We start from the raw sequence: 63,050 nt of genomic DNA, 5'->3' as shown, positions 1-63,050 counted from the left end.
TTATTTTAGAAAGCTACTTTTGTTTAAATGGAATAATATTTTTTTTTCACAAATTTATTGAACATAATATGTAGAGTAAAACAGTTGAAAATGTCACTTTTGGATCTGGCACTTTTTGAACAGTGTATAACAATTTTAAATTATAATAGATTGTAGTCTTCTTCGTCATCTGACGAACTGTCATCACCTCTTGACATTATAATTAAAGGATCGACTGTCTGATCGATGAGGTTGTCAAGATCCCACATTTTGTCCTCTTGCTTAATTACATGCTGGACTGCTTTTCGCCAATTCTCTGGTGTCGCTTCCGTAATGGCTTGATCAAACAGTAGCTTAACATCTTTCATTTTAAAAGTCGTGTTTTGTCTTGCTACAAATCCTTTTACCTGCGCCCATAACAGTTCTATAGGATTTAGTTCGCAATGATATGGCGGTTAGCGCAGTACAGTTATATTATATTTTTCGGCTATATCTTCCACGGCGTATTTCATGAAACGAGTTTTGTGTAAGTTTGCTATTGCCAGCAGTTTGTTTTTTATCAAATTTGCTTCAAACGCAATATCTTTTGCAGTCAGCCAATCGATAATTTCTTGCTTTCTCCAACTTGAAGTTGGCGTCTTCTCTATTCGCCGTGAATGATAGCTTGCGTTATCCATAACCACCACCGAATTAGCCGGAAGAAATTTTATCATTTCACCAAAATAGTTCTCGAAAACGTCTGAGTTCATGTCTTCATGGTAATCTCCTGTGCGAGTCGACTCAAAGGTTAGAAGACCTTCTTTTAAAAATCCCTCTTTGCTTCCAATATGTGTGATTATAAGTCTTTTTCCTTTTCCCGAAGGTACTTTAATACCCGTAGACAGGCCTTCTATGAAAGCTTGGCGAGCACTGGTTATATTTTTGTCTTGCCACATTTTTTGGACTATATAACCTTCGTTAATCCACGTCTCATCAAGATAAAAAACTTTCTTTTGCTCCCTGCGGTACTGCTTGATACTTCTCAAGTATTGTTGTCTCCAACAAACAATTTCGTCGCTCTCCAGTAAAAGTGCTTTGCGGTTATGCTTTTCCCAGGCAAAATCCATATTTTTTAAAGTTTTCCATAAAAGTTTTCTACTTATCAACGGAATACTGTCATCTCGGCCAAGCTCCATTAAAATTTTGTCTAGGGTGGGTATTTCCTTTTTAAAATAAAAAGAGTGAACTTTTCTTCGAATTATACATTTAGCATTTTCATCAAGGACTTTTGTAGGTCGTCCTGGCTTTTGCTTGGGAGATTCCACTTGACCTGCTACTTTTCTTTCCCGCAACAATTTGAAAATGGTGGACTTTCCAATTCCACTCATTCGAGAACATTTTTCAACAATTTCTTGCACAGGAAAACTAGGGTAATCGTGTTTTATGCAATCATGTACATTTAAAATAATAACTTTTTCACTCAGCGATAGTGGAGAATTTTTAGTACATCTTTTCGTTGGACTGAATACCTCCATTTTTTAAATATTGGGATAATAATATTGTGATTACACTACAGCGTAGCAGTGACTACTAACGTTTAAAATATGATTTAAAAGTATGTATAGTCTGTATATATTACCTGACCCCATTTTTGCATGTTACAAAGCGTTAAAAGATAGGTACCTATACAAAAGGATTAAAAGTATTTATTTAATATTTAATCTCTTTCAAAATAAAGGCATTTAATCCGTGAAAATTAAATTCATAAATATTATAAGTACCTGCGCCTATGAACTACCACGAAATGTAGCCAAACAGAACGGAATTCCCCAGTTTATTGCTCTATACACTTCTGAAATAGAGTATAGAAAAATACCCATACAAGGTTAGACTAATAATTTTTAAATTGTAGGTATTTGGTAGCACCTTTTTGAGCTTCTTAAATTTGTCTTGATATTGTTACGAGCTTCATTTTTGTTAGGTTTGTGTTGTTTTTATTTGCATTACATTTATTTTGGTTATTGTAATTTGATTTTAGGTTCTAAAGGTGTTGTAGTTAAGTTTTACGTTGTTATTTCTGTTTGTTTTTGTCATTTGTTAGGTTAGGAGGGCCCCAAATTTAGCTTAGTTAGGTTATATTTTTGTCTGAAACTATAATGTTTTGTTGTGTTGCTTACCTTAATTCTTTCTATAATTAGTTTCATGACTACTTTCTATAAACTTCATCTCAAAAGTTTGGCATGTAACATATACATAGCGTGTTTCCTTGTTATACAAATACCTATTTATATTTTAGATGTTTCCTGTCAATATAAATAATATTGGTAACCAAATTTGGGTGCCTTTCACATATTTGCAAAAAAGTTTCCCAGTGCTGGGAAGTCACCCTCATTATTTTGTGGTACCTATTTTATTTGGCCGAGTAAATATCGAATTAGTAAATATTTTTGAAAGTAAATATCGAAAAAAACAAACCATCATAGATCCATAACCTACAAACTATTGACCAATACAAACACAATTAAAAAAATATCCCTAGATATTTAGTAACAAAGAAAAAATACCTAGAATTTGCTCAAACATTTTCAGAATGAATAGTATCCAAAATGCGACATGTTGATAAATCCCGACTTTTACCGAACCGGTAACGATGGGTACACGGAATACATATTTGGCGACATGTTGACTTTAGAAGTGGAATTCAACACTAGAATTCGACATGTTGAAAGCGACAGAACACGGAATCCGCGTACAGGTATCTCTGGTCCGAGACAATGCGATACCTGCTTTGCGTTTGCCGCCTTCCGTTTTAATGTTGCTGTGCTTCTCAAATTAAAATGTAAAATTTAAAAAAAAAATAAGAGAACCTAAACTTTTTGTTGACTAATATTACGTTTTCTGCTGATTGTAAACCAAAATAAATCAAAATGTGTGTACGTGTACGATGTGAAAGAATTTATAATTCCGTATCAAATTTAAGGAAACACTTAAAAAAATTTAATTCGAAAGAAGAAGCCTCGTTAATTCCTTCACAGATTCAACTAGCTACGCTCCAGATAAACACTCGCATAGGCAGAAATGTCGCCCGACTTTTCAAGCCGGTTGACCAACAGCACGTTTTGTTGCGCTCTAAATTTGGCGACCATAAATTTATTACGGCGTACGGCGGAAGGGGTTTTAAGGATTTAAGGGGGTTGCGGTGAGCCGTAGCCGATCGATAGTTCTCTCGATCGGCTACGGGTGAGCCTCTTGTATCACAGATTTAATTTTAATCATTAATTTAATTTAATTTAATCATTATTGATTAATTTAATCCAGTAATACTTTATTTAAATTGATTTTGACTATTATTTTTTAAATTGCAGTGTTACTTTTTGTTTTGTGGCTTTACTTACGGGTATAGATGAAAATATTGAATTTTTTTTAAAACAAAAATGTGCTGTTATGACCCAAAACGAAAAAAAATGCCTAGTGGCATTTGATGAAATGAGTTTGAAGGAAAACTTACAGTTTAACAAAAAGTTAGATTTTATAGCGGGTTTTAAGGATTTAGGTCCTTTAGGGAGAAGCAAAAAAACAGCAAACCATGCTCTTGTGTTTTGCATTAAGGGTATTTATTCCAATTGGAAGTTTCCTCTGGCCTATTTTTTTCTCAAAATTCGGTTGTAAAAGATAATTTGAAAGAATTACTTATATATGTAATAATCAGATTAAATGCCATGGGATTTTTGCCTCTTGCCTTAGTTTGTGACCAGGGCAGTAACAACAGAGGTGCAATATCATTGTTAAACGTAACTAAAGATAAACCCTATTTTTTCTGCAATAATAATAAAGTATTTTGTTTGTACGATGTTCCTCATCTTTTCAAAAGCATTCGGAATAACTGGCTAAATGGAACATTTGAGCTCTTTAAAAAAAACATTCTTTTGATGTTGTAAAAGAAACTTACAATATCGATAAATCATCCCAGTCATTACGAGTTTTGCCAAAAATTACTGACAAACACATAAGTCCGAATGCTTTTGAAAAGATGTCATGCAAATTCGCTTTGCAGATTTTTTCTCAAACTATGGCTGCTGCCCTAAGGACATGTGTAACAAAACGTTTGATTAATGATGAAATGGGTACTAATACTATTGAAGTTATTGATTTTATTGAAAGCATGAACAATTTATTTGATTCTTTGAATAGTAAACGACTCTATTCTAAAACTCCCTTTAACTGCGGTATTAGTACTCAAAACATGCAGGCTTTAAGTATATTGCAAAGGGGCAAATACCTTTTTGAAGCGTTAGAAGAATTGAGTATAGAGAAAAATAAAAAAAACAAAACAAAAAAAAATGCTTAGAAATAGGCTACCTTGTTTCGATGGACTGGTTCAAACCATTAACGCAATATTAGGTTTATATGAAGACCAAAAAAAACCAAAATAATGCATTTTTACTGACAAATCGGTTAAACCAAGATTTCCTTGAACATTTTTTTTCCATGGCTCGACAGCGTGGGGGTTGGAACCTAAACCCAACAGCAAGGTCGTTTCGTTTATTTTTCCATATTAAAACAATTATACTCTATTTCAGAAGTGTATAGAGCAATAAACTGGGGAATTCCGTTCTGTTTGGCTACATTTCGTGGTAGTTCATAGGCGCAGGTACTTATAATATTTATGAATTTAATTTTCACGGATTAAATGCCTTTATTTTGAAAGAGATTAAATACTAAATAAATACTTTTAATCCTTTTGTATAGGTACCTATCTTTTAACGCTTTGTAACATGCAAAAATGGGGTCAGGTCATATATACAGACTATAAATACTTTTAAATCATATTTTAAACATTAGTAGTCACTGCTACGCTGTAGTGTAATCACAATATTATTATCCCAATATTTAAAAAATGGAGGTATTCAGTCCAACGAAAAGATGTACTAAAAATTCTCCACTATCGCTGAGTGAAAAAGTTATTATTTTAAATGTACATGATTGCATAAAACACGATTACCCTAGTTTTACTGTGCAAGAAATTGTTGAAAAATGTTCTCGAATGAGTGGAATTGGAAAGTCCACCATTTTCAAGTTGTTGCGGGAAAGAAAAGTAGCAGGTCAAGTGGAATCTCCCAAGCAAAAGCCAGGACGACCTACAAAAGTCCTTGATGAAAATGCTAAATATATAATTCGAAGAAAAGTTCACTCTTTTTATTTTAAAAAGGAAATACCCACCCTAGACAAAATTTTAATGGAGCTTGGCCGAGATGACAGTATTCCGTTGATAAGTAGAAAACTTTTATGGAAAACTTTAAAAAATATGGATTTTGCCTGGGAAAAGCATAACCGCAAAGCACTTTTACTGGAGAGCGACGAAATTGTTTGTTGGAGACGACAATACTTGAGAAGTATCAAGCAGTACCGCAGGGAGCAAAAGAAAGTTTTTTATCTTGATGAAACGTGGATTAACGAAGGTTATATAGTCCAAAAAATGTGGCATAACAAAAATATAACCAGTGCTCGCCAAGCTTTCATAGAAGGCCTGTCTACGGGTATTAAAGTACCTTTGGAAAAAGGAAAAAGACTTATAATCACACATATTGGAAGCGAAGAGGGATTTTTAAAAGAAGGTCTGCTAACCTTTGAGTCGACTCGCACAGGAGATTACCATGAAGACATGAACTCAGACGTTTTCGAGGACTATTTTGGTGAAATGATTTTTTGAGAAAATTTCTTCCGGCTAATTCGGTGGTGGTTATGGATAACGCAAGCTATCATTCACGGCGAATAGAGAAGACGCCAATTTCAAGTTGGAGAAAGCAAGAAATTATCGATTGGCTGACTGCAAAAGGTATTGCGTTTGAAGCAAATTTGATAAAAAAAGAACTGCTGGCAATAGCAAACTTACACAAAACTCGTTTCATAAAATACACCGTGGAAGATATAGCCGAAAAATATAATATAACTGTACTGCGCTTACCGCCATATCATTGCGAACGAAATCCTATAGAACTGATAAGAGCGCCGGTAAAAGGATTTGTAGCAAGAGTTATAGTGATTTACTAACTCCTTCAAAAAGGTCAAATTGTGAAGTTGACGATATGGATGAACAATTTATTCTTGACGATAGAAGAAAAAAAGAAACAGAGCTTGTAACAGAGGTAGGTCAAATCCAAGAGAAAGTTGTCGAAACAGGTGGCACAGGTGCTGAAAATCTTGAGGATTCACCCGAAATTAAAAATACGTCGGGGACCTCTCGTACTCTATTATTCAATCCCTTGGAGGACTGTGCCGATACTTATTATGCCGGGTATTTAAGCAAAAAAGTATTGGATAAATATAAGTGTGCAACTTGTGCAACTTCCCTCAGGTCAATTGGCCATTTAAATGAGCCTGCCCAACTATTTCTTTTAAATAAAAACTACGGTGGAAATGAAAATACTTACTTAGTTTGTCCAAGTAATGCCGTTTCTGACGTGGTAGCAAAATCCATGAAAATATTTAGTAAGGAATTTAAAAAGATAAAATATCACGAATTTTTAGGAACAAAAATTAAAAATAAAATTTTGTCTAAAAATTTAGTTTGGTTAGGATCAAATAGCGATGAGTGTTATGAGCACAAAATATTTTCACTCTCACTCGTTCACACCAACCTTTACAAGTTTTGTAAGTGGTATCGCAAAAGATCTGTAAAACCTAAACAAAAAATTAATAACTTGAAACATAAATGAAACAATAAACAACATTTTGATTTTTAAACTACAAATCAATAATATTATACATATATTAATGAAACTTAAAAAAAATCTTTTATAAAATACCCTAATTTAATCAAACCATATCAATCATAACTTAATAAAAATAGTCCAATAACTCAATAATATGCCATTTAAAAAAATTTTAAAATCCAAACGGTTCTGATGATAATCGAAAAAAGAACGAAATTTTGAAAGATTTAAGTATGTATATTAAATTTTTTTCTAAACTTATTTTTGCTCCGATTTTATAATAATTCACACTTTTGCATTTGCCACTTTTTCCGTGTTACATGGTGGTATTTTTAGATTTTCAATATGACTTTGGTCGACCATCATTAACTTTGTTTTTTCTTATGCGCGCTATTTTGGATTTTTGCGTTTTTAAAAAGTACTTTTTAATACATTTTCATATTGATGTATCGGACCTGTATATCAAACTGATGACACCAAGTACCCAAATCGCATATTCAATAATATGTAAGTGTGATACATTTATGAAATGGTAATAAAAAGTAGGTATGTACTTTTTAAAAATTCAAAAATCCAATATGGCGTCCCTACGAAAAAACAAAATTGATAATGGTCAGCAAAAGATGAAACGTCGTATTGAAAATCTAAAAATACCACCATGTAGCACGGAAAAAAGGGGCAATGCAAAACTGTAAATTATTTTAAAATCGAATAAAAATAGGCTCAGAAAAAAGTAAAATAGATTTTTCAAAGATTCGGTTTTTTTCAATTATCCACACAATTGTTCGAATTTCAAAAAAAAATTAAATGGCATGTTATTGACCTAAAAATTGCGCAACTTTTTCCCCGATTTTGTCTCTCTCTCTGTCTCTTTTTCCCTCCGTTTAGAAAGTTCTCCGTTGGTGAATGGTGAGCATGCCTGATGCCCTACACTCAATTTACTTTCTAGCGTAGCTAGTTAAATCTGTAATTCCTTTAAAGTATAATAAAAATTTTGATTTTTCCAATATAAGATGTAGTGTGTGTAAAAAAACGTTTACTCATAAAAAAAGTTTAAGGAGGCATGTCAAAATACAACATGAGCAAAAGGAGAATAACATATAACAAAAAAAAACCTAAAAGACCCAAAAAAATGTTCCTTATGTCATCATACTGGTTCTTTAAAAAAAGATTTACAAGATCACTTTGAAAATATTCATCAGATCCCACTTCATTGGCACAATCTTACTTTTTCCTCTTTTAAAGAGTTTAAGGAATGGAAATGTAAGTACCATTTTTAATTTAATATAAACTTATGAATAATGTATGTACTTATAATAAGGCTCTATTAAAGATTTGAAGTGCTTTATTTAGAAGGTTAGGAGTCTATTTTTTAATTTTTTTCTTCTAGAATGTAGTTTGTTTATCATTAACTCAAAAAATATTTTGATTTTATAAACCTTATTGGTTTTGGTTTAGAAATACATATTAACATTACCAATGTGATTCTTTCTAGTGAAAATCGAAACTGAAACAAATACAAAATATATTAAAAAGACGCAAGCAGAATCATTTAAGTCTCATTCATACCTCTATTTGTTATGTTTGTCATCGCTCTGGGAACTACTTTCCTAAAGGAAAAGGAAAGCGAACCCTTAAGACACAAGGATCCAATAAAATAAATGCTTATTGCCCTTCACACATCCAGTTAATTATTAAAAGTGAAGGAGATGTAAAAGTAAAGTACCTTGACAGTCATGTTGGATAAAAGCTTGATATAGGTAGGTACAAATTTGCCACTATCAATTAAAAAAATACTTAAATTTTTTGTAATACCTACTAATTATGTAACCTCAAAGTTTAAATTTAGACATATCTGTCTACATTAATTTTTAAAAAAATTTAAGGTCACCTACAGCTAACTCGATTTGCAAAGAAAAAATATTGCATCTAAGATTGCTGCAAAAATACCGTTTGATAGTATATTGGATGAAATTCGGGATTCAATTACTGACGAAAAAAATAAAAAGAGTGAATCTAACAACAAAAAAAAGACTTATTTAACATTGAAGCAGCATTTAATTTGTCTTATTCATCAGTTCGACATCCGAATGATGCCATTAGTGTCGAATCTTGGGTCTTGGAGATGCAGCGTACAGGAGATTTTATTTTGTTTTATAAGCCACAGGGAATAATTTTGGAAGAACTACCTCAGTTAAAAAATGAAGATTTTGTCCTTATTATAATGACACCAGCCCAGTCTGAGATATTAAAAAAATGTGGATCTGACTGCATATGTTTACATGGAACACATGGAATGAATGCTTACAACTTTGAATTGCACACATTACTTGAAGTTGATGATCTCAGAGAAGGATTTCCTTGTGCTTTCCTCTTATCAAATCGGGTTGACAGAGTTGTCACTATATACCTTATTCTTTAATGAGATATTAAAACGAGTTGGAATAATAACACCAAACATTTTTATGTCTGACCTAACTGACATATACTTCCATGCTTGGCTTCAAGTGACGAGCTTTCCAAAGAAAAGGTATATCTATATTATATGTACTTTTTTATTTATCCATAATATTTGTACTAATTAAATTTTGAAACTTTTTTTTAGATTATTTTGCACTTCTCATCTTGATCGTGCATGGAGGAGGAATCGCTCCAAAATTAAGAATCAGGAAAAAAAGCAAGTGAATGCACAGTGAGGCTCAAAAAAATGGGATTAATGGTAGAAAAAGAGGGAGATTTAGCTCACAAAATTTTAATGGCCAAGAACCTCTAACCCTTCATTTTTCTAAGATAAAGTTATCTATTCCTTTCTAGTGGAAAAAATTCCTTCAACAGCTAATTAATATTCTTTGTTGCAGGTTTTAATATACAGAGAACTAAGAACATTACTTCAGGAAAGAGATTCCGTGGCATTTGAAAGAATGTTACAAAATTATTGCAATAACATGTCTGATCCAGAAACAGTGGATTTTAAAAGGTATTTCAAAGAAAACTATCAAAATAATACCAAATACTAGGCTTACTGCTATAGATTACATACGGGCTTGAATACGAACATGCATTTAGAAAGAATGCATAAAACCATTAAATATATTTATCTTGGAGCAAAAAAAGTGAAAAGATTGGATAAAGAAATTGGAGCTCTCATGAGATTTGTAAGAGATAAACTTATTGACAGACTAACAGTCGCAAACAAAGGAAAAATTTCTAGCAAGTTAAAAACTATTCTATTTAATTTACTAAATTTATTCTTGAGATAAGTGATACAATAGTTACAGTATTAAATTAATACCTATTGGTTTGAAATTGTCATTATTCTCATATGAGAATCATCAATTTAGTAAAGTAAAAAGCATTTTAAACCGATAGTATGTTTTTTGAATTTCGCGCCATTTGCTTGAGTGGATCAGTTAGTGGCGTCAGTGATGAGCTCATACAAAAATGTTGAAAATATAGGTTATCATTAAATTGTGGGACAATGTTTTTCAAATATCCAACATTTTTGGGAACTTCGGTAACATCCAAGAGGTTTTCCAATTTCAGTTCAGGTTCTCCTTCTAAGTTCATCATCACTGGAACTTAAATGCTCAGACTTGGTAATTTTATCATGGACAGCTAATCTAGAACAAAATCAATTTAATTAAAGCAGAAATTGCTACTTGCAACAAACTATCCATAAAACTAATGAAAAACAGTAGTCAACAGGCATCAAATGTCATTAAAAATCTACTGCGCAAGTCTAGAACGCAAAATTCTAATGAGAGTCCAAGGATCGATTAAACTAGTTACAGATCGATCCTGAACAAGTAGCAAAACATCCGCGAAAGGCAGGATTTCGAACTAGAAGTTCAAGACTGGACACCGCGGACGCTCTTTTTAATAATGCGCATGCGAAGTCATTCTGAACTTGTCCAGGACTGTCACCGCAAACAAAGCTTGGAGTGCCTCCAGTATCTGTTACCCTCCTTGTTGCTAATAGTAACATTAGTAATAATACCGAAAATATTGAGCTAATATAACTTAACGCACGCGTTCTTAATGACTCGAAGTGTCACAAGTGATTAAGTGTGGTCGGAAATCATATTGTAGGAAACCGTTGGGTATTAAGCAGGCAATGCAGGTGTAGCCTGTGCTGTGGCTTAACGGGACTCCGCTGGCGGGTTCATACTCAAGAAGACTCTATTTATGTCAAGGGTTGGCCAGGTATTGAACTCCTACTACCTCCGGGATCGGCACATTTTCCATCAATTTAAATTATTCTTAGCGTTTTGAAAACATCCATCCTTTTTCCACCACTTGATATTGAACAATGTGTGCGGAGTAACTCGGCTAGAGAGTATCTTAACTGCGATCAGCCCGACGCGTTCGGGTTTAGTTCATACCAATGCAATAAATAAGGTTGAATGCTTTTATTCAATTCCACTCTCTATTTTTTTAATGCCGTACGGTTTCCTTAAAACTCTAAAAGAATTAGGCTTAAGGTTGACGCGGTATTGTGGTTATTGAATTGCGCATGTCACCAATACCATTTTATGACTCCTTAATTCCCGCGTATACAGTTAGAGGACACCCTAATCGTTTCTTCACTGTTTCTTTTTTCCGTTTGTTGTTGAATTGGTTTCGAAAACTAAGAACTGTATCGCTTCTCGGCCATAGAGTAATTAAAAGTATGAGAGGGTTCAATCATATAGTGACAAGTAGGCACCATCTTTAAGCTAAACTCGTTTGCAGCGTACGGTTGCCGTGTAACCGAACTAAAATAATTGACATTTGTCTACTGTAATACCGATCCTTCATAGAAATGAAAGGCGTGCTATTCAAAATTTTAGAATTGCGCGAAATTTAAAATTATTGGCCCATTAAATCAATTTTTAACAGCGTAAAGGCTGTGAATCTCCATCACAAACTCTAAAAAAGTATGAAATAGTGCAAGTGTATCATAGAGTAATTAAAAGTATGAGAGGGTTCAATCCCATAGTGACAAGTAGGCATCATCTTTACCCTAAACTCGATTGCAGCGTGCGGTTGCGGTCTAACCGAACTAAAATAATTGACATTTGTCACAGTCGGTAAAATAGTCTACTGTAATACCGATCCGTCATAGAAATCTGCCTGTCATTTCTATGACGGATCGGTATTACAGCAGACTATTTTACCGACTGTGACAAATGTCAATTATTTTAGTTCGGCTATTCAAAATTTAAGAATGGCGCGAAATTTAAAATTATTGACCCATTAAATCAATTTTTAACAGCGTAAAGGCTGTGAATCTCGATCACAAACTCTAAAAAATTATAAAATAGTGCAAGTGTATTAATTTAATTTTTGAAGAGGCTAAGAGTGATAATGTTTGTAATTTAAGTTTATTTTATACATTTTTTAATTGAATACGTTAGTGTTTTGACATTAAATTCATCAAATCTACTTTTAAGCTGTTAAGTTAATGCATTTAGGCCCTTCAAAAAAATAAATCGTTAATTGCACTTTTTCACTGATTTTTAGAGAATGTGAAAGAGATTTTACAGCCCAATACGCTATCAAAAAAAGATTTAATGGGTCAATTATGTAAGACAATATTTTAGAGATTAAGTATAATATATTTAGTCCTATTTTGAGAATTAAATGCTCGATACTAACAATGTTAATTTCACTGTTATCAACAAATTAACAAGGGTAGGGGTAGAATTTAAGTCAATTGTAAAGTAAGTTTATAATTTATTGTCTTAAAAGGGATCCTGATACAATTTGTTTTTGTGCTGCTTTAGCACAACACTCCATGGTATGTATTTTGCTTTTTACATTTTACATTTTGAGGATATGATACAGAAATTACAATTTATCAAATTTATAAATTAGTTATTTACAGACATAAGAACTATATTTCTCAAAAATATGCCCTAAAAATTTTACGTTTACTACCTACTTTTTTGTACAGAGGGTACCCAAAAATGTTAGGGGAGTGGTAATATATAAAAACTAATCCTGTAATTAAAATATTCTTTATGGAGAGTATGATATTAAAAATTAGTTGACACTGATGTATACCCTTAATTCTAGATGTCATCGGTCCTTTTTCTTAAATATTCAAAGAGCATCCCTGGATCTTACTCCCACCTTATCGAGGTGAGGTACCTCCTTGAGTAGTGACCTGGTAGAATGGAAGTTGTTTCACTTATTGTGCTTTTGGTACTTCCTAGCAGCAAAGCACTGATGATGATACCTTTCGTCAGACCTAGTAAAAAGTGGTCTAGCATAATTATGTTCATTCTGAACATTATATTGAGATTGCTGGATTATGATAGTAGGTAATAAAGTCAATGTATCTTCCCAAGGTACTTGTGCCTCAACCAGTACTGGGGCATTTTGAATAATACTTGGGCCAGCAATTGGGAGAGCACATTTTCTTAAATGAGTATGTATAGTACTAGTAAATGAAATATCCTCAAAATGGTCTTGACATAAATAACACCTTGTTGAGGTTGGGTTTAAACCAAGTATTTTAAACCATTGGGACCTCCTAATAATGTCACTTTCAGGAAATTTAAAGAAAATTTTATTTTTGTATGAATCTTCAATAGGACAATAGTATGTATTAGAACAAGTGGGTTCCTTGCATTTAAAAATTAATTTTCCTGGTGATGACATTATTAGGGCAGTTTTAAAATGGTAAACAACAATTTTAGGTGACCTACAACAAGGTGAAAACTATTTGATAAAAAAAATTGCACTTACCCCATCCTAGGGATCTGAAACCACACAATAAAACAACAAAAAAGCTTCTGCCTATATGATGAAATTACACTTTAATGACTTTAAGCTACATTTTTAACTATTTTTTGTTGAGAAAAAACAAAAGAACACACCCAATGGACGCCCAAATAAAAAGGAATAAGCAATGGCGACAATCGATGATGCGAAGGTGGGTGATGGCAAGGAAGGAAAGAAAATCGATAATAATAATGACAATTATGACAGAAGTTGGCCCTCGATGCCGTCTAACCGAACTAAATATCTTAGGTTAAGGTTTAAAACTTGATGATCAATTTAGGCTACCTTTCAAACACTCTTTTAATATTCATTTCTCTATGAAGTGTATTAATTTTATTTTTGAAGAGGCTAAGAGTGATAATGTATGTAATTTAAGTTTATTTTTTACATTTTTTAATTGAATTCGTTAGTTTTTTGATATTAAATTCATCAAATTTGCTTTTAAGCTGTTAAGTTAATGCATTAACGCCCTTCAACAAAATAAATTGTTATTAATGCACTTTTTCATTGATTTTTAGAGAATGTGAAAGAGATTTTACAGCCCAATACGCTATCAAAAAAAGATTTAATGGGTCAATTATGTAAGACAATATTTTAGAGATTTAACTATAATATATTAAGTCCTATTTTGAGAATTAAATGCTTGATACTAACAATGTTAATTTCACTGTTATCAACAAATTAACAAGGGTAGGGGTAGAATAAAGTCAATTATAAAGTAAGTTTGTAATTTATTGTCTTAAAAGGGATCCTGATACAATTGTTTTTGTCACACAACAATACTGTCCATCGTATGTATTTTGCTTTTTCTACATTTTGAGGATATGATACAAAAATTACAATTTATCAAATTTATACATTAATTATTTATAGACATATTTCGTAAAAATATGTCCTAAAAATTTTAAGTTTACTACCTACTTTTTTGTACAGAGGGTACCCAAAAATGTTAGGAGAGTGGTAATATATAAAAACTAACCCTTTAATTAAAATTTTCTTTATGGAGAGTATGATATTAAAAATTAGTTGACACTGATGTATACCCTAAATTCTAGATGTCATCGGTCCTTTTTCTTAAATATTCAAGGAGAATCCCTGGTTCTTACTCCCATCTTATCGAGGTGCGGTACCTCCTTGAGTAGTGACCTGGTAGAATGGAAGTTGTTTCACTTATTGTGCTTTTGGTACTTCCTAGCAGCAAAGCACTGATGATACCTTTCGTTAGACCTAGTAAACAGTGGCCTAACATAATTATGTTCATTTTGAACATTATATAGAGATTGCTGGATTATGACAGCAGGTAATAAAGTCAATGTATCTTCCCAAGGTACTTGTGCCTCAACCAATACTGGGGCATTTTGAATAATACTTGGGCCAGCAATTGGGAGAGACCACTTTCTTAAATGAGTATGTATAGTACTAGTAAATGAAATATCATCAAAATGGTCTTGACATAAATAACACCTTGTTGAGGTTGGGCTTAAACCAAATATTTTTAACCATTCGGACCTCCTAATAATGTCACTTAAATTATAAGAAATTTAAAGAAAATTTTATTTTGTTATAAATCCTCAATAGGTCAATAGTATGTATTAGAACAAGTAGGTGTCTGGCATTTGAAAATGAATTTTCCTGGTGATAACATTATTAGGGCAGTTTTAAAATGGTAAACAACAATTTTAGGTGACCTAGAACATTCTTCAACATGGTGAAAACTATTTGATAAATAAAATTGCACTTACCCCATCCTAGGGATCTGAAACCACACAATAAAACAACAAAAAAAGCTTCTATATGATGAAATTACACTTTAATGACTTTAAGCTACATTTTTAACTATTTTTTGTTGAGAAAAAAACTAAAGAACACACTCAATGGGCGCCAAAATAAAAAGGAATAAGCAATGGCGACGATTAAGGAGGCGGACGTGGGTGATGAGAAGGGACGAAAGAAAATCGATAATCTAATGACAATTGACAATTATGACAGAAGTTGGCCCTCGATGCGGTCTAACCGAACTAAATTTTTTAGGTTAAGTTTTAGAACTTGATGATCAGGTTAGGCTACCTTTCGAACACTCTTTTAATATTCATTTCTCTATGCGCCAATCGGAAATTACCAAACGCAGGGTCCCTTCGGAGGGAACCGAAAATGAAATCGGACACGGATGATGGCGCGCGATCGACATCATCGCGCGCCTCAACATCGGCATCCAAACGCTCCGCCACAACTGATAACGTTATCACTAATCTTAAAAAAAGTATCAACAAAACAAGATGCTTAGATTACAGCCTACTACAACGACAAATTAACAATCCCAATCTTTCCCAAGAGCAACAAAATAACCTCCACACCACTGCTGCTAAACACCTAAACCTAACCCACAACATGCCCTCAAAACGCAAAACCTCCCTAACCCTGAACACTCCACTCCTCTGTCCACCTCCACCACCACCTCCCTCTACAGCCACCAGCAATAAACAGACCAGAGCGGACAGCCAAGGGTTCAGCCCCCCTACTAAGTACATTAAATTAAAACACATATCGCCCTCACCACCCACAATTCTTACCAACAGATACAAAACCCTCCAAACCAACGACGTTGCCATGGATCTAGAGGTAGCGGAACCCGACGAGGAATTAACTGCCAAGAAGGAAGATAAGGCAAAAACAAAACAATCGTTCCAAACAACTTCCAAACACCTCCAAACAAAAGAAATAACACTAAACCCCCACCCATCATTGTGAAGGGTAGACTGCAACACCACCGCCACTTCCTCGATGAACTCAAAAAGGTTACCAACAAACCGGTGACCTTAAAATACGCAAAGCAGTCGGTTATCACTTACCCTGAAGATGTGGCAGACCACCAAACTATTAAGAAGCAGTTAGAACACAAAAACACTGAGTTCCATACATACGCGCTAGAGGGAGAGAGGATTCATGCGTTCGTCCTCAGAGGTCTAGACGGTGAGATCACTTCTGAGGAAATCAAGGAGGAACTCTCTCAGAAGCATAGCATCCGTGCACAAAACGTTTTTAAAATGAAAAACACCTACCGTCCATTGTATCTTGTGGTGATGGATCCTTCATAGAATGCCACGAAGCTCAACAGAGAGGTCAGCACTTTCATGCACATCCGTGTACAATGGGAAAACCGGAAGAACCAAAAACCCATTGTACAATGTCAACGATGCCAAATCTGGGGCTATTCAAGGACAAATTGCAACAGGAAGCTCCGTTGCAGCCGCTGTGTATGAAATTACTCAATGCCAAAACGGTGGCTTCGAGCCAAAATGCGCAAACTGCGGAGGTCCACATCGCGCAATAAACACCAACTGCCCGGTGTACAAGTACAAAGTCGGCCAGCTGCCAGAAAACCGTCCTCAAACCAAACCTCAAGAGAGTTTCCTGCCAGCACCATCACCATCACGACCTGCATGGAGGGACGCTACCACCACTAAGGGACAAGGAGACAGGTGAACATACGACAGGGACTTTACTGATGTGCTGACAAGGGAGCGAGCCCAAACACTGAAAAGGAAAAGCAGCGCGGGGCGGGGCGAGGGGGCCTCCGGCCTCACACAGGTAAGGGACCTAAACAACGCTTTCAAAGAACTAAATAGTCTAAAAATCTATTCTTCTGTAACCAATACTACTGATTGCATGTCTTTGCAGAACGATTTGAGGTGTGTAAGTCTGTGGTGTGATGAAAACAGGTTAAATCTAAATGTGTCTAAGTGTAAGGTGGTGTCCTTTTCTAGAAGGAAAAATGTAATCGAATTCGATTACACCCTTTCCACAAAACTTACTCGATGTTCATCAATCAGTGATTTGGGTGTGGTGTTTGATAATAAGCTTACCTTTGTGAACCAGATAGATAATATATCAAACAGTGCTAGTAGAGTCTTTGGATTTATTGTGCGAAACTGTCGAGGTTTCAGTAACATAGAAGCCTTAAAAAACTTATATTTTGCTCTTTTACGTTCTAAATTGGAATATGCTTCTATAGTGTGGAACCCTTACTACCAGGTTCATAAATATAGAATATTTATCGAAAAAATACAGAGAAAATTTTTAAAGTATCTTTCCTTTAAGGCTGACGGATTTTATCCTCCTCAGGGAATCTCTTACGAAACTCTCCTAACTCGCTTTTCCGTGGAACCTCTTGAAATTAGAAGAAATAGATCGTCGGTCTTGTTGGTGCATAAGATATTGCATGGGAAAGTTGATTGTCCTGAGCTACTAGAGAATCTAAATTTTTCTGTGCCGCGTCTCAACTCAAGAAACACAAACTTATTTTATTGCCCAGGGGCCAGGACAAATGTAATGTTAAGTTCACCCTTATACGTAATGTCAAGTTCACCCTTATACGTAATGTCAGACAATTCAAACAAAATAACGCCATTCTGTGATCTATTTGTTTGCTCACGTAATAATTTAATTAAAGTTTTTACAGAGTTGTTTACTACTTCTTAATGAACTTATATTCGCGACTTGGTATTCTAAAGTTTACGTATCGCATTTGTTATGGTACTCTATTTAGTATGCTTAGCTGATTTATATTTCGGGTTGAAATGATATTTTTGTTTTTTTTTCTCTTTCCTCTCTCTCTGAAATTCTTGTTTTTTTTTTCTTTTTTTCTCTTAAAATAATTTTTTAGGTACTTATAAGCTATTTAGACTTAGTTTATCTTTATATTTTGAACATTTATAATGACATATAATAATATGACATATATATAATTTATATATATAGGTATGTAAATTATATTGCCCATTAAATGGATATACTGTTGGGCTGTACTGCTTTAAATAAAATAAAATAAATAGTTTGATAAACTTAAACGAAGCTCTTAAAGCAGTAAACCACTTCACAAACCTTCTCCGCGATGGGGGTGACTCATCCAGAGACAAATTCGAAATCATGACGTACTTTTTTAATGAAATCCTACCAGGCTACCATATCTAATGTTTTCAAGATTGCAAGCTGGAACGCAAGCGGAATTCTCAATAATCTGGGAGAGTTTATAGAGTTTATAAACACACGCAGAATCGACGTTATGATAGTTGTAGAGACCAAACTATGTAACGTCGATGAACTAAAAATAAAAAACTATAAAGTTGAACGCAGTGATCGGCCCACAAGGGGAGGTGGCGGAGCCATCCTGATTAAAAATGGCATTGAATATAAACGCCTAAGAAACTTTAGACACATATAGAGCATGTCTCAATAATCATAAATAATGTCATGATCAGTGGTGGCTATGCCACACCCCAAAGGCCTCTCACTATCAACTCAGACGATCTCCCCATCTACGTGCACTGGGATGCACAGAGGGAACACTCTCAAAACAACATACAACTACACAAACTTCGACTGGAAACTGTACAGACAAAAACTAAACGACATCACCATCATTCCCGAATCGATTGGAAGCATTGACCAGATCAAAAGTGAGGTCAAAAAGTTTGTTAAAAACATTCAGCTAACGCGCAACTCACTAACAAATCCAGTAATTTGCAGATCAAAGGAGGAAAGGCTCCCTGACAGCATAAAAGATCTGATCAAGCAAAAAAATCGCGCAAGGAAAAGATGGCAAAACAATCGACGCGACGAAGACCGACAAAGGATCAATGAACTAACAAACAAAATACGCCACGACATTGAAAAGTACAAAAACGAATGTTGGGCACAAAAACTAGACAGACTAACCACACGCGACAACTCACTGTGGAGGGTAGCAAGGAATCTGCGCAAAAAGGTGGAATCAATCCCGGCCATCAATCAAAATGGCCGGGAGCATTACACCAACGCCGAGAAAACAGAGGCCATCGCGGATCACTTTGCGACCGTTCACAGTGAAGTCCCAGACACCACAGACGCGCACAAACACATAACGTACACGGCCAAGAAGTTCACAGAAAGGAAATATCCCATAAATCCACATACCTACCTAGACCTCAAAACCAACCCCGGCGAAATAAGAAAAATCCTCAAAGATCTCCGAAACAATAAAGCTCCTGGTCCAGATACGATTCCCTACAACCTCCTCATAAATCTTCCACGCAAAGCCATTATTCATCTGATGCACATAATCAATGAAATAATCTTATTGCAGCACTTCTGCAAACAATGGAACAACGCCACAATAATCCCAATCCTTAAGCCTGGTAAGAACTCTTCCCTACCCAACTCGTATCGCCCCATCTCACTAATCAATTCCCTAGCCAAACTTACCGAGCGCATTCTCCATTCGAGGATCAGCAATGTAGTGGAAAACCTTAACATAATACCCGCAGAGCAGTTTGGCTACAGACCTGGTCATAGCACCATGTTACTGTCAGCCAAAATTGTTCAGGACATATTAACGGGTTTCAACAGGCAAATGAACACTGCGATGTTGCTAATCGACATGGAGCAGGCGTTTGATTCGCTATGGCGACTGGGGTTGATTTATAAACTCTTTAACCTCAACTTTCCTCTCCACCTAACCTCATTAATCCACTCCTACTTAACAAACCGCACCTTCCAAGTAAGAATAGAAAACGCCCTATCCACCCCCAGAAATCTGCTTGCAGGCGTCCCCCAGGGCACAGTCTTATCCCCCCTCCTATACATAGCCTACACCTTCGACATTCCCAAGTTCCTCACCAGCAAAATAGCCCAATATGTTGACGACACCAACATTTATGCCCAATCCTATTTTGCCCTGGCTGCAAAATCCACAATCTCCATACACGTCTCTCTACTGCTTCCATACTACCAAAAATGGAAACTAAAAATCAATCCGCAAAAAACAGAATTGATGATCCTCTCCCGAAAATTCTTCCATAACCGCATCCTTGATCCTCTAATTATCAATAACACCCCCATAAACCCCACACAAAAAGTCAAGTACCTTGGTATCTTACTTGATCCCAGACTCACCCTTCACCACAACACCTCATTCCTCATCCAAAAAGCATTCCTAGCCCAACAACAACTCCACCCATTAATAGCCGCAAACTCACCCATAAGCACAGAAAACAAATTAAAATTATATCACACACTGTCGGACCAGCAACGAGGTAGGCTCCAAATCATGCAAAATATCCTTAGATGCTGCACATCATACCCCATTTACACCAGACTAAGGGACTTACACAACGTAACAGGAATAGAATAACTCACAGACTATATTGATAGAATATCTGAAAACTTCTACTCCTACAGAGTGCAAGTTTCGGAGCTTACCAGAAATATCACACACAACGTCCGACATGACCCCCTAAACACCACAATCCATGTCCCTATATACAAAAGACTCTCTATTTACTCCCGTCCTCTTTAGCACAGTCACAACCGACAACTCCCAAACAATCATTTTTCTGTGAACACTTGGCGTGACAGACCCAATAGACTTGCCCTACCAGGGTGTCTAAGTGATCTGTCTGTGAACAAAGCTTACAGCGTCCGTAAGGCCATTAAGGCAAACTGTTTTTGTGCTACGGTACCTAAGAATACTAAAGAGGTTTTTTCAATCAATTTTTCCTCTAGTAATTGAAAGAATATGTCATGGAACTGCTCTGAAAATCCTCTTGTATTCGTTGCCGTCGAGGCCGTCCAAACTATTGAGTTCCCGTATAAAGCTCCCTACCTCTGAGACGGGAGTCCTCTTTCCCCGCTACTCGATGCAATCCTGCCAACCCCAAGGCAAACAACGCCTGCCTTCATTCATCGGGGTTCATCGGCACTCACTGCTTCGTCAGCATATCAGGAATGCTAGTCACAGTATAGTTTATGGTTGTTATATTGTAAATATTAATTGTAGGAAAAACTGAAAATAAATTGTTATTCAGTCATTCAATCATAAACTCCGCAGCACTCCGATGCGACCAAAAACAAAAAGATAGGCGCTTAAACTAACTAATTAGCGTTTCGAAGACAGACAAGAGCCCGCGACGCTAGACCGGATACATGACAGCGCTAAGACGGCGATGAACGCTGCAAAGCTAAAGATATTTTAGACCGATAGAGCACTGTCATTTCCATAGCTACCAAATTTTCGTCATCAATCACCCTGTATAGAATTACAACCTTGTATAACAAAATAAAAAAAAAAACAGTTAATTACTGATGAACGCGAACATTATAGCGATTATATGAAACCGAAGACATGAGGCACTGCCTTATGTTGGAAATGTCCGAATTCTACTGGGCTGTGGTACCCTCCTCGGGGCCGTCCCGTAGGGAAGTTAATAATTGGCGAGTGTCTAAAAAGTTCTTGTATGCACTCTATGGCCGCGATATTTGATACACACTTAGAAAATTCCGATACACGCTCTATACGGGACTAACCCCTCCTTCATCCACGTTCGGTTTGACGACCTCCCCCTCGCCCCTTTAGGGTGTAGACGTCCGCTTAACATAACCCTAAAAATATAAGTCATTTGCAGACAAGATTTAGAAGAATCTGAAGATTTAGAAGATCATTTAATATTGCCAGTCCTACTCATAAGACAATTAGGAAAAGTATTTAATTTTTTTTTTATCATAACCGCATTATGTGCAAGGCACTCGACAGACCGATCCCAGGTCTAAATCAGGGAGTATTTGAACGGCAGGAAGAACTTAATTTTGCAGCAACTCAAGGTATTTTTGAGCGTTTAGCATCAATAAATTGCTCTTTTAATATAGTCGCCCAAATATACATTTTTCAGAACCGAGTACAAAATTAAAAACTTTTGTGTTAATTTTAGATTTTTGAGTTAAAGATTAATATCGAACAACGAACTATTCATCTAAAAATAGAATATTTCGTAATTTTATTTTATTTTCAATTGCTTTTTCCATCCTGGTTTCACAAAATTTCATTCTTCGCCACTGGTCTTCGAGAAATATTTCCTAGAGCTTTCAAATATTTAAAACATTTACACCCATGTTTTTTCTAAATACTGGTAACAGATTTATGGTCCATAACCTTTTCCTCTCCACCACTTCTACTTGATCGCGTTGACTCCACTTCTAGGGCACTACAAACCAAACCGGTTCTTGCTCCTGGACTCTTTCGATAGAAGTTTCTTGCCTTTTAGTGTGGTTTTTATGACAATCTTGAAGACAAAAAGATGTCTCAAAATTCAAAACCTAAAATTCTAAAATGTTATTTTCGCAAGGAATCGGTCTATTTTTACATTTAACTTAAAACAAATTTCTACATTATACGGACGATTTGCCACCATAAAACCATTTAATAATTTGAACTCCCTCGGAAGGACGATAACAGCCATAAGTTGAAAAAAAATATAGCGCTTTAAAATTTAGCAGTGCAGGGTGCTGTCACACAGCAAATTGAGGCATGCCGATATTATTATTGTTACTCTAAAAAATAACAACACCAAATACCTATCAAACGACCGGAGATTTTAATCGAGTCATTGCATATTTTAATATTGCGGAGGGTTGTTACAGTGATCTCTGATAAGGTGCCATTTATTTTGCGCTATATTTTTAATTCATGAAACATCCCTTTAGAAGAATTTTTAAGTCTTTTAGAGTTTGTATTTGAAAATAGTTATTTCACTTACAATAATGTATATTACAAACAAATTTGTGGCCTTGGAATGGGTAACTGTCTATCACCTATATGTTCTGATCTAGATATGTCAGAATTACAGAAATATTGCATGGAGAAAATAAAACCAACTCACAAATCCACTTTATCTGAGAGATTTCTTAACTACCAATCAAATCACTCATTTAAACAAAAATTAAACATAATTAGCAACCTAAAATCCCGCACAATAGCCTTATCTCATTCCAGTTTTCATCAAAAAAATGCTAACAAAACTAAAGATATTTTACTAAAAAACAATTTTCCTCATAAACTATTAAACAAAATCCCTAATCACAACCCTACACCTATTAAACTCAAAGAAAACCAAAACCATAAATTTGCAAAAATCCCTTGTCAAAGGTTTGTCTGAAAGGCTAACAGGAGTGGTTTCTGATGGTGAAGTCAAAATAGCGTTCAAAAACTAAAATACCATTAACAAATACTTCTCAAAACTCAAAGATAAAACACCAAACGAGTTACAAAGTGGTGTGGTTTATAAAATACCCTGCTCTGATTGTCAAGGTCTGTATGTGGGTCAAACGGGCAGGTACTTAAAAACCAGAATTAGCGAACACGAAAGAAGCGTAAAACCAACGAACTATGTAGCACCTGGGAAGACTGCTCTAGCAGAACACTCCTTCAATCAACAACACCAATTTGATTTTAACAGCACTCAGATCATTGGCAGAGAATCAAATTACAAAAAAAGAATTTTACTAGAAATGGTATTAAGTATAAGTATTAACAAAAAACAAGACACCGAGGATCTGAGTGCAAGTTTCTTCTTCTTCTTCTTTCAGCAACCCCTCACAGTCCACTCCTGGACATAGGTCTCCCCTATATTCTTCCATGTTTCTTTGTTCTGTGCCAGTTGGTGCCATCTGTTGCCCACTTTGTTTTTGACATCATCGAGCCAGCGTAACTATGGTCTGTCAACGCTGCGTTTATGTATGCGAGGTCTCCATTGAACGATGTGTCTTGACCATCTCAAGTCGTCCTGTCGGGCGACGTGTCCTACCCAGCTCCATTTCAGGTGGGCTATGCGTGTTATGACGTCTTCAACTTTAGTTCTTTGTCTAATACTCTCATTTGTGATATGGTATCTCAGGCTTATTCCTAGCATCATCCGCTCTATGGCTCTTTGGGTGGTCCTAAGCTTGTTAGCTGATTTAACAGTGAGTGTCGTGGTTTCCATTCCGTAAGTTATCACGGGCAGTAAGCAGGCATTAAAGACCTTTCTTTTCAAATTAATTGGAATAGTTTCATTTCTCAAGACGTGTGACAGTTTACCCGTGGCTGCCCATGTCAAACGAACACGTCTGTTTATTTCGGCAGTTTGATTTTCTTTGCCCAAATGATGCAATGTCCCAAATATACATATTCTTCGACGTTGTCAATAATTCGGTCTTCTATATGTACTTGAATATTGTCAGGTGACATGACTTTTGTTTTATTTAAATTCATGGTTAAACCTATTCTTTTCGATTCTCTTTGAAGTTCTGCCAACATCTCCTGTAATCCTATTATATTCTAGCTAAAGAATACTATATCATCCGCAAAGCGTAAATGGCTCAGATGTTTGCCGTCGATTTTGATGCCTCTCTCGTTCCAGTTCAGAGTTTTAAAAACGTCTTCCAGTGCCAGTGTAAACAGCTTTGGGGAGATGGTGTCCCCTTGCCTTACTCCTCTTTTTATTTGAATTTTGTTTGTTTCTATCTCTTCCGAGATTTTAACGGTGATTGCCGCATTTTCGTATATGTGTTTGAGAAGCTGCTTGTATCGAGAGTCAATTCTTGCATTGTTCATGGCCTTAAAAATAGCCCACAACTCTACGGAGTTAAAAGCTTTGTTATAGTCAGCAAATGCGAGGTGGTTCATTGTACTCGTTGCATTTTTCTATTATAGTGCGAACGGATTTTATGTGTTCTATTGTGCTATGACCTTTTCGGAAGCCAGCTTGTTCCGGGGGCTGATAGGCATCTAGTTTAGCTGTAAGCCTATTTGTTACTATCTTTGTCAGAAGTTTGTACGGGTGGGGGAGTAAGCTAATAGGTCGATAGTTGTCGATCACTGTATTAAACACTATTGTAAAATCACCTGGGCCTCTTGCTTGGGGTATCACGCCTTCTGTCATACATTTATTAGGAAGAATTGTCATTGCTTCTACAGTAGTTCTTCCTCCAAGTTTTATCATTTCAGCTGTAATTCCATCTTCCCCTGGTGCTTTACCGTTTTTCATTTGAGACAATGCTAGTTCTACTTCTTCTCTGGTGATGTCAGGAAGATCTTCGGAGCCTACATTGAGAATCGTTTCATCAACTTCGATTGCTTGTTCTGGGTTGTCTCCTGTGTACAGTGTGCTGTAGAAATTTTCCACGATATCCATTAAATCTTTACTGTCATCTTAGTTGATGTATTTGGAGGCGTCCATCATTGTTACGTGTTTTAAGTACTTTTACGTTTATGTTGTTTTCGATGGTCATTGTTATCATTTCTGTGTTGTATTGCCTTAAATCTTCCCTTGTTTTCTTTTTTATCAATCTGTTAGTTTCGTTGTATTCATGAGTCCCTTTCTCCAAGTTTCTTTTCTTCGCCATGAGTTCTCTAGTTTCCTTTTTTATTTTTAAATTATTTTTCTTGGTAGTGGAACATATCTTTTTGGCTGTCGTTCTAATGTCAGTACTTATTCTGTTTTCTAGGTCGCTTATATTCAAGCTGTTCAGTGCTTCTTTATTAGACAATTTCTTGTTGAGTTCAGCTTGGAATTTTTGGCGGTTTTCCTGGATTGTTTTTGATGTGGGAAATGGTTGTATTTTGATTAGCTTATTTCGTTCACTCTTCACGTTTATTTCTATTTTAGCTCTTACCAACCTGTGATCGCTACCGGTATCAAAGCGATTTAGGGCCGAAACGTCTTTTATAGTAAGCTTTTTATTGGTTAGTACGTAGTCGATCTCGTTTTTCGTATTTGAGTTCGGGCTTCTCCATGTCCAACGTCTCTTTTCTGATTTTTTGAAGGAGTTCATACAGTACATACTTTCTTTTTGGAGATAATTGATCAGTCTTTCTCCTCGTTCGTTGCTACAACCCAGTCCGAATTTACCTACATATTGATTTCCGTTTCCCGCTGGTACTCCTAGTTTAGCATTGAAATCGCCAATAAAGTATTTATAGTATGCTGTTTCTATTGTCAGCGCTTGTGAAATGTCATCGTAGAATCTCTCTTATATACGTAACTTATTGACTATTGAACTATTTGACGCACCCTGTATACGTAAGATTATTTTTAGTTTGTAGATTTTTGTCAACCTTATGTCACATAAGTTTTTTCCTCTCTATTTTAGCCGTACGCCTTGTTGATGCACCCTGTATACAGTGCGGCTCTTAATTGTCCCCCTCCCCTTCTTATCTTTTGAATGCGTTAATATAAAAATTTGAAATTTGGATTTTGGCACACATCATTAGCAACCTAAGTACTCCGGCCGCTCATCGACGAGACGAAGCGATGTTGCTATTATTTTGGACAATGCGTAATCTTAACTCCAACCTGTACTATTTGTACTTTAGAATTGATAATGATTTAATATGTTTCTCCGACTTCTCTCTTTAAAGTACATACTTCAATTTACTGACCAATATACTAATTCTTTGAAAAAAGGCTTTATCACCCTAAAACTTCTATATCCACACTGCCTTTCTATAGAAGTTAAGGTTTAACAATTTTCATAGAGTTTTAGTCTAAATAACTACAAACCTTTTTGGTGGTAGATGTTGTCTACTTGCATCGCCCGGTTCAATACCACCACATAGGACTTAGGCGGCGTGAAGTGGTTCCATGGAACTCACGTTTCGCCGCCATGTCGATGTGTCCGGTTTCCAAAGGGGAAATGGAGTTGTAAAATTAATGCATGATGGCGCCCTCACGACCAAAACTTTCCGGAGGTAAACTAGCCTCCCATTCGGATCTCCGGGCGGAGGCTGGTCGGGGGGGTTCATCAGGCGGATTTAAAAGCCTAAAAATGAATTTCTGCAACATCAGAGGCCTAAACACCAATATTAATGCAGTACACCAACACCTGCAATCAAATAAGCCTCACATTCTGGCATTGGCAGAAACAAAGGTGAAACCTTCAACAACAAATGTTCACCTCATTTATCCTGGATACGATCTACACACCCGATTTCGACTAAACTTTGGATTGGCAGTATTTGTCAAGAGCGATTTGAGTTGCCAGCGGGAGGAAACGCTTGAACCTGCGGACTTCGACGTTATGTGGTTCAAAATAATAGCCAGTGGAGCCACGAAATTTATCTGTTGTATCTACAGACCACCAAGCGACACCCAATATAGGCGGCTCTTTTTGAACCTGGTTGATTGCATTAACCAACTGCAACTTGACTACCCAAGCGCAGAAATCATCGTCATGGGTGATTTTAATGTTCACAATATCAACTGGCTGCGCTTCTGCAACAAGAACGACGATGAAGGACGAGAAGCTGAGCTAGTTGCCACCATATGCGGGCTTACGCAGCTTGTGGAGGAACCTACCAGAATCCCCGACCGAGACGGCGAGTTCGCGAGTCTCCTAAATCTGGTCTTGGCTTCGGACCCTGACTCGTACACTGTATCAGTACAGGCCCCCCTAGGAACATCGGACCACAAATTGATAACAGTCTCTTGCCAGTTGGATGTTAAAACGCAGGATCCTCCGATGCCGCGGAAGGTAAGGCACTATAAATCAGCAGAGTGGAACCATCTTCGGGAATTTTATCGCTCATTCCCTTGGAAAGAAATCTGCTTTAAAACCAATAACATCTCAGAATGTGCAAACCAAATTACAGAGACGATCTTGGCAGGAATGGAAGCTTATATCCCTTTTTCTACTAAATGCAGATCAAACAACAAGCAATGGTTCAACCTGAATTGCAAAAAGGCAGTAAAGACTAAAAACGCAGCATATCGCAAATGGCGTCAACATCCTTCCACCGAAAATTGGAGGAACTTTTTAACCTCCAGAAATAGCTGCAAGCGAATTATTGATGAATGCAAAGAGAGTCACAACAACAGGATCAAAAACAAACTGCTAAACTGCCCAAATGGAACAAGATCTTTCTGGTCGGTATCGAAAGTCGTTAGTCAAGGATTTGCTAAGTCGGCCTTGCCACCCCTAACAGCAGATGATGGTTCTATCGTGGTAACAGCAAGGGAAAAAGCCAACTTACTGGGTAAACTCTTCGCGTCCAATTCTACTCTGCACTCGCAAGGCAAAACACCGCCATATTTGCCAAGAGTGAATTCATAGATGGGAGAAATTTCGTTTCCCCAATATATAAATAAAATTCTTAAAAGCGTAGACACCAACAAAGCTTCTGGACCCGATGGAATTCCAGCCCTAGTACTAAAACTTTGTGCAGACGAATTGACTCCTCCCCTGTGTAGACTGTTCACGGCATCGTATAAGCAGGGCTCATTTCCAACAAGCTGGAAAACTGCTCAAGTGCAAGCTGTACCCAAAAAGGGAAAGAAGACGATGCCGTCCAATTACCGCCCGATTGCACTAGTTCCAGTAATATCGAAGATTATGGAGAAAGCAGTCAACCAACAACTGTTAAGATATCTGGAATCATCTGGACTAATCAGCGATCATCAATACGGCTTCCGAAAGCTTAGATCCACCGGCGATCTTCTGGCTTACGTCACACACTTGTGGACGGAGGCCATGGAGAAGCACGGCGAGTCCCGCTCAGTCGCTCTTGACATTTCCAAGGCATTTGACAGAGTGTGGCATGAGGGACTACTAACCAAGCTCTCCTCATTCGGCATACAAAACTCATTATTGAATTGGATCAAAAGTTTTCTTGAACAACGAACAATCCAAGTAGCCGTCGATGGACACCTCTCCGACATTAACGCTGGAGTCCCTCAAGGATGCATTCTATCCCCCACCCTTTTCTTGATATATATCAATGATTTGCTAGGAACCACTGGCAATCCAATCTACAGCTTTGCGGACGATAGCACACTTATTTCCACATTTAAGTCCGCCAAACCAACGACAGCCGCAACTACTCAGAATCTTAGGCAGCAACAAGTAGCTTCAACCAACAACGATATTAGAGCAATCTTGGACTGGGGCGATAACAATCTGGTCAATTTTAACGCTAAAAAAACGCAGGCTGCAGTATTTACGATGAAGACTAACCTTGGTGGCCCGGAGCTGGTTATGGCAGGGAAAACATTGCCAATGAAATCATCTTTACATCTTCTAGGAGTCGAAGTCACCAACAGTGTGTCCTAGCATGACCACGTTGCAGAGATCGCCAGGGCAGCTTCCAAAAAACTCGGAGTGCTTTTCAAAACGAAAAAACTGTATACACCAGAACAGCTGCTGACTCTTTATAAGGCTCAAATACGCCCTTCCCTCGAGTATTGCTCGCATGTCTGGAGCTCTGCACCCAAGCATAGTTTAAAGCTGCTAGATTCTATACAGAAGAGAGCTATTCGTCTTATCGACAAACCAGAACTGACAAATAGTCTGGATAGTCTGGAGCACAGGAGAAAGGTTGCTGATCTCTGTTTATTCTACCGTTAATATCACGGTACGTGCTCCTCTGAGCTGACAGGCCTGATCCCACCCAGGGCTGTTCCGACAAGAAGGACGCGTCTAGCAGTTGCGGCTCATCAACATCGAGTCCACCTGCCTACCCCAAGGACGTCGCTGTATCGGGACTCATTCATCTGGAGAACATCTTCTTTGTGGAACGGGCTTCCACCTCACATATTTCCCGACGCATACAACCTGCAGCGATTCAAGATAAATGCCCACAAATATCTTCGCGCAAGCACCACTCCAAGAGTGACATAGGACTTTCCTCTTGTGCTTGTGTTTACCATAAAAAAAAAAAACCATTTCATCCAGCCGTTCTTGTTTAATGTGGCATTTATGGCAGTCATTGAGGCAAAGATATTCCTTAAAATTTGTAACAATATTTGGAATTGTTTGCTCACAAGGAATAGGTTGCACATTTTGTTGCAGATCATTTAATTTTGTGGTTTGAATGCTTGACTTTCTAAACTAAAACAAAAAAATTAAGGTTTACATTAACCTTTCATCATTATTGACTTTGTTATTAAGGTTTTTTTATATGTTTATAGTAATGAAGTATATTTTGACTTGAATTAAAATAATAATGCTTTAAGTTTCAAGAACAGTGAAGTCACACAGCAAATGCCATAGTCGGGGGATGGTAGGTTATGTTTATAAGTAATCCTCGGCCGAATAAACAATATAAGGCTGCATTTAAATATTTGTATAATGCAAATCATTCAACTCTTTGTAAAAAACTTGGCCTTTCGGTTAACTCTAAAAATCATGTGCAAAATTTTCTGTAATGCTACTCTAGCATTTCCAATTACCATAAAAAAAAACTTACAAGCGTATACTTGGTATTAACCTTACCAAATTGCTCCCACTATAGTTATAAAAGTTTATAAAGAACCGGTGACACCAACAGGCGGCAAAATCCGCGCATCTCGTTATTCTGTCGATCGGGTCAGATGACTATGTCGAGGTCTAAAGACAGTGGAGGCGGCACACTTGTTGAAATTATTAATATTTATTTGTACTAGAGTTTAAATAGCCCTAGATTTTTAGTAGGTATAGCTAGCGATATTATAAGTGCGTTTGATTTAGTTGAAATACCAACTAAGAATGCATATATTTGAATTTAATTGCTCCGAGATTCGTTTAAAAAAATGTAGATAAATTAAATGTATATTTTTTAGCATTGTGATGTGCCCATAAAAAATCTAATAAAAAATAGTTTTACTTACAGGAGGATGCAGTTCGCTAATTATTTTTAAAACAGGACTTCAAATAGGTAGCTGAAAATTATTCTTTATTCGCATTTTTTTTTAAGGATTAGGTATTTTAAATGACTTGTGTAAAGAAACAAATTGGTATAAGCTTAAAGTTTTATTTCATTATTTTACATCTTATATATTTTTATTCACTATCAGAAAGTGTATTACAACCTAAATCAGATTCATCCGATGAAGACCATTCGATCTCTTCATCAGATGAGCCTGTATTTACTGTAAATTTTAAAGAATCCAATGCTTCATCAAAAAGGTGATGACTTTCGAAATATTGTTTTTCTATGTTGTCTATATGGTTGCAAATATTTATCCACTCATCATTCGAAATTTCCGCAAATTTCTGGCTTGTCAAAGTTTCGACATCCGCCAATTTAAATGTGGAATTTCTGCTTGCCACCCAATTCTTAACAGTTGCCCAAATTTATTCTATCGGATTAAGCTCTGGGTGGTATGGAGGCAAACGTAACACAATGTGTCCATGCTTTTCCATTTGGTCGTTGAACTTGGTTTTTACAGGATACTTTTTTTTATTTTCAGACACTATTTCATATAACTCTGTCTTGGTGAGTTTTGCATCAAATGTAAAATTACGTTCCTTGAGCCAGTCAACTATTTCCTGCTTTTTACTTCCAGATGTAACATTCTTGACTACAGGCACATTGTGATAAGCTGCATTGTCTAATACTAGAACGGAATTAGGTAGTAAAATTGGAATAAACTGATTTTCGGCCCATTTCATGAAGCTGTGATGGTTCATGTCATCATGATAGTCTCCGCTTTTTGATCCTAAAAAGAGAAGAATAAAAGATTTTAAAATAATCGAATAAAGTTGTCAGTGTGGTATTAAATTATCAAAATATCAATATTGATAATGGTAAAAGGTTGACTAAATATTATAGGTGAAAATATGGGTAGGGAACTGGGACTGAAAAGTATAAGTACCCGCTTATCCAATCAATGAACTAAGAGTATCATTTCTGCGTATTACATTTTAATATCATTTTTGGTTTTACTTTATATAGAAATAACTAAAAAATTTTACATCAGCGAAAAATCAGTAATCTATTATTTACGAAACCATTTCTTCCTCCAGCATGAAGAATTATCAGTCTCTGTCCTTTGGAAATAAGTTTTCTAATTCCATGTCGACTTTCATCCAACCACCCTTTGTCCTTTGTTGTATGACTGCTATGTATGTAACTTTCATCAGTATATACAATATTACGGCCTTCCTCTTTATATTTTAAAATTTGCTTTAAATATTTGATCCTTTTCAATCGTATGTCGTAAGATTCCATAAGAGCTTTTCTGTTATCTTCCGTTTTGGTCCAGATGGACCTTTTATTTTATAGATATAAAAAAAACTTATATGTAATTAAAGGAACATATTAATGGATTAAACAATGTTCTCATGATATTTAAAAATAAAATTAGCAAAGACGTAACTTAATAAAATAAAAAGCTTAATAAATTAAAGAAAGGATAGGTACTCTGCAAAATAAGAATATCTAGAGAGGTACCCTTTTTATTTTATGTATGTGCCAAAAAATGATAACAATTTTATAAAGTCAATAAAATATAATCCCTAGAATTAATTTTGACGCAACAGCTAATAAGGGCTAGGCTTGTTAGCCAAGGGGGCCAGTTAGGGCCAGCTAGGTTGTAAAGTTAAATTCCTATTGATAAACTTTTCAGGTAACTGTCAACTGGTTAGCAGGTAAATATAAAAAGGTAAATATTGAATATAATTTAAACACATACCTAAATCCAATTTTTTTCAACAATTTTGATAAGGTTGGTGTACTTATAGGCTCTTGAATAATAGCCTGATCAAGAAGCTTTTGAAGTATTACTGGAAAGAAAATAACATAAGTTTATATTTAAAAATGTAAATAAATAAATATACTCCATATGGTTATTTTATGTCAAACCCAAAAAAATACTTAACAGGTGCCACTTTTGTCTAAATAATAAAATATTCTGGTGTTATATTGCAATGTAGGGTAAGTAAATTACTTGGGTTTTACAACTGACTGAAATATACTGTACTTACATTTTAGAGTAGGTCTTTTTTTTTTAACTATGTAGAAATCATACACTATTTGTTTTATATCTTTAATTTGGGTCAAAGTAATGTTACCAATCTTCTGAAATTTTCTTAACCTTTTTTCCTTGGACTGGTAAAGGAACAGGAAGGTATATTTTCTATATCTTCTGACTCTTGGACCACTCTTCTGTAAGTTGACTGGGATACTCGAGTGGCAGCTAACGTACGTTGTCTAAAATAATTATATACTATTATTGTAAGTTATCAATACAATAAAAATTAAAATTTGAAAGCATCCTACAATAAAATATGAATTTATATTGTTCACCTACCTAACATTTTTCAAAAGAATAGTAATTCCTTGCTCTGCTTCTTTTTTCATAAAAGCTGCCACGTTAGAAATAATCTCTTTCCCTTGGCTGTGAATTATTTGTCCTTGTCCTACTTTCTTAGGTGACATCTAAAAAAAAAATAGAAAGTAAAAAAATTTATATACACATGCACACTCTAGGCTGTACAGATATACCTACAAGTTAAATACCTATTATTTTGTCACTTAAAATCAAAGTATATTTTAAATAATATAATTTTTAACAGTAATTAATTTTCATTTATTTTTTTAAATTATTAGACAATTGAATAATTTAAACCAATTTTACATACCTTTTACAATAAAAATCGTATAGTCTAACTAAAAAAACGATAGTCTATTTCACTATTATACTTTAAAAAAAAACACACACAACAGATTTTAAATGCCTTATAACACGATTAACTCACTTCCCGTACGAGACGACACTGAGTAGAGTAGGCCTTCAGGCTACGTCATAGGCTTTAAATCTCCGGCAGGTACAAAGAAACGAAGTACGGCGGCTGCTTTGTTCTTGCGGTTTCTTTAATAAGAAGCGAGAGAAAATATATTGCGGTCGTCTTTTCTCTCTGCCACCGGATTTTCTATCGATTTTGTGTTCAAAAATGGGTTTGTGCGCATATTGAGCAGCCGGTTCTTTATAAACTTTTCTACCTTTTTTTTATAATTTTCAACTTACAGTTTGTCTCACCCATTATCCAACAAGTAATTCAGGCCTCTTACACTTAATTTTATTAAAATAACAAACAATTATTATAAAAAATGTATTTAAAATGTATACCTTAAAATTATTATATGAAATTATGGTTTTTACTAAATAACAATAAAAAAACTTTATTGTTTTTTGATGTTGCTTTTACACACTAACAACTTAAATTTTCCAGTGAATTTAAGCTATTTTATCCCACCTCCATATAGTCCCATCATCACAAACATAAAGAAGAATATTAGCGTTTCGACTTAACGTTGTTTGTCTTATAGCGGTGGTGCATCGTGGATGTGCTAAAGTATGGCACTTGGCATGAGCTGGATCCTGCACATCCAAATCCCATACAAAAACTTTGCCTGATTGGTTTCCTAATGCCAAAATCTAAAATAAACATGTAATTAAAATATTGGAACTGTGAGAATATATAACTTATTTATTTATTTGTAATTTACAGATTGTATTACACTAGGCAACTAATCCAAAAGTATAACTACATTTCACCAAAGTATAAATACATTTCTTTCAAAATTACTTAGTTGAGGTAATATTAAAATGTCTATATTTTCATTTCATTTAATTTATTCAACAATAAATACTTGCTTAATACAGGATAGATGTAAACAAAATTGTATGTATATAACTTAAAATTAATTATATTACTATACAACACAATTATATTTACTAGGGGCCCCAAAAAGACACATAGATTAAAAACTTCAGAAGAAAAGGAAAACCGTTATTAGTTATTTATAGAAGGTCAAGTAAGGCATCATAATTTTCATAAATAAATCTTTTATAAAGTTCTAAAATTTTTTTTATTTGTAATATCCCGAATGGTCCGCGGCAACTTATTGAAAATTTTTGGTCCTATGGTACATTAAGATATCTTTCAGTTAGTTGTCTGGTTTCATGTTGGTGACTTATATAGTTTTTATCTTTAAGTTTATACCAGAATACGCAACTGGACTAAAGATATAAAGATCTAATATTCAGTTTTTTGGTATCATATAAGAGTGGGGTATATAGAAGTGGGGCACAATCTGTCTTTTTTATAAATTATTCTTATCATTTGAACAGTTTTTAATGATTCAAGAGCATTATTGTAGAGTCCACCCCAGGTCACTATATCATAGCATATCAGAAATTCCACAAATGATTGGACATTAATAAAGTTTTTTACCCAATATATTTCTAATAAGGAAAAATGTATGAATTAAGCTTTTGAATTTAGATGTTAAGTTTTGAATGTGTGGTGTCCATTTTAATTTTTTGTCTATTAATATACCTAGATGTTTAGAGACTAAAAACGCCACTAAAAAGCACCCGATTCCCGCCGGTGATCGTGTATGTTCGGAAAAAAATTCGGTCGTTTGACGTGAAAGACAAGAATAACGACACGAATGTTCCCGCTTTTTTTGCGTTTGTTGGTTGTTTACTTTCGTAAGAAAGCTCCAACTAATTTGATCAATTATTGCGATTATACTGAACTTGTTTCTTTGTGAAATATTGACCATATTGTTGCTTATAGTGTTTTAAAATAATACCTGAAAAGCTGTATTAATTCCAATTCAGCGATTTTAGCTGTAAAGATGGACGGCCCTACTCAAAACCATCAGAATCAGGACTAAACTATCAACAAAAATATGTGCCACTTATGCAGTAAATGTTTTCTTCCATTTCAGCTAAGAACAAACATATTAAAGTTATTCATAAGCAGCAGCTCCCAGATAACCCAAAGTCACACATTTCTTGTCCCTTATGCAAAGAGACTAAGTATTCTTGTGAGACTTGATCATATATCAAAGACTTGAAGCTCATTTACAGGTAAGTCATGATATCAAAATGGAGTCCTCAACTTTCCATTTTTCCAGCGAAGAAAGATTTGAGGAATGGTTAAGAGAGCATAAAATAAGCACTAACTATGCACTTGTTCGCACAAGGAAAATTGAAGACAAGATTGAAAAAGTATATTGTTGCAATCGAAGAGATTTTAGAGGTAATTTGTAGCAATTTTAATTGTTTATTATGGTGTGTGAGCAAAGGAAGGAAAGCGATTCTGTTTTAGGTGAACTCCTTGGGGAATGTTCTTCCAATAATATTGAAGGTAGCCATAGTCTAGAAATTGAAATGTTTGTTAATGAGAAGACGACTGAAAATGAACATGTAGCAGTACGATTGAACAACCAATCAACAAGAGAAATTGAAATTGAAAGTGTATCAAACTTTTTAAGATCTTTAAATGATGAAACTTATGATAAGTAAGTTATCTTTTTATAAAATTATATAAGATATATTAACATATACCTGTAAATGTCTAGGTGCATGAGACAACTGACATCAATGATGGAACAGATAAATAAGACAAATACAAGTAAACGAAAAATGGACAAACAAGTTTATTTTCCATCAAAGAAGAAGAAGGAGCACTAAATAAAAATAATAAATTGTATATTTTTTTTCTATTTATCAGTATTTTTTTTATATAATAGTAGGTATATTTTTATAGGTTTAAGTATATATTATTATGTATGTATATGTGTATTATAATTTTTTATGTAAGTTTTAGGCAAATATTTGAAAAAACATGACCTATCTCATAAGTTTCTTGCAGTTTCTTCTTATGAGTATTAATCGAAACTAAGAATTGTAAATTAGTATTTTAGCATAAAATAATTAAGTTTCTTTTCAAATCGGTCATATACATATCTTTGCAGCATTTATAAAATAAAACTTTTAATATTTGATACATTTATATAACAGTATAACTAATTAAATCCATTGTGTTTTCACTTACCAAAATTACCTCTCTACCTAGGTATAAAAGTTATTTAAAAAAATAGGTACTTATTTCAAAAAGATTAATAACATTTATATATTTAAGATTAAAATTAAAGTACAATACTACAATATTTTATAAATTTTGTTTTCCATTTCTTTATTTTTTTAAATATACAATACCCTATTGTTTAAATTGGGCTTTTCCTTTTGATATGTCCACATATAGAGAACTTAAAAAAATAATAGTTATTTGTATAACAAAAGGGAGCAAAGTGCATAATTTCCTTAAGTGGATGAAGTTTGATCCAGCAAAAGCATCCACAGTGAGGAAATGACACTGCTCCTACAGTACTTCATTTTCTACTTTCATTCTTATCAATAAGCACAATTTAATGTAAAAAATAATAAGCAAGATATAGTCAAATAAAAAAATTCAATTATGCAGGGAAATAAAATTAAAAATTTTCTTATAAGGTAGAAGAAAAATAAATTTTTCAAATAACACTTTCTCAAAAATAAACTAAAGTAATTTTAAATAATATCCAAAATCAAATAAATCCATGTCCGCCCAAAGAAATTTTGAAAAATATTTATTCAAAAAAAAATAATTCAATTTCCATTCCATTGGATCGTTCAACCAAACTGCCTTTTTTTGATACTTACATTAGGGTATTATGTATAAAATTAACAATACAATTTTCTTGTTTGCATCCTTTATTTATATTTAATTTATTAAAAGAATCAATAATTATTATTATTCCAGAAACGCTATTTTTTATTTTAATTAAATTATTATTTCATTAATTATTATTTACATTAATTATTCTTATTGCCAGAAACCGTTGCTTCTAGCAGCAAACATTGCTCTTTTGTTGGTTGCCCGCCATTCACATAATATTTAAATATCCGAATGGGACAGTCGGACAGACGGGAATCGGGTGCTTTTTAGTTTTGTTGTTCATCAATAACTATTTCCTTAAAATTTGGCCGATGTGCGTCTGTTAGAGAAAAGGCGACATAAACAGTTTTTTAAAAGATTTAGGGACAACTTATACTTGTTTCACCACATCCTTACATTCCTCATGCCATTTATGAGTTTCGTTCTTACAAGATTCCATGTAACATCCTTAAATACAAGAACTGTGTCATCAGCGTAAGATAGTGCCATGCCACCTATATGCAAGAATAAAAGGGAGTTTATATATAAAATAAAGAGTAAGGGTCCCAGCACTGTGCCTTGGGGCACTCCAATTTGCACAGTGCTAGGATCACCCAGGGAATCTCTAATTTTTACCATTTGCTTTCTTTCTTGTAGATAGTTGTTAAAGAGCCTCAACACTACACCCCTAATTCCATATCTTTCAAGAACATGAAGTAACCTGGAATTGGGTACAGTGTCGAAGGCCTTTGCTAGATCCATAAAAACCGCAACATACTTTTTTCCCTGCTTCAATCCATATTTTATGTTTTCTATTATACTATACATTGCATCATTTGTACCAGTTTTTTTTTTGAAAACCAAATTGATTTTTGTTAAGTACTTTATTTTTAATTAGATAGTCATATAGCCTTTCTTTTAAGCATTTAAAAAAAAAATCCAAATGTATTAAGCTTATTGGTCTGTAGTTAGAAACATCACTCTTAATCCCTTTTTTGTAAATTGGTGTAATAAATAATTGAAGTTTTGAGTTCTTCCGGTATCTCTGCTGATGAGAAAATAAGGTTAAATATATATTTAAGTGATTCAACAGTATATGGATGACACAGCTTTACCATCTCAGAAGTTAAGCCATCTGGACCCGGGGGACTGTTTTTCTTTAATGAATTAATATGAAGTTATATATTAATATGAAAGTATTACTTCATTTTTTATTATAGGCTTTAACGAAATGGAGTTTAAGAAAGATGGATAATTTAGATTAAGCTTTGTGGTTGTATTAGGAATTTGACATGCCATACTAGCTCCTATTTTACAGAAATTTGCCATGTCTGTGTCATTTTCAAAGTCTTTATTATTTAGATCTTTTCTATGAATATCTCGGTTAGATTTAACTTTAGGTTCATTAGAAGCGTCACTCAGAATTTCATACATCTTTTTAATATCATGTTTTGTATCTTGCAGTTTGTTTATATAGTAGTTATTTTTCGCAGTAGTTATTAATTTGTGTACATTATTTCTATAAGTTTTATATTCAAGTTTCAGTGTGTCATTATTTTTATTTTTTAGTAACTTTTTCTTCCTTTGGTCTCTTTTTTCTCCTTCCTTTTGTCTCATTTTTTAATTGAAGTAATAATACCTTCAGTTATCCAGGGTGTCATTTTTATGTGTTTTTTTTGTTGTAAAGGGTGATTCAAATTGAGCTTCCACATTAAAAATATAAAAAAAAAAGAAGAAATTGAAAATTATAGAAAAATATTTATTTTCCCCTTGAAGGTAGTTAATTACAATTATGTATGAAAGATGACATCATGTAAATGACCGCCGCGGCTCATGTGGCATGACGTAATCCGTTTGGAGAAATTTTCGACTACTCTGTGGCACAAATCAGGACCTATGTTGGTAATTTCGCGTCTAATCTCTTGTTTCAGCTCCGCAATGGTGTTCGGGTTATTCTTGTAGACTTTGCTCTTAAGATACCCCCATAGAAAATAATCTAAGGGAGTTAAATCACAGGATCGCGGCGGCCAATTGATATCACCGTTACGTGAAATAACGCGACCTGGAAACTTGCCGCGCAGTACTTGGATCGTTTCTCCTGATGTGTGACAGGTGGCACCGTCCTGTTAAAACCAGAGATCTTCGATGTCCATATCTTCCAACTGTTCCCGGAAAAATTCTGTTATGATGTTCCGATAGCGAACGCCATTAACCGTAACAGCGTTCTCCGCATGATCCTCGAAGAAAAATGGACCAATTACGCCTCCGGACCAAAAGGCACACCAAACAGTCACCTTTTGAGGATGCATTTTCACTTCAACAATCTGTCTTGGATTTTCTAATCCCCAAATACGGCAATTGTGAGTATTTACGAAGCCCCCAAGGTGAAAATGTGCCTCATCGCTAAAGGTTATTTTCATTGGAAAATTTGCCCCTTGTTCTCTTATCCATTCGGCAAATACACGGCGCTGTTGATGGTCTCTAGGCTTCAATTCCTGCGTTATTTGGACTCTGTATGGGTGTAACTGCAAATCTTTTGTTAAAATCCGCTGTGTAGTGGAATATGTAAGGTCCAGTTGCTGCGATCGATGACGAATCGATGTTCTTGGATTTTCGTTCACACTTTCGGCAACAATAGCAATATTGTGTTCCGACCGACCTCTACGAGCATGCCTAGGAGTTTTGATGTTAGCGACGGATCCAGTTTGCTCGAATTTTTGTACCAGATTCCAAATTTTCTTCTCACAAGGCCGATTTTGTGCGCCAAAAAATTCACGTAAAGCACGAAATGTATTTTTCCTTGATCGGCCGTTTTCATAATAGGCTTGGATAATTTTAACACGTTGTTCGGTCGTATATTGCTCCATGACTGTTTTGTTTATATTTTGACGTTAGAAATGTCACGTTGCCGTTGACAAATTCAGTAGCGTTTCAAAAAAAAATAATTGTAATGTGGAAACTCAATTTGAATCACCCTTTATATTGTTAAATAAAAAAAGTAAAAAAAAATAAAAAAAATAAAGAATTAATAATTATAATTAATTAATAACAATTTATTACTTTAATATTGCTTTAATTATACTTGGATTAAATGAAATTTGAATGGACGGATGGGTAATGACAGGAAGGAAAAAGGAGAGTAAAGGTATGGGAGTGAGGGTTAGAAAATGGGTACAAGGGAACCAATGGAAGGAGGGAGACTTACTATAGACTATAGAGACAGCTCAGGGGATCTTCTCAAAGGGAATCCGACTAGCACTAACCACTTTGGTAGAGTGGCGTGGATTCAACAAGAGATCAATAAAATATAAGCGCCACCTGTTTTATCCCAGATGGATAAGAAAATCCCGATGACCAAGAAAACAGGAAATTACTAAAAGCACTATACCTATAAACCTGAAAGAAAATCTCACAAGGAAGAACAGACAGTTTTAAGTGAATCTATATTAAAAGAAAAGTTAATAATCAAACTTATTATTAAAAAAAAACAAGTTATGTTGCCCTTCCTAAATATAGTGTCTATATCAAGACTAAAATCTTATATTATGTTGTTTGGGGCTAAAAGTTCGCGTGAGTACTTTCGAAATAGACCTATTTATCCAGTTTACAAGATCTATACGGTCTATTTCAATAAACTAACTAATATGCACCTAGCTATTATGAAACTATTCAAAACAACGGTGTGGTAGTAAAATCTAATAATGAGAGTGATAACAATGTAATTTTGAGGTTAGTACTTAGTCTAATATACTACAGTAAAGCTAATGAATGTTGATAGGACTTTGGTTTACTGGTTAGGTTGTTTTACTGACTGCATGGTTCACTAAACGTCACAAACATTGATCAAACCTGGCTCCAAAAGGGCTGCATGATTGCGATGGGGGACCTGGGTGGATCGGTTTAACAGTGAATGTCAATGTAGATGTTGTGAACGTTATTGGAGTAGATGAGTGGAGATTTCTACCTCTTATAATAGTGGATAAAGACCATACCGGGGGATAAAAGAAAAAGCCTGAAAGTGGAAGAATACCCAGATTGAGGAATCGCCAATAGAGTAAGTAGATATAAGCATTGATGGTTAAACTTAACGGTATGCGTGAGTCTACTTATATAAAATTACATGTGTAATATGTAGATTATCATAAACCAAGATGCCAAATGAAAACATTAAAAATTACCAATGGAATTGGCCTTTTCTCGGAAACACAAAACTGGACACTTAAACAAAGAACATTGAAAAAGTTGGGATTTAACTACACCACTTATAATCCTGCACTATTGCAGTATGGCATTTAGTATCCACAAACTAAAATACCCAAAAGGTGAGTTTTCAACTTTTCATTGGAGTAAAATCGGCAAAAATACCAAGAAACAACCTTCTTCAAACGCTTGTTCTTCAAGACTCCTAGAGGTCAAAGATTTTCGCGCCAGAAATAGTTTTAGTAGGGATATAGGAGAATGAGCTGGGATCTTATTGGCTAGGATATGACTTCTGACATTAGTGAAATCAAAACAATTAAAAAAAATTAATGTTATGATTAATAATTTTAGTTTCATCATGAAGGTTGAAAATTATTGATATCAAAAATAGAATTAATACTGAAATGATAACTGTTTATTTTATTAATTTTAGCACCAGAATAACTTAGAAATTGCCTCTTAAAGTTTTATAATCGAGCTATGCTTTCGCTAACATTTTAGATTCATTTTACTTTCTTATTCTTTATGTATCTGACGAAAATAAACTGTAACAATATTTTATTTATTGTACATTTATTTTTTATGGAACTAAAAATGTTGATGAAGTTTTGATATGCCAGGGTTGAGTTTTTTATTTTATATACTTCCTACCAGGTTTGATTTTGTATCAGAAATTGTATGAGTTTTTAGGTTCTTAGTATTATCACTAGGGTAGTCTAGCCTATCTATATATTACCTTACAATTTTGCAGATATTACAGATGCTAAAAAGAGGAGAATTTATATGTCTATATTCGACACTATACAGGGTGTAACATAAGCGATGACTTTAATTTTAAGGGGTGATTCCTTGTCATTTTTTAAGTAAAAAAGTTCATATAAACATATGTCCGGAAATGCTTCGTTTTCCAGATACAGGGTGTTAAACTTTTTTTTAAATCGATTTTTTATTAATATCTCATAAACGCATTTACCGAATTTGTTGAAATCTTTACATTTTGTTAGTCACTTTATAAGGTACCTTTTGGAATTCTCACATCTGGCCTAGAAATTTCAGGGGCGTGCCCACGGGCTAAGTCAGAAGATTTTTTGTAAAAAAAATATCGCCCGGTACATTTTTTGTAAGTATGATATTTCTTTTAAATAAAGCATCTAAAAATAAAACTTTTTTGTCTCTTAATTTTTTTTCGTATCTTGCTTCAATTAGAAATAAATTTTAAAAACCATATTTAAGCACGTCTCGAGCCTCTATAAAAATAACCTAAAATGCTTCAAAATTGATTTTATTGGGAATACTACATATTTATGCAGGTATGTATAAAAATTTCTCTGATAAGAACATTCCTAAGTCTATTTACATTTACCAGGTACTGGGTACTGTTAGTTGAATGTGTTTTACTGTGCAGATAACTATGAATAACGCCGAATTAGCTCAAATGCATTTCATTTATGGCCTTGCAGATGGAAATGGTGCAGAAGCCCGTCGAATTTATCATGAACGTTTTCCCGATAGACCAATTCCAGCAGAAAGAACTTTCATAAGACTGCCCGTCTGTGTGAGACTGGATCTGTCAATGCTCATGCTGAGCGCGCTAGTAGACCGAGGGTAATAATGACGCCACAACTAGAGGAAGCAATTCTGCAAACAGTGGAACACGATCCGTCAACTAGCACGCGAAGATTATCGTTACAGTTTAACATCAGCCACGAAAGTGTTTGGAGGGTTTTGCACACAAATTTACTTTATCCATTCCACATTCAGCTGGTGCAAGCACTGTTGCCAACAGATTTTCCTGCACGATTAGAGTTTTGCCAGTGGTTTCTTCCCAGATTCTTGCCCAGAATCCAAATTTTACGGCTAAAATTCACAGATGAGGCTTGTTTTTTACGGAAGCCATCAGAAGCTTCCACAATAACCATCTTTGGGACTTTGAAAATCCCCATGCCATTGGAGAAGGTGGATTTCAACAGCAGTTTTCCGTGAATGTTTGGGCCGGAATTATCGGTGATCATCTTATCGGACCGCACTTTCTCCCTCCTAGGCTGAATGGTGATACTTACAGACAATTTTTAGAAGAAATATTGCCAGATTTATTAGAAGACGTACCACTAGCAACAAGAAATACCATGTGGTTTATGCACGACGGAGCACCTGCTCATTTTAATCTTGTCGCTCGAAACTATCTAAATGATACTTTTGCTCAGCAATGGATATCTATATTAATCTTTTGGGGATATCTGAAATCGCTTGTTTATACGACGCCAGTTGTGGATGAAAACGATTTGAGAAACCGGATTGTAAACTCTTCTAATGTCATACGCAACACACCAGGACTTTTCGAACGTGTGCGCCAGTCGATGAGAAGAAGATTGCGTGCTTGTATTGACAGTCGTGGTTCTCATTTCGAGCATTTGATTTAATAAAATTTTGATGATATTTAAAACTAAAGTAAGTTTTTATTATTTTTCACAAAAATTAAGCGATCGTATTTTTAATTGCTTAAATTTGTACAAATATCTCGTACAAAAAAAATGGTGGCGTACACAAACAACAAATAAATTTTAAATAGGTAACCATTTGCGACGCCATTGCATTAAAATTTAAACATAAAAAATAGCATCTTATTAATTTTTGTTTTCGGTCAAGTATGCGTTTTGCAAAAAAAATTATTTAAGGTTTTTTCTTAGTTGTTAAATAATAAACATGCTGGTAATTTGTCAGTTAATTTTAAAGCATTTTTTTTATGGAGGCCCGAGACGTGCTGAGATATGATTTTTAATTATTTATTTCTTAACGAAACAAAAAATTCTATGTTATACGCAAAAAATTTAAGAGACAAAAAAGTTTCATTTTTAGATGGTTTATTTAAAAGAAATATCATACTTCCAAAAAATGTACCGGGCGATTTTTTTTCACAAAAAAATCATCCGACTTAGCCCGTGGGCACGCCCCTGACATTTCTAGGCCAGATGTGAGAATTCCAAAAGATACCTTATAAAGTGACTAACAAAATGTAAAGATTTCAACAAATTCGGTAAATGCGTTTATGAGATATTAATAAAAAATCGATTTAAAAAAAAAAGTTTAACACCCTGTATCTCGAAAACGAAGCATTTCCGGACATATGTTTATATGAACTTTTTTACTTAAAATATGACAAGGAATCACCCCTTAAAATTAAAGTCATCACTTATGTTACACCCTGTATAAAAGTATACCACTCAATATTATCGAAATCCAAATAACAAAATGTATTATACTTGTTTATAATTATTGGCAAACCAAAAAATTATTACTTAAACTTTAAAACTATGAATAAATAATAAAAATAGCAGGGCCTCATATTTGAACACTGTGGTGCTCCAGATGTTGGAATAAATGGTCTAACATCTGGAGTACCCCAATTAATAAATTAAATAACATTAACCTACTACTGACCTTTTGCCAAAAGTCCATAGCGAATCTCACAAACCAAATTTCACACTCCTTATATTCAAATTTGTGGATAATAGTTGAAGTAGTTTCGCCCTTTCGTAATTGATCATCTTCCAGTCTGCCAGGTTTCCAGCATGTTATGCAGTTTTCACAGGATTTGCTTAAGACGAAATCTCCAAACCATCTTACACAGTCCACATAATTTCTGTATGGACAAACATAATTTTCATTAAAAATAATTAAATCATCTTAATATTTCATATACAGGGTGTCCCAAAAGTGATGGATCAAACTCAAACAGAGGATAGAGGGAGTCATGTTCAATCAAAATCACACCCTATGTTGTTATGCAATTGTGAATAGGTTAAAAGTTATAGCCATATATGTGTATTTTTTTAATTCTAGCACATTTGTCAAATAAAAGCTTTAAAAAAAATTATACAGTTGATTAAACAATCTGTTTTTTTTATTGTACCTAGAAATGATGTGCCTCTCCAACAAAAATATGTTTCTTAAACATTACTTTTTAAGAGCACTAGAAAAATAATTTTTTTGGAGTTTTTACAACTTTAAAAATAAGTACTTAACTTTGATGCCATTTTTTTGCGAAGAAAATATAAGACATGCGAGTGACTTAAAAACTTCTTTAAATCATACTGATTCCAGCAAAGTACAACTTGAATACATTATTAAAACTTCTTATTGTCTAATTAAAATTTATTTTTTTAAGAAATAAGCAAAAAAAAATATTCTCCTCCATATACAGCTCCATCACTTTTGGGACACCCTATATATATATATATATATGAATATATATATATATATATTCTATATATATATATATATATGAATATATATATATATATATATAGGGTGTCCCATATATATATATTATTCGATCTATGTATAAATATTTTTTTAAACCAAAAATTAAGACATTTTATAATTTGACTCATTTATTCTAACTAATCCAACTTGCAAGATGCTCTTGGTATCTCTTATGAAAAAGCTATACTAGAATTTAGATTTAACTATGAATTCTTAAGGCAAAAATTCGAATTATGTATTTGGACGGAGGTATTGCAGTCAGCAGATCCGGAAGACCCACATGCGCTACACGAATATGCTCATTAAGATACTTGCTACTAGATACGTATTGTCTACCATTCAGTCGGGATTTAGAACTATGCCCCCTTAGAAAGGCCAGAGCGCTCACAATAATTTTGGCGTGACGTCATCATATGTAGGCCTAACAAATTACGTTTATTATGTAGAGACTAACAGAAAACGAATTGCTGGAAGACATAGTGAAACTTAATGAAGAAATTGAAACAAAGTTTAATAAATTAGTAACCAAGGACATTAAAGTTATTACAAAACGGCCATGTAGGAATCTAAGTAGAGAGAACTGGATACTCCAAGCACCATCTGATATTGCCAAATGGTTTCTTAAAAAAGGACAGATATTTGTTGACTTGGTAGTAGTATATGTACAGAAACATATTAATTTGGCTATGTTTCAACTCCTTTTTTGGATTTGGACATCTGGGTAAATATTGTAAGGAGAAGACGTGCTGCCACAGATGTGGAGGAGAACACCAAACAAAAGACTGTTCAAGTACAGTTTTAAAATGTCCCAACTGTTTAAAACTTAAATTAAAACCTGAAGATAGCTAACATTTCGCCAGAGACTTTCACTGTCCAGTTTACCAACGAGGACTTACACAGTATCAAAGTAACATCAACTACTCTTCAACCCAGTCGGTGTTTCCATCAATAATCTAGAACACAACGCACGTCTGAAAAGTATAATCCATCAAAGTGTTCAATCCCTAGGAAATGCTGTTGACCTCCGAAACGCTACATTGATGTTACACGAGTAATGTGAAATTTTGTGCCTTAGCGAACATTGGAAGTCCGAAGACCAGATAAAAAAGATAGCGATAAATAATTTTCATTTATTGTCTATGTTTTGCAGGGAAGAGGGAAGACATGGAGGAACAGCAATATTTTGCAAAAAAATAAGTGTAAGCCTAGAAATAAAATTTACAATTTATCAATCAATGAAACATTTGAATGTGCTGCAGTGGAACGTATTTTTTCAAAAAACAAATTATGATTTGTATTATATAGGCCACCATCTGACGATTTTAATGTTTTTATGCTACAACTTGAAAGTTTGCTGGTAAAAATGTTAAATGAAAATAAACAAATTTATATTCTAGGAGATTTTAACATTGAATTATTAATTGATAACGAAAATGGAAGGAATTTATTGTCATTGTTAAAGTCATTCAATTTAGTTCAAACCATATACAAAAATACCAGAACAACAAAAACATGTGCAAGTCGTATGGAAAATATTTTCACCAATGCAGAATATATTGAAATATTGGTATTTGAGTGCCGGATCATACAGCTCAGAAAATAAGCTTTGAAATAGATTGTTTAAATAACAACCCTTTACAATATAAACGTATCTTTTCACAAGAAAACAAGGCTGATTTTTTGAGTAGTTTAAAGGAGCAGGATTGGGCACAGGTATACTGTTGTAATGTGCAAGATGTAAATATTCAATGGAACACATTTATGAATAATTTTAAGATTTAAAAAACCAAAATGATACTTTTAAACAAGCCTATAGAGTCGAAAAACTTAAATATGACAGCTTATTAGTTAATGTACGTGCCAAGCAATATAAAACCCGAATTAAGAACTCGGACAACAAATCAAAATGTATGTGGTCTGTTTGCAAGGAAATAAATAACAGTGTGGGAGACAATATTGTTAAATTAGAGGGTGAATCAGAAGAAATTGCAAATATGTATAATACATTTTTAGTTTCTGTTATTCCAGATCTATTAAGTTCCCTAACTACAATTCCATTTAATTCTTTAATTGAATAAAATTCTAGGTCAATGTTTATAAGTACCGTTACACCACAGGAAATTAGTGACATAGCGGATAGGTTAAAAAATAAAAATAGCAGTGAAATAGATGAAATCCCTACAAGTATTATTAAAATAGCAACTCCTGAAATCAATAATGTCCTGTGCTATGTCAACAACTCTTTTAAATATAGAATATTTCCGGAAAATTTAAAAATTGCCTAAATAAATCCATGCTTTAAAAAAGGGTACATAAGCCTATTACTGGGGTTTTCAAAATTTTTCGAAGCAGCTAAGAGCACAAGATTGATTAATTTCTTTACTTCCAATAACCTGTTTAGTGAAAATCACACGGTTTCTTAAAAGGCAAATCAACACAAACTGCTGTATTTGCATTCATTAAAAACATTGTAGTACATTTGGAAAATAGTGAAATTGCTCTTGGAATGCTTTTAGATCTAACCAAAGCGTACGATTGTTTGAATAGGGACCTGTTAATAAAAAAAATTAGAGAAATATGGCATAAGGGGAAATGTAATATAGTGGTTTAGGTCCTACATTAATAACAGAAAACAAATAGTAAAAATATCAAAGGATGGAAAACAGGTTATTCTAAATGTGTTTTTAACGATATAGGCACAAGGCAGCATACTTTGTCCGGTATTGTTCATAATATTGATTAATGATCTTGATCTCCTAATAAATTCACCTAGCCAGAAGATTGTTAAATATGCTGATGACACTAACATTATTATTACTGGTAAATCATTAATAGATTTATTGAATAACAGAAGAATTTTTTGACATGATCACATTCTGGTTTAATACAAATAGGTTAATTTTAAATAGAAAGAAAAAACAAATATTATTATGTTTCGAACAAAACAATGTAACATACAAAAGCCTTTGCAAATGGAATTTGGCAATAATGATTTAAATGTAAACGAAAATGCCAAGATGTTAGGTTTATATATCAATGAACACCTTAACTGGTCATACCATATAAACCAGCTAATAGAAAAGTGAAATTCCATTTGTTATGGTATTAGAATAGTTGGAAAATACATGAATGAAAAATCCTTAAGAATTATGTACTTCGCTAACTTTGAATCTATTGTTAAATATAGTATAATTTTTTGGGGAAAAGAAAGCGTGTTACAAAATGTTCAAAAAAATTGATAAGAATTGTAAAAAAATGGGTTTTCTTCAAAGTTGTAGATCAGCCTTTAGAGATTTGCCTTATATACTGTATATGCCTTATATACATTTAAATGTTTAATGTTTCTTTTCAAAAACAAACATCTTTTCTACTCAAAGACGGAGCCTAAATATAACACAAGGACATTAATTCCACTTTCACTAACAGAAAAATCTCCACATTATGCATGTATAAAACTATTTAACTCCCTACCAAAACACATAAAAAGAATTGTATCAGTTGGAAACTTTAAGGCTGCAATTGAGGATTTGTTAGTCAAGCTGGAACCCTACTCTTTAAGAGACTATTGTACCTAACCCTAATGCATGTTTTTGTTGACATTATTTCATTTCATGTACAGTGTATGTAATTGTTATGTGATTAGAAATAAAGATATTATTATTATAATTATTATTATTAAACTGGATCACATAGATCACGGCGACAGGTTTTTTATCTTCCCGCTTTAACTGCCGGTTCCATTCGCGTTTTTTCATTTTTACACATTAAAATCTATAATGAATTAATCTGTTGTGCACCGGAATGTCGGAGAAATTACTCTAAAAACGGGCCTAAAGTTCATGTGTTTAGTTTTCCAAAGGAGAGTGATTTTGAAACAAATAGTTAGAAGCAATTCCGCGAAACGATTTAGTGCCTGGTAAATGCTCTAAAGTGTGTGAATTACATTTTCCTGAAGGTAATATAATTTGGAATATCTTTGAGCAGGATCCCAAAACAGGTAAAATTATTTTAGTCAATTTAAAAAAAAAACCCTATCTATTCTATGCCAACTACTTTTCCATATTGCCCAGATTATTTTTAGAAAAATTTAATGCGGAAATTAAGAATGAAAAATACAAGAAGTTTGATGAGTTATATCTTTTGCAAGCTTTAGAGCAAAGTAGACAAGAGTTTAATACTCATAAAGAGGAAACATATTTCCACAATTTTGAAGAGTTTTTACTTGGAACATTGAAAGGCTAAAATTAGTAAACAGCAATTTTGTTTGAGTGCACATGGGCAAGGGGGATGTTTTGTTTACAAAAATATTCATCAATTCTCTGTTGTCAAGTTTACACGCATTTTCAAAAGAAGAAATTTTCAGCTATATACCAACACATATCATAATATTAATTTAACTTACTGATGTTAGATTTTGGATTAAAAATAAAAAGTAGAAATATCTTATTCTTATTCTATATATCTTATTCTAAGCGCAAAAATAACTCATCAACATCTTCGAATGTGCCGTTTGTGCCGCACCATGGGAAAAAGGCGATCTTTTCAGAAGTAAATACGGATATTATCATAACATCATATCAAGGGTTGTCCCTTGATATAAACGTTGATACAACCGTCGTCATAAACGTAGAATAATGAAAACTTATTAAGAAATTTATAATAAATATAAAACATTTAATTTCCATAAAAATGCTTTTTATTAGATAAGTATCTTTACTCTAATAAAACACTTTAAAAAAACGCATAAAGAGGTCATAAACAATACTTGTGTCTGTGGAATCAACAATGCGATCGAGCAATGTTGTTGCCTTTTTCTCTAATATACGTTATCTACAGTCATTTAACTTTGAATATTGACTTTTTTATAAAGTATCTTATCATATTTTATGAAAAAAAAAATGCTTCATATTTTAATAAACAAGAATAGTATTGTTTTGCGCCTGTCAAAATAAATGACAAATTTTTATGATATTATGAAGTGTTTTTTTGCCATTTTTACAGAAGCATTTGGGATCATTGCATCAGAGATGTTGCAAGCAAACAAACTGCCCATAGTTCAATGTCCTAAGCTACTAAAAAATATGTTGGATCCTTTAAAGTATATGATAAATTTAGTATTTAACAATGGTATTATTCCTTTTCATTTTAAGGTTTCAATGATTACTCCCATCAGTAAAAAAATTGAAAAACAATTAAGAAGGGACTCACAGAATTCCTTCAGTGTATTGATTAAGAACTGCATACATATCTTAAATAACTAAATATATGTATGTGTTGAAATAAATACACCCATTCATATAAATAGATTTATTGTTATATAGTCCCGGCGGGGTTCACGACTACGAGTATATTATGCGCCTCACGTCCGACCCAAAAATCCGTACTTCTTGAGAAGAAACGATTCAAATTTTTGGCTATATATAGATAGTGAAGCATTAAAATATGGTATGTCATCTTAGAATACATTGAACATGATAAATCTGTAAAGAAAATCTGTCCACCGAAGGGGGCGACTCGTTTTCGCGTATAAAACTCGTAAAAAGGGTCTTAATGTAAGTGTGACTTGCATTACTTTTTTAGTAATGGTAAGATTTAATAGAAATTTAGTGTTAAGGTCATTATTTAGAATACAATTTATTAAATGTAATACATTTTAAAGCAGTTTGAATTGCTAATGAATAATTGTTTTTTTGGCAATAACATTTAAGCAATAAGTAATATAGTACCTGTTCATTTTCGGTCATTTAGTTGCTCTATTATGGCCCCTATAAAATTTTGTAATTAGTCTTTTTTTACTAGTTTTTAACTTATATAACCCATAAAAAATAAATTCTGCATTAGGAAGATGCTTTCAAATTACGTTCATTTTGAGTTAGTTTCGTCCATTTTCACGAATTTTATGTAAGATAAACTTGATTTGTTATAACATTCGGATACCTCGCCATATTTCCAGTAAGTTTTATTTGAGCCAAAACAGACATTGTCAGACATGTATTTATGTTTAAAAAAATAAAAACTATTTTTTTCCAAAAAGAATATTATTTTTAACTGATTTTTTTTTTTTTATTTTTGATTTTCGATTGGCATTGATGACAGGCATTAAAATTTTCCCAATTTTAAAAATAAAAGTTGTAATGTTTAAAAAAACGCCTTTTGTTTTGTTCTCTTTCAGTAATAACTTGGGTCCTACTGCTTCAATTTTGCTTTATCATATTTTATTCTACTTATTATGACTCCAAACACAATTTTGACATGTTTTATGAATATTTCTTCATTGCTATTTATCTGATTTGACTTAAACGCAGTATAAGGAGTGCAGGTTGGGTGCAACAGATAAAAACCTGATATGATTTTTTTCTACATTTGAAGGTTATTTCTGCAATTTTTGCTACTGAACACACAACAGAGCGACTATATAATACATTATGGTTCTTTAAAGGGGGCTACCCCGAAATCTACTTTTGCTTCTCATTAATCTATGGCCCTCCAAATAACCAGGTATAAGTACTCTTGATTATTTATAACTTTCTTCTTAAGAATTTCTTCATTCTAAATTGATCCCACAGACCAGAAGTATATAAGCAAAGTTACTATACTTGTTATTTCAGTACCTACTATATTCAATTTTTTTAAATATTTAGTGCCCTATTACCATATTTATATTAGAATTGTAAAACAGTGCATTTTGTAAAATCAGTTACTGCATTTTCTTTTTTCATTCATTTTAGCTGAAAATTTGTCAGGCATAGTTTTAAAATGATTCTTTGCGGAATCAGCTACAGCAGCTGCAAATAAAATGCTTGAAAATTTGACTATTTACCTATGAATATCCCTAGTGGAGAAATCTGGGAAGTGCTCTTTTAATGTATCAAAAGGTCTTGAATTTCTGCTGGAATTCCAGTTGTAAGATTCCTTAAGAGCTTCCTTCATGTAATCTTTGTTTAAAAGCCACAGTTTTAATGAATGGTCCATACCACAAGACATTATTCTGTTGCCCAGCAGATCAAAATCCTAAAACATAAGTTTCAAAATTGGAAGACATTCTATGTTATGAAAAATGGTAATCAGTTTAGAAAACCTTTTGTAAGAAATATACTCACTGCACTTAAAACTTCATCTCTATGCCCTTCCACGCCTCCAAAAATTGCTATACAGACATCACTTTTAATATTCCACAGTCTATAAAATTAAATATTGTCCATATAATGTCATATTTCTACTTTGAACTTGAATATATTACCTTAAAGAATGGTCTTTAGACACAGACAACAACAAATTTGGATCTTTTGGATGGAATTTCAGTTCATTAATTGCATGTCCATGCCCAATATAGTGTCTAATGCAACTCATGGTAGCTGGATTTAATATTCTAATAACACCTTGAAGTACCAAATAAATAATTTTTGGTAAAATTTTTATTAGCTACAAATGGCATTACCTCTTGCACCAGCAACAGCAAGTAGTGGTTTTCCTTGGTCTTCTTCATAGGACCAAGCGCAAGTATAAAAATTTTCGTCTAACTAAAAAATTTAATATGAATTGCTTTTACTATAACCTCAATATTTTAACTTCTTACGTCTGGGTCTGCATAGCACTGGACCAATTTTATTCCACCACCCTCTGGACATTCATATACTGTTACCCTGTTGCTACCAACAGCGGCAAATATCATGGGTTGGCCCTCTTTCAGATGGTGATTAAACTGGGCCCCAAAAAGAGGTTGTCCATGATCTTCTTTAATACTACAACTAAGATAAAAATTTGAATATATTAAGTTAGTTTATCAGTACTGCTGTATAGTTAGTAACTTATGCAAATTTAATAAAAAAGCTAAAAAGAGAGGCTAATAAAAGAATAAATAAATAAATAAATAAATAAATAAGTATATCTATCACAAGTTTTCACAGTATTTTGAGATAAATGAGTTAATTATCTTCTGAAATAAAAATCTCAATGTAAAAATACAGTCTACATGTTATCCAAATCTGTTTATATATAAAATTTAACTGAAAATCTAGTAGTTCTACTTGAGCAAGCAATAAATTAATAATAATAATAATAATAATAATAATAATAAAGTTTATTCAAGAAATTTACAAATCAATACTTACATACTAGTAAACATTATTTTTATTATAAATTCTTATAGGTTTAGATTGCACCTAGGTAAGCATACCTGTGTGTGCAATAAATAAATATTGTATAACGAATTGGATCGAAATTGGCATCTATATAATATGTAAATATCAAAACAATTTAATTACTTTACACGAAAATAGCGTACGTATGTAGTACGCTATTTTCGTGCTATTATTATTGATGTATCAGAGAAACTTCAAAAAAAGACTTAAGTTATTACAAATGAATTGTTTGACATTTTTATTAAAAAGTTTTTTGTTTTTTAAATTCCTGATATCTAGTGGAATTAGGTTGTAAAATTTGGGTGCTAAATAGGTGGCAGATCTAAGATTGAGATTTCTTTTTGATGATGGTATTTTTAAGTGCTTGTTAATGTTTTGCCTAGTGTTGTATAAAATTTGTTTTAATCCATTCTTTTAAATAAGTAAATTTACAAAGAGACAATACATACAGTGCACGAATACTGCAGGTTTCAATAGAGTAAAGGTGAGAGGTTGGAAGCAGTCTTGCTTTTTTAAAAATAACTTTGAGAATATAGTTTTGACTAGTCCTTAGCTGTTCTAGATTGCCGCCCCACACCGATATCCCATAGGCAAGTAATGGTTCAACAAATGCTTTGTATGTCATAATAGTTGTTTTTTTGTTTAATATTTCACGTAAAATATAAAATTTTGGAATTAAACTTCTTATTTTATTCCGTAAATATAGTACATGTTGATCCCATTTTAGGTGTGAATCAATTACTATACCCAGGTATTTTATTGACAGTTTCTTTAATTCGTGCTGTGTTGTTTATTACTATTGAACTATAATATGGATGGTTCGCTTCGGTTAGTGAAAAAGCCATATAGTAAGTTTTGTCTATGTTAAGTGATAGTTTAAATGTGTCAAAATAATTTTTTACAACCTCAAAACCGGCCTTAAGTTATTCTTTAACATCATACCACGAGTTTCCCCAAAAAATAATGGCGGTATCATCTGCATATGCAAAAATTTTTGCGTTTAGTATGTTTAGTTCACACAAGGAATTAATATATATATTAAAAAGTGTTGGACGGTTCCCTGCGGTACTCCACATGTTATATTTTTCGCCTCACTAATAACGCTTCCAATCTTTACATGCTGCGTTCGACCAGAAAGGTAGCTGGCAAAGACATCCAACACAGAGCCACGCACCCCATATGCCTCCAATGTTTGAAGGAGTATGGTATGCGACACCGTGTCGAATGCCCTAGCCAGATCCAGAAATAATACCAAACATTTATCTGGCTAGTTAAATTAAATAATGCATCGTTCGTGCTTACTCCCGGGATAAAACCAAATTGATTTTGTGATAAGAGATTGTTGGCAGTAAGAAAATTAACTCTCGTTAAGACACTTTTCAAATATTTTAGCTATATTTGATATGACACTTTAGGTCGGTAGTTTATGTCTTCTTTGTTGCCATTCTTAAAAATTGGTGTAACATGTGAGACTTTTAAAATACTAGGGACTACACATTTTTTAAAAATTAGGTTAATAGCATGTACCAGTGGGCCCGCTAGGAATGTATGCAATAACTTAATGACAGAGATAGAAATATCATCTGCTCCCGCTGAACAACGATTCTTTAAATTATTTATATATTTCATAAGCTCATTACTATTTGTAGGTTTAAGAAACATAGAAAATTGTAAATTTGGTACTGAATTAAATGGTTGTGTGGGGTTAGGAATTTTTTCAGACATTTTCTTTCCAATATTATAGTAAAGAACTTGTTACTTTGTTTCGCTATTTCTTCTGGAGCTGTAATAATTGAGTTATTTATATTCAATTTATTAATTGTTTCTTTTGGTTTGTATCCCTCTGTAGCAACTTTTATTATTTTATAAAGCTTTCTTAGGTCTTGTGAATTATTATTTATTTTATCTTTATAATATTCATTTTTAGTCGTTTTTATTATTTTATTTAGAGTATTTCGATAGTTTTTGTATTGCGCTTGTCTTTCATTGGAAAAATTATTTTTAACTTTTTTTTTTCATTTTGTCTCGTTTTTTAATTGATGTTATAATTGCCAAAGTTATCCAGAGTTTTAGTTTTTTATATTTTTTTCTTGTAGCCGTAGTTAATTCAGATTGCTTGATAATCGATATCAGTGAGTTAATTATAAAATCACAAAATGGTATGGGATTATCAAAGGAAAATACATAGTCCCAGTTAATGTTACTTGCAAGTAGTTTTAACTTATTTAAATCAATTTTTTTAAAGTTGGTAACATTACAGGCCAAATTAACATTACTTGTGTTTGCATACGGCATTTGTTTATCTTGTCTAAATAAAATAAGCATAGTGGGTAAATGGCAATTAATATAAATAGATTTGGAGAAATTTGTTTAGACATATCTAATGGTTTTTTTATATATAAATTTAAAGTCTTCTTTTCAGAGTCGTACCCATTTAAGCAAACATAAAAGTTTCCTAGTATCAGTAAATGTTAATAGTCTCGGACCTTCGAGTTTATTTTGAATCAAAATTATCATTTAGCCAGCACATTGAATACAGCTGTAGCAAAGCAGATAAAATGCTTGGCTTTTTAAAGAGATTCAGGATTTTAATAATATCTAAAACTATTATACAGCTCTTTAGTTATATCACAATTAGACAACTACACCAGTGTTTTGACTCCCTTTATGTGACACATTGATAAAATTGTCTGTAACAAAATGGCTTCAATACATTGGTTTTAAATGTCACATTCCCAAGAAACAACTGTCCTTTAAAAAGGATATACATTTAATTTATAAATGGATTCATTGATTGTCTAGATCTTTTAGGCAATTTAACTTTAATGTGAATAGGATTTTTCTTATTATCTTGAGTTCTATTTTTAGTTTATGGTTGCTTTTTAGTGTATTTTACTTTTACAATTATTTATTTTTGGATATTTTAATAATGCATTTATAAGTAGTTTTGATAATTTTTAAGTTTTGATAACTCACTTTTTGTAATGTATGTAATTCAAACTGCTAATGAAGTTATCACATGTATTAAATAAATAAATAAATAAGAAGCTATTGAACCTTGAAACTTAAAAAAAAATCTAACTTTATTTATTCATTTATTTGGAGGGATCAGTAAACTCTGACACCCTAGCACACTTATTGATTTTATAACTAATTTACTAGAAACTGTGAATTTTTTGCCTGATGACTATTACAAATGCAAGTTGTTGTAATGCCTAGGTGTGAAATATACACCTGTGTGCGTTATTTATCGCTTATAATTGTTATTTTAAAGAAACAAATAAATAAATTTAATAACCTTAAATACTACAATACCTAATCTATTAACACTTAACAATCTATGAAAAAAGCACTATATTTTTTTTTGTTTTTTATTCCCTTTAACTCAGGTGGTAGAACATTATACAATTTTGGCGCAAGATAAACTAAAGATTTTAGATTTTAGGTAAATACTTTTGAAATTATTTGGTATAATTAAGTTACCTCTAGCTCTTGCTCTTGTATTATGATTGTGATTTATTTGGTTTTTAGCAATATCATGGTTCTGAATGTGTGAACAAATTGATGTTATGTATAAAGTTCTTATGTTGGTGGTTTGTTCAATAAATAGATATTCTGTGGGGTAAAGTTTTGGCTTATTGTATATAGTTTTTAAAATATACTTTAGTACAATATTTAATTTATGCAATGCATTATTGTAAAAGCCTCTCCATACCATATCTCAAAATTGACTCAGTTAAGGATTTATAAATGATAAGTTCTTTTGAATTTAAAAATGTTCTGATAATATAACATTTGTAAATTAACTTTTAAAGTCTATTTGCCAGATATTCAGTATGGCATTTATGATTTTGATCAATGAATATTCCAAGAGATTTAGTCTGTAAAAGTAAAACTATATTTTCAATTGAAAAACATGAATTATTCGGTTTTTTATTTTATTCAGGCCTACTATAGCATACTGTTTTGTTTGATCCCAACTCGAACCATTAAAAAGTAAGGCAGTATCATCTGCATATGAAACAATGGTTCCATTTGTTAGTTTAATATCAAGAAGATAATTTCGGTAAATTATAAACAAAAATGGACCAAGTACAGTACCTTGTAGCACTCCTATTTTTATAGTTTTGCTACTGCTTAATATATTATTGGCCTTAACAAATTGTCGTCTATTTTGTAGATAAATTTTCAGTTCAAACAAGTGTCATTGCGGTTCCCCTTATACCATACTGCTATAGCTTGAAAGAGCTTAGTATGAGGTATCGTATCAAAGGCCTTAGCCAGACATTTTCTGTAATTGTTCAAATGGCTGGTGATATCAGAAGTAAGTTCGCGTAAAGCATCTGTAGTACTACAATCTGGTAAAAACCCATATTGTTTATCTGATATAATTTTATCCCTATTTAGGAAGTCTAATAATTAATCTTTTAAACTCTTCTCAAAAATGTTAGCAAAATATGTAATTTTTGCTAAAATTATTCTGTTTCATAAATTTTGTTTATTATGTGTAGTAGGGGTTCAACAATTTCTACATAGGTTTTTTTAATTAGTGTAGCAGATATACCATCAATACCTGGGCAACTTCTGTTTTTGAGATTTTGAATATGTTTGATTAGTTCATTTTTAGTAATCAGAGCTAAAAACACAGACCGACTGTAAGTTTTTTTTTGAAGACATAGAACATTGTTGGGCTTTGGAATTTTCTTTTCCATTTCAATGCCAACATTTGTAAAATATTGGTTACAGAAGTTAGCCATTTGAAAGTTATTTTCAAAAGCTTTCCCCAAGTGATCATCAACTTTAATATGACACTTATCCAAAGTTTTTTCATTAGTAGCATCTTTTATAATTTCATACATTTCATAATTTCATATGCTTTGTTAATTTCGGTTTTATAAAAGTTTCTTTTTTGTTTTTCTATTATTTTAGGTAATTGGTTTCTGTATCTTTTAAACTTATTTCCAAGTTCTATATTGTAGTTTTTGACCATTAGCAATACCATTTGCTATCCAATTTTTATTTTTTTGGTGCTTCTTAAACACATTATTTTCTGAACAGTTTACATGTTTAGTGAAAACTTATGAAAAAGTTGTCATTGCTGTTTTAGGGTCATTAATGCTCTTTTCCAGTCTTGCTCTGCTAAAAAAAAAACAGTATTGGTGCACTTAAAATTTTACAGAATTCAATCATAAAAATAATGTTTAAAAAAACCCAGATTGTTTTTAACTAATGAATTATATAAAGGTGATATAAGTGATATTAAGACAATTTTTATTGCAACATGTTGTTCCTATATACATAAACATCATTCTAAACAAACAATTACCAATCATCATCATTAAACCAGGTGCAATTTAAATAAAATTATACTCCTACCTAAAGTAAACCGAACATTAAGTCAGCAAACAATATTTTTCTTGGACCCCAAATTTTATAACCTATTGCCAAATGAAATTAAGCAAGTAAAATTTTTAAAAAAGTTTAATGTCTTAGTTTCTAATTATATTAAAATAAATAAAACAACATTTGTGAGCTATAATACATACATATTAATACATACATAAACATATACTTTATCAATTTTTCCAGTTAATTTCTTGGTTTTGTAGGATATATAATGATCTACATATAATAAATATTATCTAAAATGTGATCAAGGGCCAATCTCTAGAGCTCATTATATATGCATTATATATTATTAACTTAGTTCTGTGTGATATACCTATACATTATAAATTCATTATTATATTATGTAATTATTATAGATACCTATACTAACTAATCCAGCTTTGGTAAAATCAACTTTTACTGTATTTCTTTGTAGAGAGAATATTTAAGTTGAAGTATTGTTTTGAATCATGTGGCACACACAGATACCTCTGTATCTAGGTGTCATTCATGTCTATTGTATTTATATACTGTGCATTATTACCTAATAAATTGAATTGAATTGAAAAAAAAATAATTTTCTTCAGTATTATGTTGTATGTGTGCAATATTTCTGTGGCTGCATTTTAAGCTATATTTAACAGTACCGGAAAATGATCTGTGACACAGCTGTGTTTAACTTTGACATTCTTTTTATTTTCAAATTGTTTAACTCTCCAGATCTTTTACAATTCTTAAACTTTCATGCTCCTATCATCACTACTTTTAAAAGTAATATAGGATTTTGATAATACTCTTGCTGGACTTTGTTAGGTTATCAATCTCCTATTAATAGGATGGTGATAAAAACAAATAACAGAAAACTTGACAACTTTAATTTGAGTTTTCCAAAAATAAAATATGTACTCAAAGATGTAACTTGATTTCTAATAAATTATATATGTTAAATTAGATAAGTTATTTCTTAGTATTTATTAAGTATTCGTCAATATACCTAAATTTAATGTATTACATGTCTTTGTTTTAATGTTTTGACCTGACTTTTTATTCAATAATTTATTGTTACTTTTTTGTTAAATTGTGCACTAGCCTGTTGACTTAATAAATAAATTACTGATCACAAAATAGTAATATTAAACATTATTAATAAAACATAAAGAGTAATGGAGTGAGGTTTTGATCTTATGAATGTGATTGCCTTCCACTTCTCAGTAAAAGTAAACCACATTCTAAAAACAGCTGCTGAAACTATCTTTTAAGGGCTTCCATCAATTATATTTTTGTAGGTTTTTTAAATCTAACTCAATTTTTAAATTATTTGAGGGCTATTTTGCTAATTATTGGTAAAATTTTGTGTTTGATACAGCAAATTTTAATATTGTTAAACTATGAGCAGTTAAAATACTTAACTGTATTAATTTTTTATGTTTGAGTAATATAAATAATAGAACACAGACAGTCTATGACAATTTCATATTGAGCCCAATACTGTTTTTCTTTAACATTTGGATTATAAAAAATAATTAGAATATAGCTACAGAACAGCATAGCATTTATACTTACACATGCTTATAAATAGGTTTTAAAACCTTCTCTTTGGTATTACTTAATCGTTTTCTAGCTCTACCCTTCCTTAATTTGTTGGTAGGGGTGGCACTTCTAGAAGTATTATCTGTGGTAGAAGTGCTACCAATACTTGAAGTTTCATCCTAAACAAAAATAATAATTTACACTATATTATTGGATTAGATATACCTTCTTTTTACCCCATCATCACCAGAGTCTTCCGTCACAGGAACATCAACACTTGGAGTAGGTTTGGTTTTTTCTTTCATGGTGTAAATGGTGTGATTGTGAAGGATTTGTGATATCCCTAAAATTAAAGACTGTTCGCGATTGTTCAATTTGAAATCACAAACGGCTCTACACAATTATATCATATAGTAGTTTAAGTTAAACGTTATATTCCTAGATCGTTAAACTAATGTTCATATTCTACTTCTTAAATATTCAAAAAATTATAAACAAATAAAATAAATAAGTTAAAAAAGGCGGCATCTCGCAGACCAATGCCACTAATGACAGACGACAGTTGAACTGTCCTGTCACTGTCAAGTTGTCAACAGTTTGGTCAGAAAGAGCGAGATATAAATTTAAAGTGTTGCTACTTTTTTTACTGTGGAGGCAAACATAAATTGCAAAGCTTGAATTTCTTAGAAAAATAAGGATTCTAAATAGTAAATACAGGGTGTTATCAAATTCGGTGCACATTTTCAGAGCGTATTATTGGAGTCAAAATAAGACTTTTTTTCCTGTAAAGATGTGTCCTAAAATGTTCCCTCTCAGAGGTACAGCCACGAACTTAAAAATATACCTGGACTGCCAATTCAATGAAAGGTAAATGACCACTACTAGGGGGCCGCCATTTTGCGTGATTGTGTCCTTTCGATGTTGGTCACTCTGACAAATTTTAATTGTGCCAACTGTAGGGAAACAAAACAATTAAAGTTTTTGAGAGGTTATGTTTACAAAAATACAAAATAAAAAGTTACATATAGGCAAGAATTTAAGATAGTTGCGTTAGATCTGTGATTTTTTTGGTATTTCTTTAAGAATTTCGTTAAAATTTATGAAAAAAGTAATCCTCACCTGAAATGAGACAAAGTTTCAATCAACTTGGAATAGATGTGTGCACTTTAAAATATTTGTTTTATCATTCTGATAATCTTGAATCTTATAAATCCTAATACCATGAAAATTATGATATTCATTTAAATTTTTGCTTGTATTTACTTAACAAATTCAGTTAAAAACACTTATTTTCTTTCTATTTTTACTATTACTATGTATACTATTTTTAAATTATAATTGTACTTTTCTAAGTTTTACTTTCCTTCCATGTACAGTGTTTCCACATTAATAGGTACAACCATATATAAGAATCAAAATATAGATGATTTTATGAGGGTTTGTAATTATAAAGGGTTTATATAGAAAAAATATATTATTCTGTCAACAACTCAATATATTATTCTATTATAAACAACACAGACGGAAAATTCACAATAATTCGGTTTTGAGAAACTGAACCAAATACCTTTAAATAAAGATGGTGATACATTATTCACGTATTAAATAAGGAGAAAGATACACCGCCTGTTCCAGACGATATACCCAAGCGTCGTTTACAAATCGTCAAAAACTAGGCAATCCGCTATACTCACACGTCAAATGTCAACTTCATTACCGTTATTTAATATATTTTTTGTTGGCAACACAAAAAATTTTCAGAGTGACCAACATCAAAAGGACACAACCACTATAAAAATGGCGGCCACCATGCAGTGGTCATTTTTGGGTATCGTGGCCATATGCATTAGCAGTCCAGGTATATTTTTAAGTTCGTGCGTCAAGCCAAGAAAATCGATATTCGGTGGTGATGGTGGCGCCCTCACTTCGTGGTTTAGCCGGGAACTAATCTTTTAATTTGACCTTGGCCGTAAGAGAGTATTTTCTATATCCGTTAATCTTAGGTTAATATTTTGTGAATTTAGTATCGCAGCTTTTGCATTTTTTTTCCAAT

General features: G+C 33.2%; 1 protein-coding gene and 1 long non-coding RNA gene across 2 annotated transcripts; both read right to left on the bottom strand.

The window, feature by feature from the left end:
* Positions 1-12,373: 12,373 nt before the first annotated feature.
* LOC126737781 (uncharacterized) lies at positions 12,374-13,828 on the bottom strand. Its single transcript, XR_007661102.1, has 2 exons — positions 13,404-13,828; positions 12,374-12,903 (listed from the first exon to the last, which is right to left on the bottom strand). It is a non-coding gene; the product is annotated as an uncharacterized LOC126737781 (long non-coding RNA).
* A 20,251-nt stretch (positions 13,829-34,079) lies between these two features.
* LOC126737760 (polycomb protein eed-B) lies at positions 34,080-61,560 on the bottom strand. Its single transcript, XM_050442799.1, has 9 exons — positions 61,234-61,560; positions 61,031-61,176; positions 53,515-53,686; positions 53,377-53,458; positions 53,179-53,317; positions 53,039-53,117; positions 52,759-52,949; positions 45,114-45,315; positions 34,080-34,420 (listed from the first exon to the last, which is right to left on the bottom strand). The coding sequence occupies exons 1-9, from the start codon at positions 61,300-61,302 to the stop codon at positions 34,220-34,222; spliced, it is 1,281 nt and encodes a 426-aa protein (XP_050298756.1). The 5' UTR covers positions 61,303-61,560; the 3' UTR covers positions 34,080-34,219.
* Between the last annotated feature and the right edge of the window lie 1,490 nt (positions 61,561-63,050).

Source organism: Anthonomus grandis, chromosome 6 (assembly GCF_022605725.1).
Source record: "Anthonomus grandis grandis chromosome 6, icAntGran1.3, whole genome shotgun sequence".
NCBI classification, from domain to species: domain Eukaryota; kingdom Metazoa; phylum Arthropoda; class Insecta; order Coleoptera; family Curculionidae; genus Anthonomus; species Anthonomus grandis.
The sequence above is the reverse complement of the archived record's forward strand: the minus strand, read 5'-3'. Positions and strand labels throughout refer to the sequence as shown.

Coding starts and splice junctions, on each gene's coding strand:
- LOC126737760 (XM_050442799.1), bottom strand. CDS start 61,302: ATGAAAGAAAAAACCAAACCTACTCCAAGTGTTGATGTTCCTGTGACG. Junction 61,177..61,233: donor AAGACTCTGGTGATGATGGG/GTAAAAAGAAGG, acceptor ATTTTTGTTTAG/GATGAAACTTCAAGTATTGG. Junction 53,318..53,376: donor TGCTGTTGCTGGTGCAAGAG/GTAATGCCATTT, acceptor TGGTACTTCAAG/GTGTTATTAGAATATTAAAT.